We start from the raw sequence: 72,089 nt of genomic DNA, 5'->3' as shown, positions 1-72,089 counted from the left end.
CTTTTTCAAGGCGTTTGCCAACTATACCTTGTGGTTTCAGTCCCCCCATTACTCGTAAATTTTCATCTCATTTTATGCACTGAATTCAATATCCACTTATACTTCCTCTATCTCTTCATCTTCAGCTTGCGACGTCGGTATGTATACCTGAACTATCGTTGTCGGTGTTGGTATGCTGTCGATTCTGATAATAATCCTTCCTATTCATAACGAATTCTGCTCCCATTATATAATTTTCTGTTGCTTTTGATATTACCCTATACTAGCTTAATCAGAAATCCTTGTCTTCCTCCCTTTTCACTTCACTGACCCCTACTATATCTAGATTGAGCCTTTCAATATTTCCATTTGAGATATTCTAGTTTCCCTACCACATTCAAATTTCTGATATTCACGCCTAGACTCGTGGAACGTTATTCTTTCGTTGATTGTTTAATCTTTTCCTCATGGTCATCTCCCCTTGGCAGTCTCCTCCCGGAGATCCGAAAGAGGGTCTATTCTGGAATCTTTCGCCAATGGAGAGATCATCATAACACGTTGTCAGCTACAGGCCACACGTCCTGTGGATACACGTTACGTGTTTTTAATGCACTGGATTCCATTGTCTTCTATATCCTCATTCCATTGATCATTGCTGTTCTACCGCCTTTAGTGGCAGTTTCACACTTCTAGGACAAGAGGGAGCCCTGAACCTGTGTCCGCTCCTCCGTTTTTGACAAGACCATAGGCAGAATGTGGCTGACTTCTTATACCGGAATTCTTCGACCACCAATGCTGATTATTAGCCTAAATTTAAACAGTGACGGGTTTAGAACTCGACGCTAACCCTAGACTACAAGTGCACGTGGGGGATAGGTGACGCCAAATATACAGTAACATTTTTTGTCCGTTGCAGAAGAACTAGTACTTGTAAACGGTGACCTGAGATCTTAGCTCGTAGTTGGAATAGTAGGCACCGGCAGTTGAGGGCAATTGTCCGCCGCAGATCACTTGCGAAATCGAGTCAAAAGCATCGGATACTATTAACTACACGCAAAGGAGCAACGTTGTCCCGCAGGAAGATCCGCACCTATAGCCATTGCGCTCGATTTGCGGACGTTAATGCAGGAAGAATCAATACACAAAGAAGTGGGACACAGAAATACTAACGGATGACGAGACACGCTCTAAGTTCTCTAAGAGTATGGATACAACAACAAGGAATAGCTCAGTAGGCAGTACAGTTGAAGAGGAATGGACGTCTCTCAAAAGGGCAATGACAGAAGTTGGAAAGGAAAACACAAACACAAAGAAATTAACTAAAGAAAGTAACTGCGAACTTACGGTGGTTAACAGAAGAAATATTTCAATTGGTCGGTGAAAGATGGAAGTACACAAATGCTCAGGGAAATTTAGGAATACAGAAATACAAGTCACTGAGGAATGAAATAAACAGGAAGTGCGGGAAAGGTAAGACGAAATGACTTCATGGGAAATGAGATGAAATGTAAAAAATGAATGTTGGAAGGACTCAACATACAGGAAAGTCAAAACAACCTTTAGTGAGATTAAAACTAAGGGTGGTAACATTAAGTGTGCAACGGGAATTACAGTGCTGGATGCAAAAGAGATAGAGGGCAGGTGTAAAGAGTAAATTGAAGGCTTCTATGAGGGGGATGATTTGTCTGATATAATAGAAGGGGAAGCAGGAGTCGATTTAGAAGAGCTAGGGGAGCCAGTATTAGAATCAGAATTTAAGAGAGCTTCGGAGGACCTACGATCAAATAAGACAGAAGGGGGTAGATAACATTCCATCAGAATTTCTGAAGTCATTGGGGGAAAAGGCTACTAAACGACTATTCACGAGGGTGTGAGACTGACGACATGGTATCTGATTTTCGGAAAGATATCATCCACACAATTCCAAAGCCTACAGGATCTGACAAGTGCGAGAATTATTTCAAAATCAGCTTAACAGCATATGCATCAAAGTTGATGACAAGAATAATACACGGAAGAATGGAAAAGAAAATTGAGAATGTCTTGGATGACGATCAGTTTGGTTTCAGGAAAAGTAAAGGCACCAGAGAGGCAATTCTCACGTTGTGATTGATAATGAAAGCAAGACTAAAGAAGAATGAAGACTCATTCATAGGATCTGCCGATCTGGAAAAAAGCGTTCAACATTGTCAAACGGTGTAAGATGTTCGAAATTCTGAGAAAAAAATAGGGGTAAGCTATAGGGAGAGACGGGTAACGTACGATATGAACAAGATCCAATAGGTAATGATGAGAGTCGACTGCCAGAAGAGAAACGCTAGGCTTAAAAACGGGGTAAGGCAGGGATGTAGTCTTTCCTCCATACTGTTCAATCTGTAGATCGAAGAAGCAATTATGGAAACAAAAGAAAGGTTCAATAGTGGAATTAAAACTCAAGGTGAAAGGACATCAGTGATACAGTTCGCTGATGACATTGCTATCCTGGGTGAAAGTAAAGAAGAATCGCATGATATGTTGAATGAAATGATCAATCTAATGAGTACAAAATGTGGATTGAAAGTAAATCGAGAAAGACGAAAGTAAAAAGGACTGGCAGAAATGAGGACAGCGAGAAACTTAAGATCTGTATCAGGGGTCATGATGTAGACGAATTGTGCTACCTAGGCAGCAAAATAACCCACGATGGATGGGTCAGGTACACATAAAAAATAGTTTAGTACTGACAATAAGGGCATTCAAGGCCAAGAGAAGTTTACTAGTATCAAACATAGACCTTAATTTGAGGAAGAAATTTATGAGAATGTGCGTTTGGAGCACAGCATTGTAAGGTAATGAGACGTGGACTGTCGGAAAACCGGGACAGAATTGATTTACATGTGTTGCTACAGAGGTAAGTTGAAAATTAGACGTCCTAATTAAGATAAAGAATAAGGCGGTTCTCCAAAGAATCAGCGAGGAACTGAGCATATGGAAAACAGTACAAAAGAAATAGTGTCAGGACGATAGGACATCTGTTAAGACAAGAGAAAATAATTTCTTTAGTGCTAGAGGGTGCTGTTGACGGTGAAAACTGTAGCGGAACACAGAGATCGGAGTACGCCCAGGAAATCATTGAGGACGTAGTTTGCAATTGCTGCTCTAAGACGAAGAGGGTGGCCAGGAGAGGAATTCGTGGTGGGCCACATCAAACCAGTCAAAAGATTGATGTGTTAAACGTCATCCTATTAGTGGCATTGTTTTGATAGCATTTTAGGAATCTGAGCAGGCCTTAATCAGGTGAAACGCGTTATTCATAACAAAAATAACTTTGTAACCTTGACTCTCTCTTTACATCCACGTGTAATTACGAGAATCTGTTGTTGTACCAATCAGCCTACCATAGAATGGAATAAGCTTCGAAACCGAAAAGATCCAATGAAGACCACTGTGTTTCCATTCAGGGTCATTTAGCAAGCGTGACTGCGTATTGCGTGGTGCTCAGCCAACTATTGTGGCAGACGCTGCGAGAGAGAGTTTCTGCATGAAGGTGTGGTTAACTGTCGAAATTTAAAGAGCGAACGTTTCTAGAACAGTCAATCAATGTAATTCTTCCCGCAATGTGTATCTCGATAACAGAACATGAACTGTTGTCCTTCCTGCGTAGCATATGCGACTGGAACAAGAAAGGGGGAAAATGACTGTGACACACAAAGCACCCTCCCTCACATACCATGAGGTGGCTTACGCAATGCAGATTTATATGTACCGATTTTCACACGTACTCAAGCTAATTCACAGTTATATAGGTATGTGTATTTATAGTCACTAAACAGAAGATCCAGGGTTATCCAGGACAACAGACTTGATTACCTAAATACAGGCGGGAGGATGTAATTGTTTCGTACTTGACCCTAAATAGACGTTAAACGTAATACGTTAACCATAAATGTGTTAGTAAATTAATGACAGTCTTTGTTATTGCAGAACGAATAATTTTTGCACTACACACGTCGTTCTGCATTGTAAGACCTTTTTCCGACCGACCGTTTGGAAGAAATTTATGACATCATACGTTTGGTTAAGCGATAAAGGCTTTCCGCTCAATTTCCCTTACTGCGTGGATATCAGCAAAGTGGAAGTTCAAATAGTCGCCTGGAAGGCATTACGTAACTTTCGCCAGGCAGTTGTCGCCGTTGTTCGGCGAAAGAAGCTAGAAGTGCACCTGTCAGCGCTCTGGAGCAGAATTTGTTCGAGCGCGACATGAAAGACATACCGGAAATTTCTCTAGTCGTTATTCTCCGTGACTAACGTAAGAGACAGCTAGGGAAAAAGTCCCGTGATGTAACGTGCCCTATATCAGCGAGGAAGCGTGCAGAGAGACACTACGTGTGACACGTTAACTAACTGCATTAAAAGCGAAGGAAGTGCACTATCCTCATTTTTTCTAACCGCTGTATTTAAACTTCTGTTTCGGGAGATAGAGATGTGTGTCTGAAGGTTGTCACGCAATTGTCGTTTAAAGCGTAGTCCCATGAAAAGACAAATAGTACTTCACTTGGCCGAAAACTCATTCCTGGCAGCATTCGGTGCCTGATACCATTCACCCTCCGTCGCACATTGCTCGAACCCTTGCAGTATCCCTGAGAGACGACCTGAAACTTCACAGCCTACGTCTGCTCCTGAAATGACTCTCCACTCACGACAAGGCTTACGACAGCTGAAATCAGATACACCCTATGACCTAAAAGTGTCTCATCGACTGAATTACAGTCGATAGATTTTTAGTACGTAGAGAGATGACATCAACGACATGGCTGTGATTATAATTTCAGTGCCGACAGTAAAAAGGTTTTGTTGAAAAGTACAAGCTGTTAGCAAAACTTATTCTTGATCGTGTAGTGAACCATTAGAAGAATTTACATTTCGAAATACCTATGAAATTAGTAGTCTTCTCCACATGGTGTCGGAAAGCTAATTATGACCGTGTTCTGGTTCAATAAACGGTGTCATCGAAAAGCAAACACCAACCGAACAGGCATCGAAGGTCCAAAGGTACCTACCAGTCGCCTTGTCACCCTCATACCTTATGCGTCAACGGATGCGGAAGGGCAAGTGGTCAGCACACCGCTCCCGCCCCCCCCCCCCCCCGCCCCCCTGCTCAGCCAAGCAGCTCCTCAACTGGCCTCACAAGGGCTGGGTGCTCCGCGATAAACAGTCAGTAGTGCATCAATATTTCGCTTAACAAAACTATTGTGTTTCAAATTTACATTAGCTTTAATGTTACGTTCCCTTTTAGTGCACTTTTACTTCCAACCTGTAACGGTATGTGACATTTCGCTAACAGTTTCCGATGCTGCACACACTAGAAATGAGACTTGTGTAGTACAGACACGAAACCATCATCCTACTCTAGATATTGTGCCTACTTGCGCAAAATACCACTGAAATCATTTAGCGGTTTCTTGCTGCTCTGCAACGGTCAGACAAAAAAGTACGTTCTTGTCTTATTTTCTTATATCACGTTTTGTTATGAAATTGTAGCGTTGTTAAGTTAACGCCTCTTGCAGTACTGTAATAACGCATTTCAAGCCTCTAACCAGAACCTATGCTACTCGTGAGTCAACAAGCAATTTTATTCGTTGTAATTGCTCGGGTCTGTGTGTAAACGGTCACTTAATTTACGTTTAAGTGATGCTGCTTTGATGTATTATGGATTTGATTACGCTGCTCAACACACATAATGTTATCGGAACGAAATGTGATAAACATATTTAATACGGTACCAGTGAATTCGAAAGTGGCATTCGAATTCACGTACTGATTATAGTTTCCGAATTTCAGCCATTACCTACAATTGAACTTGGTTAAGTAACTATCGGTTTCTAAGCAGAAACAGTTGGCAGCAATGACTGACTGTGTTGATATTCTCACAGTGCAAATGGTTACGTGATTAACTACATGACATGTACGTGTAGAGATACTAACAGATGTTGGGCTCCAGTTCTGTAGAAAAATGAAATGATCGTATGGCACTTATTCGCCAGGATGTCCCCTTCGGGTTTCGGCCGCCGTATTGCAAGCCTTCTTAGTTGACACTACTTCAGCGACTTCCGTGTCAATGGTGATGGACACACAACACCCAGTCCCCTGCCGGGAATCGTACCCGGGCCCTCTTGCGTGGTAGGCGGTAACAGTACCTCTGCGCTACGGAGGTGTAACATTCTGTAGACAGTTTACAATTGGTTGGTTGTGTTGTGACGCTTTTCGAAATTCTTTAGGAGAGCTGTGATACATCTCCAACCGGTAACCTTCTATTAACACGAACATATAACGATGTCTCGTAAACTTTCTAACACTCCATGTAAATTTTACTTGATTTACAATTAAGTGGTACTTGGTTCATTGAAGAGTCACAGTTCTCGGTTTAGAATGTAATACGGGAGACAGGGCCGAAAACTGAACTGCACACGTACACTGAGTTTGTCCACTGTTACTGCCATTCGAACTTCCGGCTTTTGTAGGTAATCCACCGACGAAACTAATGAGCTACTTTTCTATGGAACTCTAACATGCTATTTGCAATGAGTCCTATTGGTACGCATGCGACAGCATGAGTAATTAATATGTTCCATAAAGCCGCGCATATAAACGAGATTTTCCGGTGTTCATATCTCGGGTTCTGTTGGTGATAAAATGCAGGGTAAAGTGTTTTGGATAGCCCTTGTGCAAGGGAAAATTTGCATAACCAACAGAAGTATCCTCTCAGAGTCACTATCTTTCAGTATAGGGCTAAAGTATGGGTATTACACACTTCCTCCTGCTCAGGCAAATGAAGCAAAGAGGTTGGTTCTTTTTGCATTTGACGTGGTCTACGAAGTACTTGATGGGACTTATGGAGGCACAATTAGTACATGGGTGATTTCTCGGAAAACATCACAAAAATGTTTTTTTTACTGTATTTTTGCCGTCGCCAACGGACCTACACCCAGCCGGGGATTTAAAGGCGGCTATACACAGAAAATGGCTGAAATTTTTACGGTATTTTCCTAAAATCCCGATTTCGAAGAGTCTTGAAATTTTTTTGATGTCTTTATGCGTTTCAAAGACACATGTGTTCAAAGTTTCCTACTCATACACGTAAAACTCGGACTGAGGCAAAATCTAAATAATAAATAACGGCAGAAAAATGCTCAATTTCTGAGGATATATTCTCTAGGCATTTATCTAGAAGATCGATACGATATCGCCGTTTTCAAAATTCTTTATCCGTTATCGAGAAACACCTGAAAAACTTTTATTTGCCTTACAAAAACGCAGCCGCGAATCACAAGACTACTTTGCACAGCAAATGGCTTTGATTTATAGAATGTATTCCGGACTTAGATTTCGAACAACCTACGATATTTTCCTCATTTCTTTACTCATTTCCGAGACACAGACGTTCAGAGCTACCCTATTTGCAAAGCAAGCACGAAAAATCCTCTGTGAGTCGAAAACGTAGTTTATAAAATGACGTAGCACGAAGAAATATGTTGTAAAATGTCTCCGTTGTCATCTAGGAACCCCATGTTGCACGTAAAAGCTCTCCTGACAAAAAAATTCTTTTTATACGCGTTACTTGCGCTGTTGCGGCAGGAAAAAGAAGGAAACCAGTGGAAAAATGCTCCTATCGGATCACAAAAGATGTGAATATGCTCTTGTTCGTTTAAAATATTCTGACTGAAAAGTGGGGAACCAGCTGTTTGGTTCTACCTAGTTGAGCAGCTTTAAAAACTTTTCCAAAAAATTTGGCATACGAACATATTCGCGTTTTCTATGCTGAAATAGGAAAAGACAGTGACAAAGAGACGGAAAGGTAATAAATACTTGAGGTAGTAGACAGTGGCTGTGATGTTTAAAGAGCGAAGGAGACAATGGCAGTATGAGAGGATGAGAGGGACACAGTGGCAGTGGAACGTATAGTTCACAGTGACAGAACAGTACTAGGGAAAAGATGAAGGAGACATGCCGCGAGGGGGGGGGGGGGGGGGGGAGAGGAGGACTAGGATGAAGAAAATGTAGAAGTCAGTGAGAGTGTCCCCACTCTCACTGACTTCTACTGAGAGAGACAGTGACAGCGAAAAGAGACAGCAGCTGTAGGAAGGAAGGAATGAGATATTAGCAGTAAGAGAGAGCAAGAAGGAGGCTATAGTAATGGGACAGAAGAAAGGGGACTGTGGCTGGGGCTCACGCGACAGTGTCAGAGAGGCGCAGATAATGATGTGTGGGGCTGAATGAATGAGTGAGAAAGAGCAGCTGGGAGTGGGTGGGTATGAGCAACTTACACTACGGACTAGTGGGTGATGGTGAGCTACAGTTAGGGGAAACTGTGGGGGTCTGAGATGAGATGCACGTTTAAAAATGTGCGAATATGTTAACATGCCAAAAAATTTGGGAAAATTTTTAATGTTGCTGAGGAAGCTAGAATGAGGCAGCTGGTACCTCACTTTTCAGTCAGAGGCTTTTAAATAAACGGAAACATATCCCCATTGTTTTCTGCCCCAATAGGAGCATTTCAGCTGGTAACTAATGACCAAAATTTCTTGTTCCTGAACCTCCAGAAAGGTTTTCTGTGATCCCTAATAAATTCTCAATTGAAGTTGAAAACAGCCCATTTTGAAAGATGCATGCTTTCCTCCTGGTACATCCTCATCGCTATAAAAAGCGATCTTGCAAGTACTTTATAAATAAAGAAAGGAATATACCCTGTCAGTAAAAAAAATTACAAACTGCGTGTTAAATCCGTGATATGTGGGCCTACCAGCACATATATACCCAGGCGGCCAACGCAAATCGTCCTCTGCAGTTTTGTGTTTCCCACATACCTTATGGCAAAAAGTGTTACCTCATCACTGCTGTCCAAAGGGGAAGTATACGTCCAAGCGAACCTCCACTGAGCTATGCGGCCATCTGCGTGCGTTTTCCTCCTGGCACCGCTCTGGTAAGGTCGTATGGCCTTCTCTTTGTAATTCGATTCACGGCTTGCAGTCGAACAGGTGACAACTGCAATGTACTCCAGCGAAAATTACACCGATATTTTACACTGATCTATGGGGAGACGGACCGCACAACCTTTTTAAGAACGACGTGTATCTTTTGCGCATGCTTTTAGACGCACAGAGATGTATTTAAGAACCGAGGGAGCTTTCCAGGTACAACGTGTCGTGGGAAGAACAATCCACGACACACCAGATATCGCCAGGAACCTTACCGAAAATTTTGGAGCACGGTAAGCAGAGCTTAAATGAAAATAAACCAAAGTGTTATCCTGCTGTTGCATTTACGTTGCAGTATTATTTCTACCTATAATAATAACAATGATAATACTATTATTAATATTATGAAAGTTACTAGATCTTGCCCAGTAATACCTATTTCCCATCGCAATTAGGACAAAGAAGAGCTTCAGCGGACCGGGGGATATCGAGAATTCCGATACAATCGATTCTGGAGGAGCGATAATGGCATGCCTTTAACTCGCACTTTCACCAACAGCTACATGGAAACGATTATCAAAATCGTTTATAGTTCTGCAGACGTCTGTAAATATCCGGATTTCATCAGGTAGATTTTATGGGGAGATAACTGCTATGCTGCCAATTACGCCTCTGTCAATAGATAACATCTATATTACTGGACGCCTGGAAATCCTTACTTCTTACGACCACCTCACATACGAGGGCACTGGGGTGTTTATGTATGGTGCGGCATTCTACCAGATTGCACCACTGAATCACTATATTTGGCTCCCAGACTAGCTGGTCGGGTGTATTTGCAATTCCTACACAATGACCTGAATCTTGGGCATCTCCTAGAAGACGTCCCAGTTCAGTTAGCTCTGTGAAGCACTGGTTTCAGCACATTGGTGCACCATCATATTATTGTAGACGGATTAGGAAATATCCCAACAATGTGTACTCCGAAAGGTCGATAGGTGATTGCATTCGATGGCCAGTGAGATCGCCTGATTTGACGCTCTTCGATTGTTTCTTATAGGGTTATATCAAAACAAGGGGGTTTCTGAAACGGAAAGAATACGTCATACTTGCGCTTTAGTATTTGCAGAAATGGTAAGAGGTGTCCATGTTAATAACGTGAGCCGCTTGCAACAATGCGTCCAACAAGGCGGACATGCATTTGAAAATTTGTATTATGAATAATGCAGCTATAAAGGTCTGTGAGTCTATACCACGGGGTTAGAGGAAATCATTTATGATATTCATTATATTTATTGTTCTTTGTTGCAGTCAAAGGTAAGATAACATTTATGTAATACTGCGAATTGTGAGTTATGTGTTGTTAATAAACGAGCTGTCATACATCGATATGTCTTGAAACGGATAATGAGTATGCTTTGACACTTGTGCATATTGTTTTGGACAGGAACAATCATTCTTCTACGCAGATACATATCTCGAGCCCAAGACTCGAACCTGGCACCCCTCCAACAGCAAAATTTGTCTAGCAACGAGCTATAGGACAAGTTACACGCGTAAAGTGTTTGTTTTCAAGAGGTGGTCTTAGTTTTAGCAGGGTATGCTCTCTGTTGGTTTGGAGACCACTTCACTGTTCTGCATATGCAAATCTTTCGGATATTCACTATTAAAAACAGTCTTGATCACGATTTGTTTATCAAGGTGACCGGTTTCGACCACTACTGTGGTCATCTTCACCTCTACTCAATGGTCTAAAGATGACCACAGCAGTGGTCGAAACCGGTCACCTGGATAAATAAATCGTGATCAAGACCGTTTTTAATAGTAAATATTAGTAAGACATTGATCACTGCCTCTCCCATAATGTATTCAAAAGTAATTAAACCTTTCGGAGCCTGTGGTATCCGGATTAACTGATGGCAACAGAGGACACGGTGAGTGGGCCACCTGGAACATTTAAGCACTATAACTCTACTTTATTTACAAGCAGAAAAAGTCAAATATCTTAATTAATTGCATAGGCCTCAGGCAAGTTATCACAGCCATCCGAGGGGAGTGCAGGCCGTCTACATATGAAATTCTGCAGCTGGATGCTAAAATAATGTTGGCGTAGCATTATGAAGTACAGTGCCTCTGGAATTCGCTCTTCCATTGGCGATAATCCTCGATAAAATGTTTCGCAAACAGCTACAGCTGCATCGGGTAGCATCGTCAAGTAGACGAAGCCGCTGGTTGTGAGCTGTCAGCCAGCCCGGATGATTCCAGACTTCTAGTTCGTAGCGATGAGCTGAGGTCAGACTCTTGGTGCCATCCCCTGAAACTTAAGTCAGTCTCCAATGGTCCCTTGTTCAATGGAGCGTGTCTGCACGCCACTGGCAGCCTCCAGGACTGTTTCCAGCACATATGAGAATAGCCGTAAGCTCGCTGGCTGACGAGGTGCATAAGGCCGCGCCCGCTGCCAGACACTGCTTTGTTGTCGCAGCAAGCTGCCGCCCCGGAGCACACATTCGTCACCTCCAGTTGCGGTGTCAGCATAAGGGTTTACATGCACGCGCCATACCTACCGGGGTGCGTCAAGTCTCGTGATGCCAACTGAGGTGCTACTTGGCTGTGCAGATCGCCCTAAGTCACGAAAACACAGTGGGCGTGGATTGCTGACCCACGGCCCTCTATACCTGTATCCGATAAAGTCAGTCAGCTTAGGATGACATGGCGGGCGGTAGGTTCCGTTGGGCCTTCCGAGTTCTATTCAAATGGTTCAAATGGCTCTGAGCACTATAGGACTCAACAAAGGAGGTCATCAGTTCCCTAGAACTTAGAACCACTTAAACCTAACTAACCTAAGGACATCACACACATCCATGCCCGAGTCAGGATTAGAACCTGCGACCGTAGCGGTCGCGCGGTTCCAGACTGTAGCGCCTAGAACCGCTCGGCTACCCTGGCCGGGTCCGAGTTCTGTGCTGACATCATTACGCGTGGCCATTTCGTAATCGAGCGTAACATACTGGTCAACATTTATCATCTGAACGGAGCGGTAGGAACTGGGTAAAACATAAACTGTAGAATGGAAGCTAATGCCATCTATTATGCGTGGGAATCTAACATCCCATAATGGCAGTACATATCACGACGAGAAATCACGACTGCGCCATTCAGGAAGAGTGCTGATAGACGCCCCGGTATAGCGCGAGATCCCAACTGCTCCTTTCTGTACATGCAAGAAGGCAGTTTCGTTGCTCATTTACCACTGGTTGATAATAAAATTCGTTAACAGCCCTGCTGCTTTTGATCATTTCCCGTCTAAATCACCGAAGCTGACCACCGTCACGCGTGTTTGGCACTTCGACAGGTGTACAAACGGACTACCATTCGCTGTTGACCTATTGAGGTGCACTCAGCCTCGTGATGCCAATGGAGGAGCTACTCGACTGAGTGGTCACGAAACACGGCCGGGACAGCGACGTGATGACCCCACGCCTCTCCATATCCGTATCTCCTGACGTGGCGGTTGGGCCTTCCGAGACTCAATAACACTGCTGGTACTTGTTGCCAGCGCTTTCCAAAAGTTTATTCTCCAGCAGATTTTAGGAAACACCTGCAATGCTGCGAAAATCACAGACCCTTCAGTCGGCTTCATAGGTCTCTTCCACAACCCTTTTAAAAGGATTACGTAGGGGCCACCTGTTCTGGAGGAAACCACCTTCCCTGCATACAAGAAACCTGAAGAGAAGCAGGGAAAACACATGGTGCAACCAGGAAATGATATACTGCAAAAGGTAAAATTTAATGGCAGAACAGTGGTATACGATGTTGTTTTAGTGTACGGAACAGGAAAGGGAAAAGATAAACTTGTGAGGGTCGCCAGAGCAGGTATATCTAAGCTGCTGCCCGTTCCGTGTTTATAAAGAAGGCAGGTACACACAGTGCTACTTTCAAACCCACGCTGAATGCAGCAGGGGCAGCGTAGTTTTATAGAAACTGCGACACCGGCTGGTGAAGTGCTCTGGCGCACACCCACACACGCACGAGCGCTGGCTTTCAGTGCAGCTCCTGATTAAAACGTCAGAGCGGGCCGCGACCTCATGCATATGTGAGTGCGTCACGGCGGAGTAATTATGACGCGCCGAGCCCGTCGGTTCGACAAACGCGGTCGCGTACCTCGCCGTGCCATACCGCGCTAGCTGGCTGTGCGAATGCCGACCTCCAGCCGGCCGTTTAGCACCGGATCCTGCTGGGGCCGGTCTTAGGCAGCCGGCCGCCTCACTCGCTAGATTTGCAAAGCTAAATCAGCTTCGCTTTGATTGCCTAGCTCGTGCATTTTACAATTGGTGATTGCAATTTCAGGATGATACAATGCAGTACATGTTCCAGAGTGCTGAATTTGATTTCTTTCTCCCTTAAACTCTCTCCCTCCCTCCCTCTCTTTCTCTCTCTCTCTCTCTCTCTCACACACACACACACACACACACACACACACACACACGGACACACATCCTTACGCCGAACGTCTGTACGAATGTACTGTACAGGTTAATTTGTGATGATATTAAAAGCTTTCGTGGATGGCGGACAAGGATCAATGTATCAGTAAATGATTTATATTGATGGGCAATGAAAATAATCTTCAGTGCGGATGCGCGTTTATGTTCGACTTCCGGTGGGAAGAAGCTAAGCGGAGATGGAGGACAGTGACGGGGATTGCGGATAGGTTGCGCTAGATGGGAGTGTGAGTCGGCCAGGGATCCTGTCGAAATAGTCCGCGCACTGGTGATAAACCCTGTGGTCAATTGGCGCAGTGTTTAATGCAACTGCCTAGTAAGCGGGAGATCCAGATTCGACTCTCGTTCCGACACATTAGATGTAAAGTCCCAATGCTGCTGATATCATTAGTACCTCCACTCAACCTCTGATTTACGTAATATATAGCACAGCTGCAGATTTTGCTTGATGTCTGTCTTTCTGACATGTTCGACAGAATAGACACCACGCATTCACGTAGACTGAAGAGCCAAGGGCGCTGATACACCTGCTAATGTCCGGTAGGGCCCCCGAGAGCACGCAGAACTGCCGCAACACGACGTGGCATGGGCTCGACTAATGTCTGAAGGGAAATAACGCCATGAATCCTGCAGGGCTCTCCGTATATCCGTAATAGTCCAGTGGAGTGGGGTGCGGTGGGGTGGGGGGTAGGGGATTGGAGATCTCTTCTGGACAGCACGTTGCAAGGCATCCGAGATATGCTCAATAATGTTCATGTCTGGGTAGTTTGATGGCCAGCAGAAGTAGCATTCCTGGATGTGTGGGGTGTCGCATTGTCCTGCTGGAATTGCCCAAGTCCGTCGGAACGCACGATGGACATGAGCACATGCAGGTGATCAGACAGGATGCTTACGTAGTGTCGCAAGTCAAAGTCGTATCTAGACGTATCAGGTAGGGGTCCCATATAGCTCCAACTGTACAGGCCTTAGACCATTACAGATCCTCCACCAACTTGAACAGTCCCCTGATGACAAGCAGTGTCCGTGGATACATGAGGTTGTCTCCATATTCGTACACGTCCATCCACTGAATACAATTTGAAACGAGACTCGTTCGACCAGGCAACATGTCTTCAGTCATCAACAGTCCAATGTCGGTCTTGATGGGCATAGGGAGAGGCGTAAAGCTTTGTATCGTGCAGTCAGGAAGGGTACACGAGTGGGCCTTCTGCTCCGAAAGCCCGTATCTATGATGTTCCATTGAATATTTCGCACGCTGCCAGTTGTTGATGGCCCAGCATCATCAAGAACAGAGTTACCGTATTTGTCGGCGTGTAAGAAGTATGTTTTTCTTTCGGAAACAGGCCCAAAAGCTGGGTGTGTATTATACGTCGGTATCAAGTAAAGAGAGGTACCTATAAGCTTCATTTTTCAATTTTTTTTTTAGTTTTGGCTTGAAGCAATTCACTGTTAGGTTGCTTGGGATCTCTGAGCACTACAGCTGAATAGAGTTCAGTAGATGCACATGCATCACGGCGAAGTTCGCAATTTTCTCCGCTGGTGGACTGGGTGTTGTGTTGTCCTCCTAACCATTTCATCCTCAGCACCGGCACGCAAGTCGCACAATGTGGAGTCGACTGAAATAAGACTTGAACTCGACGGCCTAACTTCCCTGGATGGGGAAGTTTTTGTATAGTTCGTTAAAGCTTCAGGTATCATCGCGTTTTGTGTGAAGATCCACTTGTGTCGTACCAACATTGTTTCATTTGCAAACTATGGCTGAGGAACGAAGTTGCTGTACTACTGTATTACATTTAAGCTGCAAGTGGTTCCATATGTTAAACAGCATGGAAATAGGACTGGGTAAAAGCATTTCTGGCTATTTCCAACTGAAAAAAAAATTCTAATAGTTTGACGAAACGAGGAACATGTTTCAAACGATACGCTTCGCTGTAAACAGAATCTGAGAAGTGGAACTGTTAAATGGACAAAACCTGAAACAGAATTCAATATTTGGATTTTAGAGCATTCATCATGCGAAAGCAATATCCACTATCAAAGGGATCGCTGATTTTACTGGATCAAAATCATGGTGTTCAAGATTTATGAAGCGATATCGATTCTGTATGTGGACCAAGACAAAAATATCACAGAGGAAGCCTGCCGAGTATGAAGAACAAATTGTTGAATTTAATAGATTTGTGGTTAACTCAAGGAAAAGAGAAAAGTTAGAACTTTCTCAAATTTGAAATGTGTACGAGACTCCGCTAATGTTTAATGTGCCTTCTAACTGAACTAAGGATACCAAGAGCACAAAATGCGCTATTTTTAAAATTTCGGGGCACGAAAAGACTCATTATACAGTCATTTTGTCCTACTGTGCTGATGGGACAAAATTGCCGCTCCTTTTGATTTTTAAAAGAAACAATTCCCAAAAGGCACATTTATGCATCTACACAATATAGACAGGGTGGATGGAGGATGAATGAGGTCGTGGGCATAAAATTTGGTCTAGGCGACCTGGAGGCTTACCGAAGAAGTCTTTCCTTTTAGTATTGGATCGGTTTCGTTCTCACAGAACAGGAGACGTTAAAAACAGTCTGAATGAATTGACGACTCAGCTGTACCTCCAGGAGGGCTACATAGTTTACTTCAACCGATAGATGTACGTATCAACAAATGATTTACGGGACACACAGAGAAAGAGTGAAACAGATGGTTACAGTCTCAAGATTTTGAAAATACATCATCAGGAAGGAGGAAGAGATCTAGCATTTCCGAAGTTTGTGAGTGGTCAAAGTTTCATGTGACTAATTAAAAGCTGAAACAGTGATTATATCGTTCAAGGCGATGGAAACAGCAATGTACTCGAACGGTGCAGAGGACAATTTATTGCATGAAGGTTCAGATACTGACATGGGGGCTTCAAGTATTTCTTCCTTCAGCGCTGAGGATTAACTCTGCGGATTTGAGGATGAAAATTAAAAGGTGAGCTCTCTTTCCTACTTATACTGCCAAAATATTTGACATGGCATGCACATATGTGTTATTACATTGCAGTGCGGTATAGGTATTGAAAAGCTTTTGCCTAAAAGAAAGTCTTAAGAAGTGAGGTGCTTCTTTTACGCCAGTACGTCTTGTACGCCAACAACTATGGTAAGTGCAGTGTGTCCCTCACTTTTCTTGGATGGAATTTGTAGTGTAGAACTCAATTCTGGCGTGATGGCACATACAAATTCCTCTGACATTTAGAGGGGAGGTCACATAGACGATCACATTCTCCTTCTTAACGGCACTTCATTCAAATGTGGAATACTTCGAATGAGCTTGCCATTGACAAACTAAGGGCCAAGAATTATAGAACCAAGCATCAGACACCACATATGAACTCTCCATTGACGAAGAAGTTCCACCTGTCTATGCCATCATGTTGTAGTAGATGGGTGCCAGGAGGTAGAATGTGCCATATTAAAACTCGGCGAGAACTTTCCAAATGATTTACTGTTTCCAACCAGAATGCCCTCGTACACTTCGGTCTGTGTCACAGAGCCCCGCAGTGCTGAGGAAGCACCAATGCAATGCAATGCTGTGTCGAGCCGGCCTTGTACGCCAGCGGAATTGCGTCGTCGTCAGGAAGCCCCAGCTGCCAACTCAGCTGTCCCCATCCTCAATGCATCCGCCCCGCTCCGAGGAGCCGCCGAGCGGCTCGCTGACAACTGCAAGATGGTCTGCGCCGTGTTCCCTCGCCGGCGTGGCCTAGACTGTGGCGATGACAAGCGCCCGTGATCCGGCGTCCGAATCAGCGGCCCTCACCCCGGATGTCACCAGTGCGTGTTGGAAGCCAGGACGACTGCCCGTGGTAGTGAGCCGAAGAGTGGCGCGCCGCTGCCTGGCTGCAGTCCCTGCGTTGACCTCAGAGGGTCGAACCTATGATCCGCTGTGGATTGGAATGTTGGCGCCCCATCTGCTGCTGCGTGTAACTGGTGGTGTGACACGCCCCGCCACACTTGAATGAATCTCGTTAGAAAACTGCACCTATTTATACTCGGACGTGCGCCTATGTTTTGCCAAGCCTGCCACTTCGCGTCATGTAGGTTGGCCAGTGGCCCCCTTCTGCCTGTGATTTGCGCCATACAAACTGCTGTGTGTGTCCTCTCCGGCAGTTTACGTCTCTGTGGCCTCTATTTGCCTTCGCAACTGCTGGTATGCGTAACTCACTGCAATCCAGCCCACACATGGCTGTAACTTGTGCTCAGAGTATCGCACTTCCCCTAACTTCCCCTACACTAGACGGTGGTGCCGCTACAGTGTGTTTTCGCTGAAACAGTAATGCATCGTCTCTGTATTTCTATGTCGTTTGTTTGAAAAGAAACATTCATGGGTAAAAAGAAGAGGGAGAAGCAGTTTTCTTTGGAGAAAATATACTGTTGTGCCAGTGACGCAAACGTACACAATTCTGGATATCACTCTCATGCAATTGTAGCGTAAATGTACGTAGAGATTGAACTGGTGACGTCTTAGAACGCTATGTTCACTGGTTTTAGGAATGCAAGTCTACTGTACAGGCTGCCATGTGGATTAATTGCAGGAGAAGCGAGAGAAATAACTTTGACAGCTTGAGCTTATCATATGAGATTTCTGCAACGATTGCGTTGCCTTCAGTCGATACTTGACGTTTCCTGAAATGTCATCATAAGACCAGAAAATATCTGTCTAGAAAGTGGGTCCTCGTCAGTATACGGCTCTCCGTAGGGGTCCTCTGCGTGAGTAGCATTACACCTGCCTTCAACCACAATAAAAGAAAGATAATGAAGCAACGTTTAGACAAGATCTGTTCTTACTAACGACAACATGTCACTTAACTGTACTACAGTATTGTAATAAACGTCCCAGTGATGTAAATAATAAAACACTGCTGCAGTTACCGTAATTCTAAGTTACTTCATCTGTAGGTGAGTAACAAATCTATCTTCTTTTCGTTGTACAGTGAACGCTGAACTTCAACTGAATGACCTGTGCGCATTTTTTGTGTTTTCAGAACTTTGAACTCTTAAATGGTAGTTTATATAGTACTAATTTATTTACATTGTTACAGTTTTCCAAATGTGTGAGTGAATTTAAGCCAACGAACTTACTCTCTAGTTATTAGAACTTGTAAGCCCACACTGCTATTCCTTACCATCGCAGATTTGGGAATTACTATATTCCATGTAGAAACAGATAGAGGGTCGGAATAAAGAATGGGCACGAGTCACAATCAGTTGTGACTACCACTGATAGCGACATGTTAACTAACAAATCTCTCTCGTCTCCCGTAGCACCATAGACTTTCCAGATTTTGAAAAGCACACAGACGCGCATGCGCCAAACGACAAGGAGGGGAGCTATAGTCTGCTCATCGCAGTCCAAACAATGCTTCAAGCATTACATGACAAGTCTGTCTTCCGATCCTAAGCCAAATTATAATTTTAATTCTTTGTGTACTATTTTCGCAAATTTCATCTACCATCTTCAAATATCCCTATCTTTTTGACAGACCACCCGTTGTCTAGGGGTCTAGCCGGCACGGTAGCTCACCGTGTACGGTCAGAGGGTTTAGTTACCCTCTGTAATAAAAAACTGAGATAATGGATCAACAACGAACTTAAACGGATGTTTTACGACGTCCGCCCCGAGCAGATGCAACGAACAAAAGTGAACAAAATGAGATTTAAAAAAAAAAAAAAAAGGCAGCGTCTTTGACTCATAATCAAAACGTCTTCGGTCCCGGGTTCGATCCCCGCCACTGCCTAAATTTTGATAAATAATCAGCATTGGCGGCCGAAGACTTCCGGCATAAGAAGTCAGTCTCATTCTGCCAACGGCCTTGTCCAAGAGGGCACTCTCTTGTCCTAGGGGTGGGGAATTGCCCCTAAAGGCGGAAGAATCAGCAATAATCAACGACATGATAATGCAGAAGGCAATGGAAACCACTGCATTAAAGACACGTAACGTGTGGCTTGTAATTGAAGAAGTCGGGGCGTGGAATGTCAGAAGCTTGAACGTGGTAGGGAAACTAGAAAATCTGAAAAGGGAAATTCAAAGGCTCAATCTAGATATAGTAGGGGTCAGTGAAGTGAAGTGGAAGGAAGACGAGGATTTCTGGTCAGATGAGTATCGGGTAATATCAACAGCAGCAGAAAATGGTATAACAGGTGTAGGATTCGTTATGAATAGGAAGGTAGGGCAGAGGGTGTGTTACTGTGAACAGTTCAGTGACCGGGTTGATCTAATCAGAATCGACAGCAGACCAACACCGACAACGATAGTTCAGGTATACATGCCGACGTTGCAAGCTGAAGATGAACAGATAGAGAAAGTGTATGAGGATATTGATAGGGTAATGCAGTATGTAAAGGGGGACGAAAATCTAATAGTCATGGGCGACTGGAATGCAGTTGTAGGGAAAGGAGTAGAAGAAAAGGTTACAGGAGAATATGGGCTTGGGACAAGGAATGAAAGAGGAGAAAGACTAATTGAGTTCTGTAACAAGTTTCAGCTAGTAATAGCGAATACCCTGTTCAAGAATCACAAGAGGAGGACATCTCTAAAAAGGGCCATCACAGAAGTTGAGAAGGAAAACAAAGATACAAAGAAGGTAGCTGCGAAGAAACCATGGGTAACAGAAGAAATACTTCAGTTGATTGATGAAAGGAGGAAGTACAAACATGTTCCGGGAAAATCAGGAATACAGAAATACAAGTCGCTGAGGAATGAAATAAATAGGAAGTGCAGGGAAGCTAAGACGAAATGGCTGCAGGAAAAATGTGAAGACATCGAAAAAGATATGACTGTCGGAAGGACAGACTCAGCATACAGGAAAGTCAAAACAACCTTTCGTGACATTAAAAGCGACGGTGGTAACATCAAGAGTGCAACGAGAATTCCACTGTTAAATGCAGAGGAGAGAGCAGATAGGTGGAAAGAATACATTGAAAGCCTCTATGAGGGTGAAGATCTGTCTGATGTGATAGAGGAAGAAACAGGAGTCGATTTAGAAGAAATAGGGGATCCAGTATTAGAATCGGAATTTAAAAGAGCTTTGGAGGACTTACGGTCAAATAAGGCACAAGGAATAGATAATATTCCATCAGAATTGCTAAAATCATTGGGGGAAGTGGCAACGAAACGACTATTCACGTTGGTGTGTAGAATATATGAGTCTGGCGATATACCATCTGACTTTCGGAAAAGCATCATCCACACAATTCCGAAGACGGCAAGAGCTGACAAGTGCGAGAATTATCGCACAATCAGCTTAACAGCTCATGCATCGAAGCTGCTTACAAGAATAATATACAGAAGAATGGAAAAGAAAATTGAGAATGCGCTAGGTAACCATCAGTTTGGCTTTAGGAAAAGTAAAGGGACGAGAGAGGCAATTCTGACGTTACAGCTAATAATGGAAGCAAGGCTAAAGAAAAATCAAGACACTTTCATAAGATTTGACGACCTGGAAAAAGCGTTCGACAATATAAAATGGTGCAAGCTGTTCGAGATTCTGAAAGAAAGTGGGGGTAAACTATAGGGAGAGACGGGTCATATACAATATGTACAACAACCAAGAGGGAATAATAAGAATGGACGATCAAGAACGAAGTGCTCGTATTAAGAAGGGTGTAAGACAAGGCTGTAGCCTTTCGCCCCTGCTCTTCAATCTGTGCATCGAGGAAGCAATGATGGAAATAAAAGAAAGGTTCAGGAGTGGAATTAAAATACAAGGAGAAAGGATATCAATGATACGATTCGCTGATGACATTGCTATCCTGAGTGAAAGTGAAGAAGAATTAAATGATCTGCTGAACGGAATGAACAGTCTAATGAGTACCAGTATGGTTTGAGAGTAAATCGGAGAAAGACGAAGGTAATGAGAAGTAGTACAAATGAGAACAGAGAGATGGCCACGAAGTCAATGAAGTTAAGGAATTCTGCTACCTAGGCAGTAAAATAACCAATGACGGACGGAGAAAGCAGGACGTCAAAAGCAGACTCGCTATGGCAAAAAAGGCATTTCTGGCCAAGAGAAGTCTACTAATATCAAATACCGGCCTTAATTTGAGGAAAAAATTTCTGAGGATGTACGTCTGGAGTACAGCATTGTATGGTAGTGGAACATGGACTGTGGGAAAACCGGAACAGAAGAGAATCGAAGCGTTTGAGATGTGGTGCTATAGACGAATGTTGAAAATTAGGTGGACTGATAAGGTAAGGAATGAGGAGGTTCTACGCAGAATCGGAGAGGAAAGGAATATGTGGAAAACACTGATAAGGAGAAGGGACAGGATGATAGGACATCTGCTAAGACATGAGGGAATGACTTCCATGGTACTAGAGGGAGCTGTAGAGGGCAAAAACTGTAGAGGAAGACAGAGATTGGAATACGTCAAGCAAATAATTGAGGACGTAGGTTGTTTTTGACTGCGAGTTCAGAGGCCGCATATCGAAGCCTAGTTTCTAAAATAAATTTGGAGAGATACGAGAGTTAGAGCGGTGTGTCCGTAAGAAGATGGAAGACTTTAGTGCTGTTGAAAGCGCCTTTCTACACAGTGTAGTTGCACCTAATGGCGACAGAATTATGATTGCTTAACGCAGGAATGTCTGACAACCTCTGCATTAAACATAGGAAAAATTTCTCTTCAGAAAGTGGCTCTTCATAAAACAATGTAATGATAGCCACTGTAATCGAGAAACATTTCGGAGGTGAATCGGCCGCTATTAGGACGATAATGAAGAGTTACTATGATAGGGCAGCTGGGAAGGAGTTACGTGCTCAGTGTTTGACACTGAGCACAAGCTAGACAGCAGAAGCCATTAATATACCTGGACCATACGAAGAGAGAGAGTCTTCGAAGAACTCTGAACCATCTGACGTCCCCTGTGAGACCACACAGGGTCACTGTAGTTTAATACTGTCTTAGCAGCTTGTATTGATTGTAGTTACAGGTTTGGCATATTCGACATAGATCCACCAATTTTGTCTCGGGCACTGAACCGCTATTTAAGTTGAATAGGCCAGGTAACCGAAAAATGTTATGTCCATAGTCGCTAACGCCCGATAACCTCCATCATACACAGGGTGGTCACAAACAGTCTGAAAAGCTTGTAAGGGGTTTGCAGGGTAGGTTGTGCTGAGAAATAACTATTAAGAAAAAAATTAGATGCCTTGCGCCGAGTTAATTAGCATTGAAATTAGCCAATTATTACGTTGCGCTCGCTAATTCAAGTGGCTCGCCACAGACGATGTCACCAAAATTGTCCTTCGTTTGGCCTCCTAAGGCCGAACAACAAAGCAGTACTCCTATCGGTCATGGGAAGATTGTAAGGATCGAACCCGAGTCAAAACTGAGCAGTCCTAGGCGTATTGATCTACTAACTACATCAGACGGGCCGCTTCAGTTTTCAAGCGCAATGGTGTGATTAACTTTAATTCCCATTTATTAGAAAACGACACAAGGTATCGAACTTTTTGCTATCAATTATTTCTGAGAACAATCTGCCTTTAGAAGCTTTTCAGACTGTTTCTAACCACCCTCTCAGATACAATAATGGTATAGAAAAAACGAGTGGTCCAGAAGCTACTTTCAGGTAGCACATAACAAAGATGGTGCGATGTTCGGTTAACATGCATTATAAAAATTTTGTTAAGACGCCAGAGTGCAGGTGTTAGGCTTCTTTGCCTAAAAGGCTCTATACTGTATTTATTGGTCGCGGGAAACACTGTATAAGCGTCGTTGCACACTACAATTAAAATGGTGCTGTGCCCAGTCATTTGTTATGTTAGGTCCAGGGAAAATTTTCCGTTGTAGTGCAGTGGAATGTCAAAGAGCAAATCTGCCTATTGTTGTGCTGCACTCAGTTCGACCATTGTTGTTGTGCCAACCACAGTCGCTATGAGCCAAATAATACAGTGCAAAAAATTCCAGGGTTATTCACTGACGTGCTTCTTAACATCTTTTCATAATATTCGCTGTTAACCCATTCGATCTTTTTTTCCCATTCGGCGAAATCTGTGTTTACTCGCACGTTTGACCGTATTCGTGGTACATCTGGCATGTCAGTGTAGTTATGTGTTCCAAGCAGCCGTATTGCGATGTTTGTGTTCAACTGGGTGAATTATATTTCAAGTAGATAACTTGACGTGAAGAACGTGAAACATACATTAAACACACGAAAAGTGTATCCGAAAACTATTGTAATGTCAGCCAATTCAATGGCCATACATTTCGGAGATGAATTAGCCATCTGTTAGGACGATAAAGAAGAGCTATATGAGGACGGTGAAGACGTCGGGTGCCCAGTGATTTAAGAGCAAGCAAGTCAACAGGATTCGAAAATATGCCTAATACCATGGAGTTGGAGTCTATGCAGCGAGCTCAGATAACAGCACAACAAGAAGACGGCTGAATCGATCGTCGAAACATTGTGCATGAAATTGAAGCAATTCGGCAGAACAACCAGCCGCACCGTGTAACCTGAGAGATCGTGCTGATACGCTTCGTTTCATGCAGACGTAATACTTTAGGCAGTGTAACGTTCGTACACAAATGAAACATCGTAAACAATCACAGTTGGTCATGTTTTTAATTTTCGCTGTTTGTTTGGGAGCAAATTCTCAATCTTTTAGATTGGTGTATAAACCGATAAAAAGCTAATGTGACGGACTAGATGTTAAAGGTTTAGGTCACATATCTGCATTGATTTTCAGTCTCCTCACCAAACATGTACTGCTACCAATCTAACCCTTACTACCGCGCGATATTATTGTTCCAAAGAGTGCATTCCGTCACACACCTTAAAACGTGACAAGTTTGTTTCCATGACCATCCTCCGCAGCAAGCACAGAAGTACCTTTTTTGTAAATAAAACCGCCTTCTCTTGCTGCTACTTTTCCCAGACGCGTTTCGTTTTCTTCTTGCTCTAAGGCATCATCAGTTGGATCTACATCAATACAGTTTTGTTATTTTTGGATCCTCAAACGCTTCATGTCGCGATTTCTTATGTAAAAAAGTAATCACTTACGGTTTGCTGTGATCTGCATTCCGTCTCATCTGGCCTGGAGGTAGCACCACCACTTTATTACCGACACATAAGCACAATCTTGTATTCCGAGCTTTTCCACGCTGTTTACCATGTTTCTCCTTCTTTTTTTGTGTTGTATGAAATGTGTCTAAGGATGTTCCCATTAGTTGCAAAACAATAATTGGAATCACTGACTTAGGCTACGAAATGGTTCAGGAATTTACTCTTGGTTTTACTACCATCTGTCACTTGTGTTGTTCGCTGATGTTGTGGTCTGTTTCTTTCGGCAAAATGCTGTACGCTAACAACTTGTAATACTGTGATTTGATGTTGTTCACAATACAACTATTGGATAGAAATCAACAAAACTTTGCTACTTAACTGCTATAATGGTAAATCGCTTAACGCGATAGTGTTAGAAACGCCACAAGCTTTCTTGATACCACATAAAAAGCTTATTTTCCCCAGCATTTCTCGTATGCGGCACGCAGCTTGATAAAGTTGTGATACAGCGAGCGAAAAAAGGAACGAATAATAGGGGCGGTTGAATTAGTTTGTTAAATAATGGCAGATCGTATCGCACGTATTTATTTGAACGTCACGAGCTAGCCGTAAGGTTTCTGATAAGTGATAAGCATGCGAGCAGAACGTTTAATGCTGCAAGGGGACCCGCCAAGATCCCGAGGTGTAGTTCAACAGCCGCTACACAGTCATAAGTCGACCTTCTAATACTGAGACGTGGCCTCGACATTACTGCAGTCTCCTCAGCCGTAAGGAAACGGAAGCTGTTTCACCGTAAAGATCGCGTTATGAAGTTTCTTTTTTCTGAGTATGTAATGATGAAACAGTAAAACTCAAGCGAAGTTCTTCGGTAAAAAATAATGCACAATCTTGTTCAAAAGTAGCATTCAGAAAAAAATGTTAAGTAAATGTTTCTAGTGAATGACGTGGAAATTAACAAAATGGAAACTAAAATTTCGGAGTTATACAGCATTTTTATTCACTTAATAATGATTGAACATAAGAATAGTGTGTAACTACAAACTATAGGTTTTTAGTAACTGACGATAGATCTCTAACGTATAACATACTTCATACAAACAGCCAATTGTCATCCATAAATATTTGTTAAATAATTTAGAGCTGTTGCCCTCATTAAATGTTATATAACGATCTGCTTTCAGAGGCCAAGCTTCATAACGACAAACACTCTTTCTCATCCTGTTCTATCCAGCTCTTGGCAATTTTGGCATGTTCTTGCCTGCATTACTTCATTTACTGATTATTTATTGCCTCGTAGATATTTTTATTGTCAAAATATTTCATACTTCGAAATATTTTCATTGCGTTATTGTGCCTAGCCTTCTACCAAGCCACATCTCTATGGATTTTAAAAGATGTCTTCTTTCGTCACCAGTTTGCATCTTCTACAGATACATAGTATCACATACAGGATTAATGTCTTCGTAATTTGTTGCTTTTCTTTCCTATACTAACTGATTCTTTCATTAATAGTATTCTTCTTTCATTGAAGTCATGTTTTGCTGTTGCAGGTCTTTTTTCTAGTTTCCTTGCAGAAGCTATAGTCTGTTGTAAAAAGGTTATTAATCACAGCCATAGAGCGGTGAACCCCTTCAATAATTATCAAAGCAGCGCCCTCCCACGCACTAACTTTCTGCAATTTTTTCTACAAATCCGTGTACACCCACATACAAACTGAAGAAACAATCAAATTAATTAAAAGACAACTAAGATAGATAAACGTTATTGCACAAAGATAGACGCAAGATGTGTCAGCTCATTTTAGGGTATTCACAGGGAAAAATTATTTCAGACTCACAGATGAATTCTACATCCAACATGAAGAAGGGCTCTTCGTAATTTGGTTGGTAGATGAAACATATGACCGGAACCTACATTTACACACAGACATCGCCGCCCGGTGTGGCCGTGCGGTTCTTGGCGCTTCAGTCTGGAATCGCGTGACCGCTACGGTCGCAGGTTCGAATCCTGCCTCGGGCACGGATGTGTGTGATGTCCTTAGGTTAGTTAGGTTTAAGTAGTTCTAAGTTCTAGGGGACTGATGACCACAAATGTTAAGTCCCATAGTGCTCAGAGCCATTTTGAACACACAGACATCGATAATGCTCATCCAAAAATACACTTCACCCTTGAAAGCGAAAGAGAAAAAAAAGTAGGTTTTCTAGGCATCACAAAAGAAAACAGAAAGCACAAACACTTGGTCTCAATGTACAGAAAACGTACATCAACTAGTACAGATAGTCACAACAGAGCAAACCAACCGACAGCCTATAAGCAGGCCGGCTTCAGATATATCCTACACAGACTTAACAGAGTTCTAGTGGGCAAAGACAGCTACACACAAGAACTAAACACAATCGAACAGATTGCCACAGAAAATGGTTGCAAAATAAACTTTGTTGACAAACTAAACCAATAAAATTATCCACAACACAACACCAGCAACAATCACGCACCAGAGAACGCACAAGCACAAATGGTGAAGAAACCACAAACGATAATAAAACATGACACACCTTGACATTTGACAACGAAATAACGCACAAAATAAGAAAAACATCATGACGAAACAAGATGTAAATGTGGCGTATAAAGCAAACAATACTCTGCAGGAGAGGTTGAAACTACGTAACATCATTATAGATAAATTCGACAAAGAGGGGTATATACTAGCTAACCTTCAAAACTTGTGATTCAGTATACATTGGGCAGACATGTACAAATTTCAGGATAAGACACTCAGAACATTTAACACCGCTGAAAAGTGACAGCACGCAATCCACATTCACAGACCACAGATCTCCATATCCTAAAACACAGTATACGTCTGTACCAATTTTGAAAACTAGAAGAAAATTAGCACATCTAGAAAACTATCACACGGCGGGGGGGAGTCGTCAATGACGAAACTCGGAAAACATAACACACACATACACACACACACACACACACACACACACACACACACACAGTAGGAACGAGCGGAACAGATTCAAAATTCGCGGACGTCAAAACAAAACGAAACAGTAAGCAAATAATAGTTGAAAGTGCATCAGGGACGTAAATTTGTGCAGTGAAACGTGTGTCCAAGCCACAACGACATAATAGGACGCAGTATTTACGAACGAGTAGGAGAAAACGTGACTAAACACTGTCAAAATACGAAAGATAACCCATGAGTAACGAACTACATGAAATAGATTACCATACCTAAGCTTTACAAAACTTTTATCGATGTCCACAGGTTCAGTTGAACTTCACAGAACACATCTGGTATATAAAAACAAAATTGTAACAGTTAAGTACTAGCAAGATACTACAATGGTAAGGCCAAAAACGGACATATGTCACGATTTTTTTGAGAACATACTTTTTAGAAATCGGATAATGAACAAAAAATTTCAACGCACGGTTTTTTGACATCCCTGGCTTGCAGTTGACATGGTATAACAATTTATTCTTGTGGCCGGGTTTTGTTGACAGCCACAGCATATATACAAAGGAAAATAAAAGGTAAAGTGCACATACAATTTAGACGACAATAAATCTGATGCTCCATGTTCCTTAAACTAAAAATAACCTATACTTAAGTGCTTCAGGAAAGCAATAAGAAATCCACTGAGAATGTCGCAACTGTGGTAAAACATGTTTGGGTGATTAAAATAATAATAATAATAATAATAATTTTTATACTTGCCAAAAGTCGAACCCATCCATAATCAAATATTATTTTTCTTAAAAGATTTAGGTACTTTTATAATTTAGTAAGCATTGTTGAAAATTTTAACTTATACGTACTACACAGTTAAAAAATAAAGCACACAATAAATTAAATGTCTCATTGTAATAAATAAATTATCTAAAAATTGAAAGTAAAACAAAGATCTGAATCTTGTATATCGCAGCTACTGCACATTTATTTTACGTAGTATGGTGCATAGTAAAAAATAGATGAAACAAAACCACCAATTACTGGCGCATTTAATCTGCTAAAGCTGCCCGCCTTGCTCGCCTCGAATCGTGCACATAATCGTATATGGACGACACGTCCATGTGAACACGAAAGGAAAGGGAAAGGGGCTGAAGATGTTTGGTTTGTGGGGCCCTCAACTGCGCGGTCATCAGCGCCCGTACAACGTCTCAATTGTTACACAGTCCAATTTTTCCATTTTTTCCATAAAATAATGTCCCAGTTTGAATGGTATATCACAGCAGTTTAATTTCGACCCTCTACATATATGAGAATGGAGGTAAAATTAACCATTTTTCTCACAAATTTTCAGCATGTGCACCTTTATCTGTATGGCATAAAATTAACATATAATCCAATTCTTCTCACATTTTAGTTAAGAATTCCGGAGCAATGGAAGCAATAGGATCTTGAAATCTGTGTCACAGCTCTGGGAAATCATTAGTTAGTCGCGGAACGATCTTTTATAGAGTGTTGAAGGAAAAAATCGCATTGTGTGAGGTCATGTGAATGTTGAGTGCAGCGGAAAAGAGCTCTGTGCCATTGACCATTACGACCAATGCAACGGTCAGGGTCTTCGGCGTTTATCCACTCTTGTACAATGAGATGCCAATGTGAAGGGGCTCCTCCTTGTTGCCAAATAAGGTTTTACAGATTTATCTTCTGATAATTGTGAAAAGAGGCATTCTTGAACCGTATCCACATAAGCAACCCCTGTTGCTGTAGTTTCAGCGAAGCAAAATGATCCACACATTTGACGTTGGTACTCAGAACAGAAAAGTTTAATTTTAGGGAATCATTTTGATATCGTACAAGTTCCTGAGGATGTTCTGACTCCCAGATACTAACATTATGAGTATTTTTTCTTCTTAGTTAGTTGAAAACTTCTCAATTAGATGAAAAGGTGACTCACTTCTGAATACCACACGGCAAAGGAAGTCGTCCTCCCGCTGCAACTCTTCACTTGGGAAGTTATAACGTAGACCATAGACATCTCGCTCTGAGGCATGTTTCAGCTACAACCGTTATGGACGCAAGTGTAAACGTTTTCTTGAAATCTTCCACACTATCGTCTTTGCAGCCGAAGTTCAAGACTTGATTTCCTGAAAGACTTCTCAGCACTACGAAGGTAAGATGCTCCGATACAGTCAACATCCTCTTCCTACGCTTTCGGTCAGTTTGTTCTTCTGCTGTACACAAATGTCCAGTTGTTTCAAATAGACTGTCCCACCGGCGGAAGGTTTTAGATACAGGGGATCACAATTAAACTTTAAATGAAACACACATTAAGCCCAATTTACAGATTCACTCTTAGGAAACAGCAGAACACAAAACGCTTTACGCTTGTGACTCACTATTTTGCGTTTTGGCTTACGTGGTGTTGCAAGCGAGAAAACAACAAACGAGTACTCCTCCTTGTGGTTATCTAAAACTATAATTATACAAACAGAGTGTCTCGGTTGCCAAGTTAATTTTATCAGAAATAACGCATTCCGCCTAGTTAAGGCTTCATCAGATTTTCTAAAAGAAAAGGAAAACTACATGATATCGATTAGGACAAAAATTCAAAATGCTGTAAAATGAAAAGACACTAAGCCTATTACTTCAGGTATTATCTAATCACTTTCACTAAATGCCTGTAGCCGCTTCTTCTCTTAATTTCGCGCCTAGATTAGTTTAAGCGCCTTCTGTTGGCCTACCGCCCCACAAGCGGGGACAACATGGTATCATCCTGCACTCTGGTTTCAACGTGACTGTATATTAGACTGTTTTGTTAGTGGCGATCCAGATCACTCGATGTGCAGGGTTATTACAAATGATTGAAGCGATTTCACAGCTCTACAATAACTTTATTATTTGAGATATTTTCACAATGCTTTGCACACATACAATAACTCAAAAAGTTTTTTTAGGCATTCACAAATGTTCGATATGTGCCCCTTTAGTGATTCGGCAGACATCAAGCCGATAATCAAGTTCCTTCCACACTCGGCGCAGCATGTCCCCATCAATGAGTTCGAAAGCATTGTTGATGTGAGCTCGCAGTTCTGGCACGTTTCTTGGTAGAGGAGGTTTAAACACTGAATCTTTCACATCACTATGCGTGAAACTTGCCCGCACGCGTTCAACCGTTTCTTCGCTCACTGCAGGCCGACCCGTTGATTTCCCCTTACAGAGGCATCCAGAAGCTTTAAACTGCGCATACCATCGCCGAATGGAGTTAGCAGTTGGTGGATCTTTGTTGAACTTCGTCCTGAAGTGTCGTTGCACTGTTAAGACTGACTGATGTGAGTGCATTTCAAGCACGACATACGCTTTCTCGGCTCCTGTCGCCATTTTGTCTCACTGCACTCTCGAGCGCTATGGCGGCAGAAACCTGAAGTGCGGCTTCAGCCGAACAAAACTTTATGAGTTTTTCTAGGTATCTGTAGTGTGTCGTGACCATATGTCAATGAATGGAGCTACAGTGAATTTATGAAATCGCTTCAATCATTTGTAATAGCCCTGTACATGTGGCTCTACACTGCGCATCACCTGGCGATTCCGACTGTTGTAAGGTATTTTCCGTCACTTGTCTGTGGCCCATCCTCCCCTTTATTACGTCTGCCTTCATACGTTATTTTCGGTTTTATTTCCTTTTAAGTTTACACGCTTGCTCTTTTTCCACTGAAATTTGTTCCACCGTTCTTCCGTTAGATAATTTTTTACCAGCGTTATGACAAACGATCCTAGCAGCTGGTTATGTAGAATGCTTTGATAGCCTTTCATGAGTGTTAATCAGCTTTTTAAAATTTTTGATAGATAATTTTTAATAGCTGAGCGTAGCTTAGCACCATGCCCCTTAACTTGTAATTTTGTGTAATTAGACTACAGAACACCCTGAACGACTATAGATAGGACGTTCATATTCATAAGACATGTACATTAGTATGTTCTGCATAAATGATTGGCATTTCAGTCATCTTGTTTCAGCATGTGTCCTGTCGCCTGGAAGAGACAGGATCCTCCATGGGCCCTGATAACTTGTTCCACGCGTGATGGCCTTTTGTATAGCCATCCACGCTGCATTCACCTGGTTCCAAAGTTCGTCTGATGTGGTTGGCATTGGGTCACAGCGCTGCACCCGCCGTTTTACCATATCAGACACATTTTCGATTGGAGACAAGTCTGGTGATCAGGCTGGCCAGGGCAAAAGGCTGACATCTTGTTATACCAAGAAGGCATGTGTTCGTACAGCAACAAAATTGTCTTCATGAAAAATGGCGTCTGGGCTGTTGTGCAGAAAGGGTATGGCTACAGGTCGCAGGATGACATATGTCACACTGGCCACAGTCCCCTGGACGCACACCAACTACGATTTGTGGTTGTACTCAATAGCACCCCACACCATAAGGCCTTGAGCTGGCGCATTATGACTTGTGCGAATGCACTCACTTTGACGCCACTCCCCAGTCTGCGGCGAACCAAAACGCGGCCGTCATTTTCAAACAAACTGAACCTGGGATAGATCGAAAACACTGTCTGAAGCGATTTCTACATCTACATCTACGTGATTACTCTGCTATCCACAATAAAGTGCCTGGCAGAGGGTTCAATGAACCACCTTCAAGATGTCTTTCAACCGTTCCACTCTCGAACGGCGCGCGGGAAAACGAGCACTTAAATTTTTCTGTGCGGGCCCTGATTTCTCTTATTTTATCGTGTTGATAATTTCTCCCTATGTAGGTGGGTGCCAACAGAATGTTTTCGCAATCGGAGGAGAAAACTGGTGATTGAAATTTCATGAGAAGATTCCGTCGCCACTCCCTAGTAACAATGCCTTTCTTACACCATTGCCGTCTAGCATGTTTCTGAACTTTCGTCACGGTAGGTGGAGATGTGAACGATGTGGACGATGCGCAGGTAACCCACGCCGTAATAAACATCGGTGGACTGTCATCCTTGATAGTGTACACTGTGTTACACTGTTCCACTGTTGCACCAGAGTCTAGGAGGACGCAGATCTGTCTTGCAACACCATTCGGCGGTTGGTCTGGGTGGTGCGACCCGACCCATCTCGTGTTCTACAGCCTTCCGTGAAACATTCTGCATTGCTGAAACACCTCGTCTCGCACGAGCAGCAAATTCCCGGATGGATGCATCACATTCTCTCACGCCAATAATGCGCCCTCTATCAAACTCACTGATTTGACGGTACGGTCCGGTCATATGTCTGTGAGGCATCCTTCAAGTCTACTCAAGTCACACTGATCCATTACCTTCGGTTTATAGCGGCAACGAGAACCGCAGGCACTTTTTAACGGTAGGTGGTGTTGCGCCACGATATCTATTTTGACCTTGAACCCGCGGGCTGACGTGATTCAAATGTGTATCATATACATATTAATGTATATACTTTGTGAAAATGAACATCCTACCTCTAGTCGTTCAGGGTGTTCTGTTTTTTTTTTTTTTCCTGAATATCAATGTAAATCCTTCCCTTTCGTTTTAGAGAATACGAGAAAGCCATGTTCAGAAGGAACGCGTTATTTGTAACAAAAATGACATTGCAACTGAAACTGTCTCTGTATATAATCATGGTAACCTATTGCTGAACCAATCAGCCAATATCGAAGGGAATAAGCCTTGCCTGAAACTGTATGACACTCTTTAATTGTTACCCTGAATCAACTCATTACAAAATTTACAGTTTATGTTATTAAAATTTATATCGGGTGCATTCTTTTATGGATACTCCGTATACGGAAGCGAAATAACAGAAATAAATCCACTGCTGAACTTGAGCGAGGCTGTGTAGACGGCTGCTTGTGAATCAAGCTACTATTGACAATTAAACCTCGTTAGCGGTAGTCGTCTGTTCCGTAGAAGTTGTTTATTGATGACGCTAACTGGCCGAAATGACGCTGCAGAAATGACACTGCGACAGCAGCGTTTGGCTATAGTTGCGGACCGAAGAAAGGCTTCTTCTCGTAGGCAGCAGGAACACGAGAGGTAAGAGAACCCACGTGCCTCCTCTGGTTGTTAAACGATCTTTCTTTCTTAGTTTTTCCGGTCAGTTTTCGTACCTCCTCTGTGCCTGCGTGCGTGGCGGGAGTCTATCTGAACATCCCCTCGGTATGGTTCGGTTCTAAATAACAAAACGTCACAACTTTTGCCATTCAGTTTCTTCCATTTTTTGGTACAAATGTTTTTCATTGCTGACTATAAGGACAATATAAGCCTCAAATATTATGCAGTGAATATGAATGTTATTCACCTTCACTCAAGATGTCTTCGCAACTTTCTCCGTGAGAAAGCTTATTTCTTTTCTGATTTCATCTTTACCTTACTCTCCATTAATACCTATCCTATCATATCGATTTTTATATATGTGTCAAACAAATGCACCAAATTAATTTTGTGTTGGAATTTTGTACATATAAACGATTTCTTTTTGTTCCTGTATCAGAAATAATGTTTCGTTAGTGACAGCAATATTGTTAACAAGAGCAAAAAGGTTCTTGATGCGGGAAATTCACGCCCAAAAGAATGCCGGTAAATATAAGGACTGGCCCCGTGGTGTTTTCTATTCAACACCTTTCACCGTTATACCAAAAAATCAGATTTATTATCTTACCAAACAAATTCCAGAAACAATTACGACGGATGACATAATTGAAGTAATGTAAAAGGGCCCTAATAGCAATTAAATGGGCAAAACTTGGTAATAAAGAAAGTTTTAAATGCATCTAAACATTATAAGCAAATACACGCTCTCCTTTAAGATAAAGGCAGAAGCAAGAATTCGTTACACAGTTTGGAATCAGGTTAAACATTTGAAAAAACAAAAAAACAAAAAAATTCCGTCCTTAGCAATAGAAAATCACAACTCTGAAATCGTGAGTGAGCCCCGTCTCCACTTTCTTCCTCTGCAAGATACAATGGGATGCTACATTTCAAACAAAGGATTACGAGACATGCAGAGTAAGCGATCACAACAATAATTCTAGATGCCATCGCTAACCTCCAAGGTTTTCAAAGGCCAGGACTCATTTGAAGAGAAAAAGAAATAAAATTAACATGGATACACAGAACGGCCAGTCAATGAAACTTAACTTATCCGTAGAGGCTGCATATTAGAAGCATTAGGCCACCGTTACACACACCAACTGGCACTTGCGATGTGTTGCTTGTCTGTCTGGATATAAGGCGCCGACATTACTGACCGATCTCTCTGGGCCCGCATCTCGTGATCGTGCGGTAGCGTTCTCGCTTCCCACGCCCGGGTTCCCGGGTTCGATTCCCGGCGGGGTCTGGGATTTTCTCTGCCTCGTGATGGCTGGGTGTTGTGTGCTGCCCTTAGGTGAGTTAGGTTTAAGTAGTTCTAAGTTCTAGGGGACTGATGACCATAGATGTTGAGTCCCATAGTGCTCAGAGCCATTTGAACCATTTTTGTCGATCTCTCTGGGAGAGAACCATGCCTGCTCAATGAGCTACAAGTCCCTGCCAGGCCGTACACACAGCAGACCAAACTTCACCAGGTCCTTTGAATAAGAAACTCCTGAAGTACATGCAGGCTTACTGGTTGAAGTACAAATATCGCATACCGACATTTGTTACTCAATAGCCAATGTACAATATTGGTTGTCAACAACTGCCCAAATGAGGCGCAAAGAGTGGAAAAACAGATTTAAGAGCTACTATCTATCAACAGTGACGCTGAAACAACATTTTGTGCGTAATGCTTACAGCCGAGCTAGCAAGAATGTCTATCAAATCGGCCAAAGTACAAGTGCATCTCCGATTAATGGACTTTAGATGCATGTATGAGCTAATTACTACTAAACAAAAACATCTCTCAAACATTTTTTTGCATGAATGGAAATTCCAAGTAGGTATCTTTCTTAAAATTATAAACAGAAACTAACTTCATAGAATATTAAAGCTACCAACAGCTCAGAGTCCTGGGAGGTTGCATATCGCAGACTGATATTCAGTTAACTTTGAGAGAGAACGAGTCACTCCCTATTCTACTCTTTAATGTTAATTTTACACCCAAGGCATCAGTTTTGTGAGACGCCAGGAAGTTATCAACATGACCAGGCACTCATGGGAGCATGTACATTGTTCATGCATATGGCTTCGTTAAAGTGGCTCTCCTTCAAATAGTAATTTCTGGAGTTGAGAACAAGCAGACAGTTTGTTCATCTAACTAAATCTTACAGTGATCACTTGGGGCTTGGAAAGGAACACTTACCATTGACCGAATACTGGTCCCAAGAATTTCTCGCACTGGTGTGCAGACACTGCTTTTGGCTAAAGATAAGAAAGAACTGCCTACCTGGATCTACCTGTTAGGTGTCTCTAGCCACGGCAGGGGACACAAGAGAAATGTAGATCACCGTGGACCGAACACTATCGAGGGAGCTGTCAGGTGGTCTCGTCTCTCTGCCAGCCAAGTTTATTTTGGAAGCCTCGAGCCTTCAAAAGAATTTTGGAATGGAATGCAACACTTACGGCCGATTTCAAATGGTCCGTGTTGGGACACAAAAACCCTTCCCCTAGTTTAGCTGAGGCCCCTGGTCTGACATGCTGTAACGATCAGCCTGTCCAGATAATGCTGTCTGTCATAAATGTGTTGGTCACTTTAGGTCTAAGCACACTCAAAACACAGTGCCTAAAGTAGCCGTGGGAAAAAAAAAGCCAGGAAGGCAACATCATGTCCTCTCTGCATGGAAATTTGTGAGTCAGGGATTGCCTGCTTCTCCAGAAAAGGGAAGAATATTATTTAATTACGAATGGCTGATGGGCAGAGCAGATGAGTTAGAGTGGAGATATGGAGCTCGTGGAATCTAGTGATTGGCACAAAACCCTTGTGCAGTCGGTTGCATGAGTACTTTTGAGGAGTTTGTGGAACTCTGATGGAAAGGGAGTCTGATTCAGACTCGGGTCTGGAGAGGATTCTGATCTTTTGTTATGAATGGGTTGCACTTGGGACACTCAACCTGAATGTGACTTCACACAGGTATTGGTCTCGAATGAGGAGCCTGTTGTGAGGGTTTAGTTGTACTGACAGCTTAGACATCAGTCATCTCGCACAACTCGCTGTGCCTAGGGTTATCTTATTCGTGTCAGGCTTTCCGCTTTGACATTAGTGCACTGCTGCATAAGTGAGTCAAACTGGTCCATTATATGACCTCCATGGTGTTACCGGTGGACAGGAGTGTCAGACAATGGCATCTCCATGATTTCAGAGAGTAATTGCGATCTGTGTAACAGATCGCGAGCGACGAATTTGTATATTTTATGCCCACTATAGCGAATTACACATCAGTATTCTGCAGACGCTTGCACCACGACCGTCTGCTGAGGCGGCACCACGCATCGAGAAAGGGATACAGTGTTGCTGTTCGGGCTTGTTAGGGCAAACGGAATCACAGTCTCGCTACTCGTTCTCACCTGCACCAGAGTAGTATAACTTCTGTGTAGAAGAAATCCATGAGCGTCTGTTCAGCGTTAGATAATTTCAGATTGCATATTCCATCTTTTCAGCCAGAGTAAACAGGTTAGTCAGACAAGGCTTAGTCTTTGCCAACCACTCCCCATCCAGTAGAGTGTTAGCTATTCGTTGCGTCTATTTTTGTTGCCGAGAGTTCATGATTTATTTGTCATCACGCATAACTTGTATCGTTTGTCCTATTTTATGACGAATAAGTTTATGCCACTTTTTTTTATAAAAGATCAGTCATATGTTGATATACTAATTACCCATCAACAACTGCCAACCATAATGACAGAGCCAGCATTTCATTGAAATGTTTCAGTATTCAAATTTATTTGGATTCTGATGAAAGTGATAACCTCTAATGCAGGCTACAGAGCCAACATTTCATTAAATTATTTCAGCATTCTCGTTTATTTAGATTGTGATGAAAGTGATAACCTCTAATGCAGGCTAACAACAATAACCACTGCGAAAGGGCAGAAATCAAGCTAGCAGATGCATGCGCCATCTAGACAAAAGGATGTCCTGATCGTTGTCAGGGCATAAACTCATAGTTGCCTGTAGCCTTTAAATCATACCTCAAGATCAGTGTAGTCTTGCAAGTTCAAATACTCGGATAAGTGGCCAAACTATGTCTAGCTTGTAGTTTGCCCACTTCAGCCAGACATATAGGCAATATAACACATCCGGAACATCAATCGGCTCAACCTCACCGGTGACGCAGCACACACTTAGTCTTACCAGAGCATCTTAGACAACACTAAAACACACTAAAATGCAACATTAGGCGAGCCAGAGCATAGAATTTACATTCAATAAGACAGGCAGCTGTTCCTTATGTAAGGCAAAAGTCCTTTCAGAAGTCAAGAGCCTAAATGGGCAATGACACACAAAACATATGTATAGATTTATCAGGGTGCAGATCCTTCACAGCAATTCCGAGGCCACTTTCCTTCTCACACAACCAGCAAGTAACAATTCAGGCACAAAAATCTACAAAGCATAGAGTAAGAGTAAAGCAACGTACAATAACCCGGTTTCCAAATGGTAGAAATCTTCACCTCCAAGTCAGCCCAGAAAAGCCATCGGGAAACAAAGAAAACAGCTAAGACCCTTCCGGGTAAGGCAACATGCGACAAATCCTAGCAGTAAGATACAGACAGTGACCATTCCAACACCCTCCAGTGGCTCTGAGCACTATGGGACTGAACATCTATGGTCATCAGTCCCCTAGAACTTAGAACTACTTAAACCTAACTAACCTAAGGACATCACACAACACCCAGCCATCACGAGGCAGAGAAAATCCCTGACCCCGCCGGGAATCGAACCCGGGAACCCGGGCGTGGGAAGCGAGAACGCTACCGCACGACCACGAGCTGCGGGCCACACTCCAGTCCTACTGCAAAACACAACTGCAATCGCCGCACTGCAAGGCCAGTCACACGCCTTCCGGGTCTGCCTTGTCGGGAGTTGACTCCATTCCACCGACTGCCATCCATTGCGCGGCCCCTCCCGCTGGAGGTTCGAGTCCTTACTCGGGCGTGGGTGTGTCTGTTATTTTTAGCATAAGTTAGCTTAAGTAGTGTGTAAGTCTAGGGACCGATCACTCAGCAGTTTGGTTCCATAGGTATTCACACACACACACACACACAATGCCGCCCACTTTCCTCTCTGCGATCCAGCTAACCTCGCTTCGACTGAGACCTACCTAGCTTTCTCTTTTGCAGCTGACCAAAGATTATCCTCTGCGAGGAAATCGACTATGAGCGAGCCGTTACAGGTAAGTCCCAATCTGTTATTCAAAGATAATAATACCATTCGATAAATGATTTGCAAAATAAATTTGAGTTCCAAGATGCAAGTTAGGCCAAGGCATCAAATCAGTAAGGTACACATATTTTCTCAGTCATAATAGAACATTGCTATCTGCCCATTATTCGGCAGACATGTTCAAAATATTGCCAGCAAATGACCACCAGACATAAATATAAAAATTTAATGAAATTACTGAAGATAATCTCGTTGTCAGCATTTGGCGTGTATTAGAAGCTGATTGGGTGAGAGGGATTTGTTTCGTTGGAACTGGTATCCGTAGAATGTCACACAAAGTGATACTTGTCCTGTCCTGTAAACCGGGAATACATTTGAAGGGCTGTTTGAGGAGGATGATTTGTCTGATGTGATAGAAGAAGAAACAGGAGTCTATTTAGAAGAGATAGGGATCGAGTATTAGAAACTGAATGTAAAGAAGCTTTGGAACACTTAGAATCAAATAACGCAGAAGTTGGTGTGTAAAATATACGAGTCTGGTGATACTCCGTCTGACTTTCGGAAAAATATCATCCACAAAACACCAAAGACTGGAAGGACTGACAAGTGCGAGAATTATCGCCCGATATACCTGTAACCAGTGCCAACCTCTTCATCCCAGGCCGGCCAGTGTGGCCGAGCGGTACTAGGCGCTACAGTCTGGAACCGCGCGATCGCTACGGTCGCAGGTTCGAATCCTGCTTCGGGCATGGATGTGTGTGATGTTCTTAGGTTAGTTAGGTTTAAGTAGTTCTAAGATCTAGGGGACTGATGACCTGAGAAGTTAAGTCCCATAGTGCTCAGAGCCATTTTCTTCATTCCAGCTTTTCCCTTGCATCCTACGTCCTCAGTTATTTGTAGGACGTATTACAATCTCTGCCCCATTTAAAGGCAACTAAATTAAAATGTGTGCACTATACTTAGGCCTACTGTTTCTAAATCACTCGTATGTTGCTCTCCCCGCTATGAACTGGGAGTAATTGGAAGACTTCATGTAGCCATTGCTTAGAGTCTGACCATTGCCATTAATAATAAGAAGAATAATAATCGGCAGTGGCAGAACATTCCATTTCCATGGGACATTCAATGGAATACAACAACACCAAAATTTAAGCACCGGTTTCTAGCTTCTGGGACTCTGTAATTAAGGAATCCGTGGATATGCGTCTTGCTGATAATTTAATGAATCGTGATAACGGCTTTTAACTTGATAAAAATTGGAATCTTATTATTAAAATGATGCGATCACAACGTAATCGACATGCTCAGTCGATACTCAGCGACTAGTTTGTTCTTACTTCACCACCGAGGGCAGCACACACAACTAGGCTGCCTCGAGGACGCCACCTCCTAACGCTTGCGCCGTAAACCGCCAGTACGATTCGCATGCGCGGAATTCGCTAAAGTACCATGACTGCATCGGGTCTCTTCAGTACTTCGTCTACTCACCTGAGGATGGCCGGATGTTTCTGGGCCGAAATATCGTGGCAGAATGCTAATGGAATCCGGCTGCAGACCCGAAAATTACTGGAAGAAGAAACACGCCAGGAAAATTTCAGAAGTCACAATAATAAAAACATAGTGTAAGGCTCCAGCGGTGTTGTAGCTGTTACGTGCTTTCGGTTAGGTCGCTTATTGTTGCTAAGTGAATAGTGAAGCAATTATGTGGTCAATTGCGGAAACTACCTACAATTCGGAGAAGGCATTTTCGTGAAATATTGAAGCCTTTGTGATGCATGCGTTTCGACGTTACTGTCCACCACAATGTCTCAGACAGTAATGCCACTGTTTGAGAAAAGTATACTTACTGGTTACTTACGTAATCTGTATTACGCCTTACGAAATAGTGATAACAGTAATGATCTTATAAACGTAATATCCTTTTGTGACCGAAATGCAATTGAAACGTTTTGTTTTGACCCTTCAGAAGATAAAATTACCGGCAGATTGAGAACCACTGCTCTAGTACCACGGCCGTTATTCCATAATGTTTTAAGGTGTGACCTATTTTCCGTTTCTTCTTCTTGTCACTGTTTTTCATATATTCTCTTCTTCGCGGATTCTGCGAAGAGCATCCTCATTATTTATCTTACCATTTCACCTAATTTACAATATCGTTCTGTAGTACAATGACTCAAACCCTTAGATTTATTTCTTTTCCGATTTTCCACGTCATGGTTGACTACCATACAATTCTGTGCTACAATTGTAGATTCTGAGAAATTTCTTCCTCATATTATGGCCTATGGCTGATACTAATAGATCACTTTTGGCCAGGAATGCACTCTTTCCTCTACTAATTTGTTGTTTTGTTTCGATGTGAACAGAATTAATTAATTTCGTGTACTTTGTAGTCATAAGTTTTCATGCTAATCTCACACACTCTGATGTTTACTAGTTTCATGTTTCTTGAGTTTACTCTCAGTCCATATTCTGTACTCAGTAGACTGATCATTCCATTCAACAGGCCTTATAATTCTTGTTCACTTTCATTGAGCTTAGTAATGTTATCAGTGAATATTACCGTTGAAACCTTTTCATTTTGAATTTTAATACCATTCTTGAACTTTTCTCTTACGACGGTCATTGCTTCTGTGCTGCACACTTTGAATGACCGTCTTACACCCTTTTTAATCCAAGAATTTCGTTCTTGGGTTTCCATTCTCATTCTCCTCTCTTGGTTCTCATATATATGGTATATTAGCATTCTTTATCTGCAGCTTACCCCTACTTTTCTCAGAATATTGGACACCTTGCACAATTTTACACTCCTAAACTCGTTTTCGAGGTTCAAAAATCGTATATAGGTATCTTGATTCTTCGTAAGTCTTGGTTCCATTTAAATCGTCAGAACAGCCTCTCTGGCGTCCTTTATCTACGGGAAGCCAAACCGATCATATAACAGATGCCAGTTTTTCTTTTCCACTCTTCTCTACATTGTTCTCGTCAGCTGCTTGGATGCACGAGGCATTAAGCTGATTGTACGGTGGTTTCCTCTCATATCTGTCCTTGGTGTCTTCTGGATAGTGTGGATAAAGTTTCTGGTAGTCTGATCTGCAGCCTCGTAAATTCTAAAGATCAACTTGAAGAGTCGCTTGGCTATAACTTCCCCCAATAATTTCTGCATTCTTTGGTCGCATGTCATTAAAAACTGGTTAATACTAACTCGCCATTGTCTCTCATTTCGACTGTAATCTCTAACCCATAGTTCTCGATTATGCTAGTCTTCAATGCACTCATCGACTTATCCACTCTCTCCTCTGTATTTAATAGTGCAATTCCTATTGCACACTTATTATTGACACCCTTGCTTTTGATTTCAGAAAAGGTTGTATTGTTTCTTCTATATACACTGACAGAGAATAAATTGCAAAACAGAAAATAATTACTGAAAAGGAGACGTTTAGGAAATACATTTGTCTAGGTAACATATTTAAGCGATTAATATTGGAAGATCACCGGTAAATGTAAGTGCGAGATAAACCATTGAAAGTGTGAAATGCTGGTACATTAATAATCGGTGTAACTGCCAAAACACTGCATCCATGCATGCATGCATGCAAACGTGAATGCATTGTGTTGCACAGGTGCCGGATGTCAGTTGATGTGATGGTGTTCCATGTCTGTTGCACTTGGTCGATCAATGCTGTTTGTGAATGCCGCTGGAGTTGTCGTGTGACGTGCTTGAATGGAGACAGATCTGGTGATGGGGCAGGCCAAGACAACATGACGACACTCTGCAGAGCATGCTGGGTTACAACAGCGGTACGTGGGCGAGCGTTATCCTGTTGTGAAACACTGCCCGGAACAATGTTCGCGAATCGCAGAACGACCGATCTGATCACCAAACTGACGTAGGAATTTGCAGTCAGGGTTCATGGGAAAACCAGGAGATGCTCCTAGTGTCATACGAAATTACAATCCGGGCCGTAACTCCAGGTACAGGTCCAGTGTGTCTAAAGCAGACAGGTTGGTTGCAGGCCCCGAAATTGCCTCCATCACACGGTCATCATTGGCACCGAGACTGAACCAGCTTTCATCAGAAATCGCAACAGACATCTACCCTGACCTCCAGTGAGCTCTATTTTGACATCACTGGTCGTAAATGGCCGTGGTTTGGGGTCAGAGGAATGCACGCTACGAGGTACCTCGCTTGGAGCTGTCCTTGAAGTAACAGATTTGGAACAACTCGTTGCGTCTCTGTGGTGCCAAATGCAGTTCAAATTGCTGCTGCAGGCGCAGCACGACGCACCAGAGCCACACGCCGAACGCGATGGGCCTCCCCCGCCGCAGTGCCAGGTAGGCGTCCGGGGCCCACTCTTCTTCCGACAGTACACATTTCTTGATCAGCGTTGTCCGCAATCATGTGCTGTTGCTACATTCCTGCCGAATCTTTCTGCACTGACGCCGAAGGAACATCCAGCTTCTCATAGCCCTTTTTTGCACGACCTAGTTAAAACTCAGTGAGGCACTGATATTGGCATCTTTGTCGCCCTAAAGGCATTCATGGCTAACTTCAATCCGCCACGTTCAATCTCAAAGGTAGCCAACGGTATTTGAAACAAACTTGATTTGTATCTTCATAGTGGCGCTAATAAGGGAAGCAAGGCTAAAAAAAAATCAAGACACTTTCATAGGATTTGTCGACCTGGAAAAAGCGTTCGACAATATAAAATAGTGCAAGCTGTTCGAGATTCTGAAAAAAGTAGGGGTAAGCTATAGGGAGAGACGGGTCATATACAATATGTACAACAACCAAGAGGGAATAATAAGAGTGGACGATCAAGAACGAAGTGCTCGTGTTAAGAAGGGTGTAAGACAACGCTGTAGCCTTTCGCCCCTACTCTTCAATCTGTACATCGAGGAAGCAATGATGGAAATAAAAGAAAGGTTCAGGAGTGGAATTAAAATACAAGGTGAAAGGATATCAATGATACGATTCGCTGATGACATTGCTATCCTGAGTGAAAGTGAAGAAGAATTAAATGATCTGCTGACCGGAATGAACAGTCTAATGAGTACACAGTATGGTTTGAGAGTAAATCGGAGAAAGACGAAGGTAATGAGAAGTAGTAGCAATGAGAACAGCAAGAAACTTAACATCAGGATTGATGGTCAGGAAGTCAATGAAGTTAAGGAATTCTGCTACCTAGGCAGTAAAATAACCAATGACGGACGGAGCAAGGAGGACGTCAGAAGCAGACTCGCTATGGCAAAAAAGGCATTTCTGGCCAAGAGAAGTCTACTAATATCAAATACCGTCCTTAATTTGAGGAATAAATATCTGAGGATGTACGTCTGGAGTATAGTATTGTGTGGTAGTGAAACATGGACTGTGGGAAAATCGAAACAGAAGAGAATCGAAGCATTTGGGATGTGGTGCTATAGACGAATGATGAAAATTAGGTGGGCTGATAAGGTAAGGAATGAGTAGGTTCTACGCAGAATCAGAGAGGAAAGGAATATGTGGAAAACATAAGGAGAAGGGACAGGATGATATGAAATCTGCTAAGACATGAGGGAATGACATCCGTGGTACTAGAGGGAGCTGTAGAGGGCAAAAACTGTAGAGGAAGACAGAGATTGGAATATGTCAAGCAAATAATTGAAGACGTAGGTTGCAAGAGCTACTCTGAGATGAAGAGGTTAGCACAGGAAAGGAATTCGTGACGGGCCGCATCAAACCAGTCAGTAGACTGATGAAAGAAAAAAAAAAAAAAAAGAAAAGAAAGGAGTGGCGCTACTGCCACTACTCTTATGCTACTGGCGCGAAATTTGACTAGACGTTATCTTTCAGATGTAGAAACACGCCTACCTACTTTCGTTTATGTCGCACAACTCCTTCTTGATTTTTTCATTTTGTTGTTGTTGTCATTGTTCTTCCGAGTATCATTTCTTTCTGGATATCTTAAAATTTTTCTCACAACCATTCCGGTTTCGCTTCTCTGAAATTCCTACTTATTTCATTCCTAAGTGACCTATATTTCTGTATTACTGAATTTTCGTGAACATTGTTGAACTCCCTCCTTTCGTCGCGTCGATCAATTGATTACTTCTGCTATGCGGTCTGCTCTCAGCTGGGTGGGCAGTGCATCTGACTGCCGCGCAGAGGGGCCGGGTTCGACTGACGGAAGGGTGGGAAACTTTTTCTGCGCGATGACTCGCTGTTGTGTTGTCTTCATCATAATTTCATGGACATCTACACGGAAGTCAGTCGCCCATTGTGGGGTCAACGGAAAAGACTTGCAACTCGGCGACCGAATTTCCCAGGTGGGGACTACTGGCCATCAATGCCATACGATCATCTAGTTTCATTTCTGCTGCGCAGTTTTTACCTGTCTTATGCTTCACTGAACCCCTGAAGATTTTGTTTCAACAGAAGCGTTGTGTTCCGGAATGAGTCAGAGCTGCAGCCATTTTGGTTGTCTTGTCGTCGGCTGCCCCATCCGTCTTGTGTGCTAAGGAATCCTGATTCCGCCGAGTGCCTCCGTCGCGTGCTCCCGCCCCTGGGGAGCGGCAGGTCCTTGTGCCAGGAGGGGCGGCATCCCCTCAGCGGATCGTGGCAGAAGAAGTTATTATATAACTGAAAACAGATTGCCACGGGCTCTAATAACCATGCGTCGCCGCCCACTAAATGGATGAAGGGCGTGGTGAGTGGGTCGCTCCCCCATCCCTTGGGGCTAATCAGGGCCTGCGTGCCGCTGTAGCCAGCGAGGCACAGGTGGGGCGCTCTGAGGGCGCGGTTCAGCACCCTGCGAAACTCTCACTTAGTTTGCGACGCAATTTTCTCATCCACTATGGAACAACACGTATTCATTAAGGGTGCTGTGATTTCATGTTATTTTAACCAGATATAATGACTGTGGAAAGATATGTTAAATACGTTGTGATCAAGAATAGTTTCTCTTGTCTATATCAATAAAAACGCGAGTGGCATCCCAAATGAGTTATAGTTTATTCATAGCAGCAGTTCCGTGCGAAGTTAATTTCTGCCTCAAGAAAAAGAATCCACTACCTGCGGGCTGTTTTTTTGCGCTGACATCATCAGCATGAAGACAGCAGGTTAGTGAAGTGTGCTAGAACTTATGTATTCCACACAGGGCAGTGGAAACAACTAAGCACTTCACGTGTAGTGCATGCACAGTACAAATGTGCTAAGTGACACGTCATCTGCAGTAATGCAGAGGAGGTAAAGAAGGATGAAAGTATTAACACTATCTCACTTTTATTCCTTTTTCTTGCCGTAACTGATGCTGCCTACTGAGAATTTCTCTCCCGCGCTATCCTCTTCATCTCAGGGTGACACTTGCACCCTACGTCCCCAATAATTTTTGGTTGTATTCCAGTCTCTGTCTACAGTTTTTACCCTCTGAAGCTCCCTCTAGTACCACGGTTATTGCCTAATGTCTGAACACCTTGTCGCTTTTTCTTGTCAGAGTTTTCCACGTGCCCCTTTCTTTACCAATTCTTGGGAAAACCTCCTCACTTCTTGTCAGTCCAACTAATTTTTAACATTTTTCTGCAGCACCACATCTCAACTGCTTCTATTTCTTTAAGTTATAGTTTTCCCACTGTCTATGATTCACAATCATACAATGCTGTGCCCTCTTTGCCTGTGTTGCCCTCCTATCCGTGTCTTCCTTGTTTAGTCGCTTATTCGTTATTTTGCTTCCGACACAGCAGCATTTCTTAACTTCGTGTACTTCGCGATCACCAATTTTCATAGAAAGTTTGTCGCTAGTCTCGTTTCTCCAATTTCTATTTCCTTTTTTTCCCGGTTTACCATCAATCCATATTCTGTTCGTTACATTCAAGAGATTCTGTAATTCTCTTTTATATTTACGAAGGATAGCACTGTCATCAGCGAATCTTATCTCCGGTACCACTGCATCCTGAATTTTAATCCCACTGTTGAACCTTTCTTTTATTACCGTCATTGCTTCTTCTGTGTATAAATTGGGCAGTAGGGGCGAGACGCTTGATTTCCGTACTACACCCTTTCTAATACGAGCACAACGTTCTTGGTCTCTTAGTCTTGATGCCATCTCATTGTTTTTGTACGTATCATAAATTACCCATCGTAATTGCTCCCACTATCAAGCGCAACGTCAGAACTGCCTCTCTGGCGGCTTTTCCTTTCAAAAATCCGCACTAGTTGTCATCTAACAGATTCTCAGTTTCATTTTCCATCCTTATGCATATTACTGTTCTCTTCAGTTTGGATGCAGGAAGTGTTAAGCTGACTGTTCGGTTGTTTTCACATCTCGTTATCTTCTAAAATGTATGAATGACGTTTTTCCGCCTCATCGTTCCGATAGTGAAACAGTACATCGCCAGTCTCATAGTTTCCACCACACTAACCTAGGTAGTCATGGTTGTCACATCTCCCAATGATTTCAGATATTCAGTTGCAAAGTTATCTATCCTTTTTGTTTTATTTGATCACAAGACTTGCATAACACTGTTAGATTCTGACTGTCATACTAGATCCCCTACGACTATCATATTGACTCCAATATCTTCTTCTATCACGTAATCAGACCATAACAGAAGTCTTCTATCTGCCCTTTCCACATATTCGTTCTCTCCTCTGTGCTTAAAAACAGAATTCCTATTTCATCCTTACCCCCGTTTATTTTCAACATTTTCAGTAAAGTGAAAAGCCATTCATACAGAGGAAGACGGTGTGAATAAATGATGGTTGTTGGAATTTTTCGGGTGCAGATCACAGCACCGCTTCGCCACAGAACGTGAGGATGCAATATATCGTTATCCTTCGGTCTGTGAGAACGATCGAAACGCTACCATGAGGGCTGTTGCGGTATCGTACCGACAGATGGCAACAATAGTTGCCTGTAGTGCTGTGACTGATGACCGAATGCTAAGAACTCTAGAAGATTATAGGATCGTCAGAATGACTCCGAGGAACAAGTATTTGACAACAGCTGAAATGCGAGAAGAGGGATACAAGTAGTGTGTCGCCACGAACTGTCTGAAACAGATCACTGGAACCTATGTTGAGGTCTAGAGTTACCTTGCGTCGTCCACTGCTGACAAAATACCACACACTACAGTGACGGTTACGGCGTAGCGCTGGAGTCAGTTCGGACATTCAGTTGCTTTCTGTAGTGTTCAGCGATGAGTGTTGCCTCCGTCTGTGGCGATCACTTAGACATCAACTTCTTTTTTGATGACATGGCGAAAGGTAAGAAGGAACAGCGATTCTGGAAACCAGTATATTTCTTCAAATCATGGTGGACTGCAATCGGACATGACAACGGAACTGACTTGTTACGCTCAGAATAGTTCAAATTGCTCTGAGCACTATGGGATAACTTACGAGGTCATCAGTCCCCTAGAACTCAGAACTACTTAAACCTAACTAACATAATGACATCACACACATCCATGTCCGAGGCAGCATGCGAACCTGCGACCGTACCGGTGACACGGTGACACGTTTTAGTGGGATAATACAAGACCCCTCACTGAAGTGCCCAATACATACGCCTCGAGGAATATTCGGATCACTGACTGGTGTCGCCAGTCCTCTGATTTGTCATCCAAGGAGGAAGTACAAGAATGTCTTCGTATACATCTGATGATAATAGACATCAATCGGGAATACAATAAAAGCTTAATCATTTGACACATCTCATAGTTTGAAGGATCTAATAGATGCTTCATGGTGCAACAGTTGTCATTTCCGTCAGTGTACAAGATAATGAGCTTGTCACTGCAGAAAAATGGGGAATGCAATGTACAGTTGTCGTGAAAGTCTTCACACACGTATTCTTATTGCAATTACTTTTTTATCTATTTCAAAACTTCCCAATCAAAATTCGAAAAAAAAAACTTTGGTTGTTTCCTACATAGTATTAGAAAACGAGATACAGTGGAAAAAATATTTAAACTGCGTACAGTGTTCGTTCCTTCACTACTACGTAGAAATTTGTACACAACATTTGACATAAAACCGGTCCTTGTACGTGGATGTATTAAACGCTGTGAAATTTTGTCGCAGCTTGGCTGTACAACAGAATGAGACGCAAGAAGAGTAATTACGTACCACATCCAAGTTTGAAATATTTAAAGCAGTCCTGATGTTGCTCTAGAGGCACTGAAGGTCAGCTGAAGTTGCGGCACACTACAATATACAAATTTATAAGGAACTCTCGATCCTCAAGACGTATCTCATTCGTGTTACTTACTGAAATTAAGGAAAACTTGGAAGGGAGGACCCACCAATATAACTTTCTTTTTACACTATCTGTTTATTTAACAATATACGAGTAAATAACCTGTCTTTTACAGGTAATCGAAGCATTTAAGCATAAAATGTTCTTCAACAAAATGAACAAATCTGCATAATTCTTTTGACCGTAAACCTTAAGTTGAATAAGCTTTTTATCTTTGTAAAACAAATCTGAAGTACTAGATTGCAAAACAGCAAACAGTATGACAATTATTACATGACGGCCGGACCTGCAGTCCGCCCGTTATCGGGTGAAACAGCGGTGTTTACAACCGCGCTGGGCACAATCTGTGTTATTAAACGCCCTTCTGCAACACATGAGAACCATATAAGCACCACCAATGACAAGAGTGATTCTGTTACTCAAAACAGATGGCTTAACTATTAATCTGAAAGCTGTATGTCGAAAGGTTCGGGGTTAAGATGCGCACCTTCGCTTAAAGGTTAAACATATTAGCAAAAACAATATAACAATGATAAGGCTTGCTTAAAAGCAACGAACCTCTTAATTTAAATCGGCGCTGCATTCATGGACAGTGCGGCTGGTCGCGGCGCGGGTCCGAGTCCTCCCTCGGGCATGGGTGTGTGTGTTTGTCCTTAGGATAGTTTAGGTTAAGTAGTGTGTAAGCTTAGGGACTGATGACCTTAGCAGTTAAGTCCCATAAGATTTCACACACATTTGAACAATTTTTTTTTCAATCGGCAACCAAGGTGTGACTGGGTCCTAACGCGTCCCTTCTGACAATTATATTTTGACTAAAGCCCTGTTGACAGTTGGCTGTTAATATTTACGAAGTTAAACTGATTGTCAGTTATTAAGAGCGCTCTGAAGGAACGTCTTAAAATATTACTTGTGAACACTTCTTACAAGAGGACTCACTCGGCGGAACCACAAGATCCAGCGAAAATACACCAGTAATCACTCGGCCTTTCAAACACAGAAACGAACAGCTTAGTGCAACAGGTTGTTCAGTTTATAACAAACGACTGAGAAATTCAATTACAATCAAAGAATTGAACCGGTTAAGAGCTAAATCTAACCACATGGTCCCTCTTTTGTTTAACAACAACCTGTTCCTTAGTACAATTGTTCCAGCTGTATTTACGACCAAGAGCTGATTAATTAGAACATGAATGATCGGGTACAAACCAGAAATAATAAGGAGGGCAGGTAGATAATGAAACGTATCACCACGAGGAGTACAGAATGTTACTCCCCTTTATCAGCAAGCAGTTGCGTGGATCCACGGTGCGTTGCAGCGGTTGCTCAGTGGTGCCGATGAAGGCCAGGCAGAAGAGGACAGACAACCCACGAGCGGTCGTCCGACGCTAATGTTGCCAACCAACTGACGGGATGTCGGCCTACTGCTTGTAGTCGACGCAGACCCCGGTGAAGTACTCCGGTATCTTTACTCTGCGCAGGCCCTCCTTGCGCAGCTCGTGGCTCCGGCCGCTCGGACCTCGTGACCACCTCTTGTCGCGACGCTGCCGCCAATCCCAAAACTTCGTGTCTCACTCTCGGGCCAGTGAACCACGTATACATATCGCAAGTAATGACCTTCTAAGGACACAACCCACAGATACCAGTTCTTCCTCATATATATTGGCAATTGGGCCGCAAGAGGGACAGTCGATAATACACTTGAGCCCGTGGCGCCAGACGGAACAGTCTACTAACTCAATGGCGCCACGGCTTAGTATCCTGTTGGGCGACTGGGTATTCTCACACGAAAGAGTGTCGCCTACAGCACGAAGAAAATGGCACCAGACTAGTGCTTGTTTGATATACCAAGGACGTTAAGCAATAGTCCATAAGGAATAGACGACACTCGAATGGATATAAGCCTGGACAACCGAGAAAAAAGATAAACATTAGAAAAAAAGACAAGAAAGCACGAATGGATTTTGCCCAACGTGCGAAAATAATTCGAAAGATTTTTGGAATAATTTGTTCTACATGGATGAAATTAAATGACGTATATCTGGTTCTGACGCGCATGATCTGCTGTGACGAGAGCCGAATAACATACTGAACACGAGAAACACTTAGCGCAAGCTGAATTACGGAAACGTGAGCGTTATTGTTTGGCCTTTGTGGGACCTACCGGTCTTGATGAACTTGCTGTTATTTCATGGACTGCAAATTCAGAATGTTACATAAACATTTGACGAATAATTAATGTACAGAAGTTGCTAGTGGGTATTATTCTTGTGACAAATGACCGTAATCAAAACACAAAGCACGTAGAGCCCGGACTTGGTTGCTTTTCAGTGCCCCTAGTCAGCACTGAAAGAGTTACTAGCTATCAGTGCAGTACATTTGTGGCCTGTATTGTAGATTAGACAATGAAGAAGAGTAAGCACTAATCGAGAAATGAATTAATCAGTACCTTGTAAACACCGTGGGAAGAAATAGAAACCATGGGTTATTTTGTCAACTGGTTTTGTGGAAGGCTGCAAGTCATAGCAGAAGCAAAGTGTTTCCCTGTGTAGTAAGGACGTGAGTGAAAGGTTTCGTGCAGACTGTCTGAATCATTCTTCACCCATAATTCTTTTTCTCTTTCATTACTTTCTACATACAAAACACTTATTTTATGCTACTTCAATCTTACATCCTTGTGGTTGTTTGTAGAAGCAATAACACTTTTACGTGAATTTAACATAAATGAAAATAAATAGAAAATCGTAAGGATATGAATACTCTTGGCAACTGCTCATTGTTTGTGGTTCTCACTTGTCTCAACCCACAATAATACATCATTGTTCTTTCACGCAATAGGAACTGTATACGTGCATTATCAACCTGACTAATGACGTAACACTTTCCGCGGTTGATCGCAGCAATATGTTGAATGTTTGGTATCAGGAAGAAATGGACTCCGAAGTGTCGTTACAGAGTAATTCGTTTGTTCCGTCAGTTGCCTTTGTGACTCTTCTGCAAGTGCAGTTGCGTGCAGTAGCACAAGCATGCCTTGTTTTTGAGGGAAACGTTGTGGTATCCTCGTAAAGGTAAAATCAGTGGTAAGGATTTACGTTCTACGAAAAAGAATTGCTCTGGAATCCTCAGACTCAGACATTAAGAACTGTCGAAAGCTTTGATCGGTCTTGTCTTAGAGCTAAATTTAATAACTCTTATCAGGGGCTTTACTTTTGGAGGTGAGTATCGATAAGGCTTTCGGTAGCGGGAACATTTTATTCGCAATGCCGTGACCTGAATATTGAGGATATTTAATTCAACAAATGAACTTGTGTCTGACTTAACTGTACTGTGCCTCGCACACTAGGGTCGCCGCTCTTTTTATTGGAACTAACTATTTGTCTACGGAATGTAGCACATAGCTGTGGAGCTGTTATGTTTGTGAGCGATGATAATAACTGGCACAGATTCAGGACAGGAACTGACTAGTGTAGCAGATCATGCTCTGGAAGATGCACTTTTCGTTTAATAGGTAACAAACTGTCGTTTAATTGCAATGAAACAAGTTACATCGGATTTCTTACAAATTTCGTTTCGCACATACAGCCTCTGGTGTGAGGTACGAAGCAAATTTATAGGACTGGGAACAGGTAACAGGTCTCTCCCAGGTGAGACACATCACGACATTTTGCAGAAGCTGAGTACTTCTATACTTACAGTTACAATGTTTTCCACAGTCAGCACTAGAACAAGAAAAAACCTTTTTCACTTCACAAATTTTCATTCTTTGATGTTGTACAGGAAAATATTTTGATGCACCTAAAGTAGTACTCTGTTTTAATTTTTTTGGCTTTGTTTATAAGTGGTTCATCCGGTGTTAATTTACGAACGTCACATTGGTTGTACTTACCGAACTGGAAATTCTCACATTGATATTGCAATACAAATTATTTGATTACGAGATTTATGATTGCCAGCATTAACTGGTGTAAACATACTGATGGTCAACAATGGGCAAAACACCAATCTTTTATGTTACGAGCGCAACCGTAAATACTGATCGAAAACGTTTGCAGCGTCCTAGAACAGACATTTTCAGTAGACTTCTGCAACTGTAGAAAGCAGCAAGATTCGTTTCCCGGCAAACGTCTGTTTTCACCGTGAACACTTAGGATCGACTGAATTATGTTCGCGGAAGCAATTACCTGTATTGTACAGAACACTTGACGATACTGTTCATGTATTAAAAGATATACGGGGAAATATACGAGCACTATCCATACAAACATACACGTTTGTCTACGTGGTAGGGAAATCTTGATGATTTTGCGACTTTATGTCTAAAGCCTGGTTGGTCCTGCTAATACACCAACATCGGTACTTACACCTTTCCTTTATCAACAACTTTAACTTACAGAGATGAGCAAATAATTGTGCTTTATGCTCATTAGTTCTATTTCTATTATTGTTATTATTATTATTATTATTATTATTATTATTATTCAACATCTGTCAGCTCCAGAATGGCATCTTACATTTATGTAAATAGTAACTTTCTTGCAGGCACATGTTGACGATAAATCTAATAGCCACTCTCAGTAATTAATATTTTAACGCAGTATAACAACATACAGAAGAGACTGTATATCCTGATGTCCCAAGGATATGACAGCAAGAATTATTCAGAGAAGATTTCAGTATATTGGTAATGGTAAATAGCTGCACCTGATGTTTAGTATACCTCAAGATTATCGGTCCAGTGCAGCGTCCAGGTCTAACAACGAACGTCTCATGCCGATGTCCCATTGAAGAGTTATCGTTAACTCGGCCACGGTGTTTGACTTGGTCCTTCGTCAGGATTTAGAAAGCGGCACACCAAGACTGGAGAAAAATACTTTATGGTCTCCATTTAACAGATTATGTTTAATTTTCCACATACGGCCAAGGGCTATTACACCATGGTTTATCTTTGCCGTTAAAGACATTGTTGTCTCTACTGGTACAAACGGAAAACAGCCAATAATGGACAATCGAAGAAAGTAACTGCTAATATGAGTCTAAAATTATACTTTTTCTTCTACAATGTATTAACAAAAAATGATGGATCGTCATGTAGATACTCTACTTTTCAATGTATTCTCCTCGAAAATGCGGAAACCGTGCTTAATAGAATTTTTCGCGGACAATCTGAGACCTTTCCGACTCCTCATTAGAGATTATGGTTTACATTTTAATTAATCTAGAATGTTTCTGTAAACAAGACTGAATAAAAGAACGATTCAACCGAATGCTCATAATGAGTAACTATTACGTAATTTGTTGTTGTTGTTGTGGTCTTCTGTCCTGAGACTGGTTTGATGCAGCTCTCCATGCTACTCTATCCAGTGCAAACTTCTTCATCTCCCAGTACCTACTGAAACCTACATCCTTCTGAATCTGCTTGGTGTATTCATCTCTTGGTCTCCCTCTACGATTTTTACACTCCATGCTGCCCTCCAATGCTAAATTGGTGATCCCTTGATGCCTCAGAACATGTCCTACCAATCGATCCCTTCTTCTAGTCAATTTGTGCCACAAATTTCTCTTCTCCCCAATCCTATTCAATACCTCCTCATTAGTTATGTGATCTACCCATCTAATCTTCAGCGTTCTTCTGCAGCACCACATTTCGAAAGCTTGTGTTATCTTCTTGTCCAAACTATTTATCGTAATTTAAATGGGCCCTATTACAAAATTGCATCTGTTAAACTAACATGAAATTTCACTAACAGGAAACCGTACTAATATTCATTCAAAAATGTTCATTTAAGCCCTATAACAAATTCTTACCTTACAATGGATAACTTAACTCTGTTCTGATTACGCTGAAAATGATGATCTGAAATAAGTAATTGCGCGGCTGTTGGCCTACTCATTCCTCTTACTTTTCAGTTGATGTTTAGCAGATTACTTTCGATTCTGTTTTCAAAATTATTAATTGCTGTTCAAGCGAAAGTGCAAGGTGTGACAAAACAAATTTTACGTTATATGTTTCTCTGAACACCGGGGATAAACGGTGTGAAATATCTATAAATTACAAAAGGAAGAACTCTGCAATTCAATCCTTTTAATAACACTAAAGTGTAATTCAACTATTACGAACGATAAGGCTTCCCTCTCTTCGCGTTGTAATACCCAATAGTGCCTGTTTCTACAAAATATTTCTATTAAAATCTGTTTTTTTTTTTAGTTTGAGTTTCTAATACAACATTATTTAAATAATCTAAATGTGAAAGGATTAATTAGAACACTGAACACATGATTGATAGCTCTCCATGACTGACATCATGTAGATATTATTGGACACAATGAACTCTTAGCACACCAATAATTACTGAATTCTCGCTTGCAGCTAAGAAACGAAAAAATGGTTACCTTTTCCTGTACTGCTGTCTCTTAATCCACTCATCTTAAACATCATCCTTCACTCTCATGTTACACAGCGCGGATCATCTCAAATAGAAATCTCTGTCCGACATCTCCGCTGCCCTAGTTGCTCATTCCGCCATGATCCAACACCCTCTATCCACAACTGTACATCTACTATTGTGCAAGGCTACGACTCGGCTCTACTGTTACCTATTAGGTTGCCCGCGATTTTCTCGGTAACGAACTTCTGGAAATTAGAGACAGCGTATCGCTCATGTGTTCAGCACGCAAAGATATTTGAAGTATCTAAACTTCTAATGCACAGATAATTTTAGTTATATTTGCATTCAAAGGTGAACCAAGTTGTAATACATCAAACCGTATGTGATTTTTAGCATTCGTTTAGTGTAGAAACCTTTTGTCCAACAAGTTTCGGTATTCGTGCCAAGAAGGTTTTCAGTTGGTCATGGAGCCACTTTCACCGATTTTTACACGTCCACCTTAGGGATATCGACGACCTCGTAAAACGTTCGTGAGCGGCACAAACAGTAGTTTTGACCCTCACTCAGTACATGGTCAGCAAATGCTCTCTCAAACGCTTCCATTTTCCTGCATTTATTTATTTCTGTTCATCTTACTGATATTGCTTAAGTTCGTTATGTGTACTGTAGTTACACTGATAATTGTCTTTCTTTTAAGTGGTTTGTGTATCACTCTCCACGTTTTATACTTCCTGATGTAGCATTGTCCAGTACTATTTTTTTATCTTGTTTGTTTATTAATAGAAACTGTTATGTAAGCATGCGGTTCCTATTTTGTGTTAAAATTTTCCTGTCTACTCCAATTTTATTTATTTACTGTTCAATTTTTACTTCTTCATTGCATATCACCACACTATCAAAATTGTTACTTACTGTATGTTTCTGCTTCAATCTCTTCCAATGTTGTTTGCAAACATTATAACTTCTTTGGTGACAATCCTCAAAGGTCTGAAGACGGCCTTAACACTATAAAAATAATATTGTAGAACAAAACCAAACTGGAGCATTTCATTTATTTCCATATGTAACTGATTAGGAACAGGACGTGGGCAGAAACGGTAAAACAAGTGAGAAAGGTAGAATGTTGATTTTATTGTTAACCGTCGTGTATATAATTCGTTCAATATTAGCATCGGAGACGTCGACGAGATGCTGCATCTGTAAAGCGACGTGATCGACGGTTGCTCGCAGCATATCCGGTGAAACCTGAACAATCTTTTCCTATATACTGGCCTTCAGGTCAGGAAGACAGTGTCCTTAGTAAACGTGTTCCTTTAGATATCGTCAGAGCCAAAAGTCACGTGAATTTAACTCAGATCATCTTGCAGGCCATGCATCTGGAAAATCTCTGGACATCCACGTTCGTGGAAGGCTTCATTAAGCAGAACTTTCACTGGACAGGGGATTTGGTGTTGCCAAGTTTTTCGTGAAAGTAGTGCTCTTCCAAAGCAGGAATCACATGCTGTATAAGGAGGGTTCGATAACGTGCAAGCGTCATTGTACACCTGACAGACCCTGTCGCTGTATTCTTCTTAAAGAAGAACGGACCGAGAACAAAGGCGCTTGTGAATGCAGTCACATACAATGAGTGAAGGGGCTGTTCATGAGCAACATGCAGTGTAACAGTACCCAAAATTCGGCAGTTTTGTGTATTCACTGCTCTCTGCAACGTAAAATGTGGCTCGTCACTACATAGAAAACTGCCCGGTCACATGTCAGCAACTTAGATTCTAGCCAGAAACCGAAGAGCAAATTCATAACGGTGCTGTGGTTCATGAGATTTCAGGTGCTGCATCATCTGGATCTTGTACGAGTACAAGTGTAAAGTAGAGCAAAACATTCCGTACTGTTGACCATGGGATGGAAAATTCTTGTGACACTGCACGAGCGTTAAAAGTATTCGGGGCATGTGTTTCATCGTCAGTTACAGCAACAGAAACTTCACAAAAACCTTCCGTCGGGGTAGGAGCCTTCATCTTCCAGATACAACACCAAGCCCACCCTTCTTTTTGAATTTCATTATCATCTTGCTTAAATCATTTTATGACTTCGCGCCTCTTCTCGGTGCTTTCAGTCAGCGATACTGTGTCAACGAAGCATTACAATTGCTGTCGTTTTGTAAAACAGTTTCACAAACAGTGCACGGCCTGTCTTCTCGATAGCCATACCTTCACTCAAGTCATGGATTGTCAAATAACAGTGTTGATGTCATACCATCATACAAACTGTGTGCAGTTACAGATTTGCATCTCGTGGCCAAAACTGGAACTAATTTTTTCAGGCGTAAATCGGTTTCCGATTAACGCATTAGCATATCTACCAAGTTTTGCTGCCGTATTATACGAGGGTTGCCCTGAAGTAGTGCATTGCATTTTTCTCTTCAACAACTTTTTATTGAATATCTAACATTCTGCGTGGTGTCTGTTTGCTCTTAGTCGTGTCTCCCTACCACTTTTGCGCAACGACGCTCTGAGCGTGTTTTTTAAAGGAATTGATTAGTTTGAACCTGGGATCTGTTGCTGGTACGGCGACGCCAGACGACACATGACATGTAGAGTTCAGAAGAGTTCAGTGAGACTAGCGATGATATAACCAAATACTCAATTATTTCAGCGTCAGCTCCACTGCACTCCCTGTGAAAGAATCTTAATACTAACTAAATTTAGTGTAAGGGGTTAAAGGCTTTCGTATTTTTAGTTAGCTGGTAAAATAACGTCGAAATAGCAGTTAAGTTTACCATTGGAAATTTTATTCTTCTCACAAAACATTGTTTATAAATTGCACTATTGATAAAAGGAAATGTTTTAATACAGGATGATAAAAACCAATTGCGTTCAACAAAAATGTGAACGAATAATCCCTGAATGGGTTTCCAAGTTCTACAATGTATAGGAGGATGACCTATGCCATATCACATCTATAATCTAGGTTCAAATTAACTTTCACAAAAGAGAGAACTATCAAAATGGTCTACAGTGACCCTCAATTATCTTTAATTACTTATCTAACTTACCGAAAATTACAGTGGCTGATGTGGCTTCTCAATAATTATATAACAGAAAAATCATCGCGTTTCAGATTTTAACGTACGTAGCAAATGTGAATACCATGAGCTTTAATTGCCGATCGACACCAGTATTACGCAAAACGGGGGTGTAACGGATGAGACTTCTGCAGTTCTGAGTGAAGCCTTATGTGCGCAAAAATGTGGCATCGCGTGCGTTCATTACAATTATCTTTAATTACTTATCTAACTTGTCATAAATTACAGTAGCTGATGTGGCTTCTCAATAATTATATAACAGAAAAATCATCACGTTTCAGATTTTAACTTACATAGCAAATGTGAATACCATGAACTTTAATTGCCGATCGACAGTAGTATTACGCAAAACGGGGGTGTAACAGATGAGACTTCTGCAGTTCTGAGTGAAGCCTTATGCGCTCAAAAATGCGGCATCACGTGTGTTCATTGCCTTGTCGGTGTTCGCCAGGGGGCGGCGGCCGGCGCAGCTCCATCCAGCTCGCTGTCTAGGAAGCAACTCCCTCCTAACTTCTCCTTACTACAATTTACAGAACTTGGTTTTAAAAAAAAGAACTATCTCGCTGTGTTTTCATCTGACCAATCAGGGTCTCAATGTTAACCTTAAGTTCCGCCTACAAAAATTCTGTCCATCCAATGAGAAACGTTATATTTTTCGTGGTGGGGCAATGTTTTTAAAGTTTGCAACGTAACAGAGACACGAAAAAGTCTCACACTAAAACTTGTGGCTGGTGTGGCCCTTTTAGTGTTATCGTAAGATCTATACAGGGCTATTACAAATGATTGAAGTGATTTCATAAATTCACTGTAGCTCCATTCATTGACATATGGTTACGACACACTACAGATACGTAGAAAAACTCATAAAGTTTTGTTCGGCTGAAGCCGCACTTCAGGTTTCTGCCGTCAGAGCGCTCGAGAGTGCAGTGAGACAAAATGGCGACAAGAGCCGAGAGAGCGTATGTCGTGCTTGAAATGCACTCACATCAGTCAGTCATAACAGTGCAACGACACTTCAGGACGAAGTTCAACAAAGATCCACCAACTGCTAACTCCATTCGGCGATGGTATGCGCAGTTTAAAGCTTCTGGATGCCTCTGTAAGGGGAAATCAACAGGTTGGCCTGCAGTGAGCGAAGTAACGGTTGAACGCATGCGGGCAAGTTTCACGGGTAGCCCGCGGAAAATTGGCTCATGCCACAACTGGAGACCGACAGCGCCGACTTCAACAGGATGGTGCTCCTTCGCACTTCCATCATGATGTTCGGCATTTCTTAAACAGGAGATTGGAAAACCGATGGATCGGTCATGGTGGAGATCATGATCAGCAATTCATGTCATGGCCTCCACGCTCTCCCAACTTAACCCCATGCGATTTCTTCCTGTGGGGTTATGTGAAAGATTCAGTGTTTAAACCTCCTCTACCAAGAAAAGTGCCAGAACTGCGAGCTCGCATCAACGATGCTTTCGAACTCATTGATGGGGACATGCTGCGCCGAGTGTGGGAGGAACTTGATTATCAGCTTGATGTCTGCCGAATCACTAAAGGGGCACATATCGAACATTTGTGAATACCTAAAAAAACTTTTTGAGTTTTTGTATGTGTGTGCAAAGCATTTTGAAAATATCTCAGATAATAGAAGTTACTGTAGAGCTGTGAAATCGCTTCAATCATTTGTAATAGCCCTGTACTGTTCTTCTGGATGGCTCTAGCTTTTAACATGGGCTGGGGGGTGGTCCTGGTGGTTGGCTGGCAACGTGGATGTCCGTCCCTTATCGTAGGGCCTTCTAGCTTAATACTGTTCTGCTCTCGGTTTCTGTCCTCGATTCTCCCATCGGAACTGCGTCTGTCTCACGGTGGGAAGGTATGACATGCATTTAGGCATTCTTGTGTTAGTCTGTGGTATTCCATTTGCTCACTTTTACTCGTATTACTTTGGTTAATTTAATGTCAGAATTTATTCGGAGCTATGTGACATACTGCTGGATTTGCTTATTATGTCAGGGTTTTCATGGAAGGTGTTGGATTTGCCTGACACCTTACATATCACCACCCTTCGAACTTAATTTTTGTACTGTATTTTGGCAATAACTGAATCGTTGTCTAAGTCAGTCATAAATTATTCCTTTATCTAAATTTTGTTGCCTAATGTTCAGCCACATTATTCTGGTTCTATGTTAGTTTGTATTACTAATTTATATTTTTATACTCTTCCACATTATTCTCAAAAAATATGTTTATATTGACAATAGAAGAATATTTTTATTCTATTATAATTATTATTTTTTAAATTATTTTCTTTCTTTATTTAAGTGTGAGTTTGTTTTTTAAGAAGTTTGTTATCGAAAGTGAGGAGTCTTTCACATCGATTTTCTTAGAAATATTTTTTTTATAAGTGTAGTAATTAAGTAAAATCTATTCCTATCACATTTTCTAAGTATCATGTACAAGTAAAATGTTTTCGTTTCTAGACACTCATTTCAACATTGTTACACTAACAAATAAGAATTATTTCCAAGAATTGCTTTGAGAAAGAAATATACATGCACAAGTATTGAGATATTATCCTAAAAAATGGTACAAATGTAAAAATGGAAAACATCCAAAAAGATAATTTTTTATTTTTTGTTTTTATAAGGAAAAAATAAGTAAAATATAGTTATTCTTTTATATTTTTATGAGGAGAAAATAAGTGGCATATAGTTTTAGTGTTTTTTATGCATTACTTTTTTTCTCTATATAATGGCCATTTCAGAACTAATGACTTATTTTTATCGATAGTCTATTTTTTACTTAAGTCCATAGTCAATGACTGTTATTTTGTAGTTTATTAGCCGTCTGGTGTACTTAACTTATTTAGATTTTCACATATTTCTTTTGCACAATTCCAACATCACATAATTTGATTTTACACATTCACACAATCCTATGAATGTTTAAGCATGAGTTTGGCGAATGTTTTTGCACGAAGGTGGTGGACTTGAGCGAGATGGATGTGGACAAGTATTTGATGTACAGCTTCATTCGTCTTTCCTTGTTGGCTTTGCAAGTGTGTGTTGCTGTTGTGGAGGTCCCATAATGGAATGGAGCTGTGAGTGCAGAATCTCGTGGTTTACTGGCTTTGTATGCGTGAAAGTCATCGTTATGTGTCGCTGTAAGCGGTCGTTTTTCGTTGTAATACTTCGCAGACGACTAGATTACAATAGGATAGGGATTTGGGAAGGTATGTCGTCTATTCTTCACCCATATTCTTTCTTGGTCTCAATCTTACTAATCTTCAACTTCTGTTCTTCCTGCTTTTTCTCTGCTTCTTACTTGCTTCTTGGTTCTTCTCTGGGCAGGATATGGGAATATTTATTGATAACAAGTCGCTTTTAAGTTCTCCTCTTAGTAACAGATTGATAAATTGTTTGGACATGTTATTTTTACTTTGTGCAAGTTTTCTTCAATTTCGTGCATCAGCGTGCTATTTAATAGCAGTAGTGTGACTTTTACACATATTTTTTTGCCAGTGGTGGCTTGCCCAAGCGGTCTTCTCATCGGGCCGTTTTTTGCTCGCTCTGCTGAGTCAGGGCATCCCAAGACCCTCTTGACCTTCTGTGTTCTGTCACAGCAGGGTTCCGCTTAGCGGGAAGATTTACTGCCCACATCAGATACAAGGGCCCTCAGTTGGTCTCTCTGTCCTTTCCCTTCTCTTGACATTTCTGCCTTGTAGGAATCATGTCTTGCTAATTATGTCCTTGTCTTTCTTGATACTTCTCACGTTGCAACTTATGAGTCGTTGCATCTGGTCTTTGCTGGAGTTTTTACAATGGGTCTTACAAAAAGTTTTACTTATTATCATCTATGTATAGCACCTACATTGTTTTACCCCTTCTTAAAAAGCTTTACAAATTTCGGCGCCCTTTCCATGTTACAATTCTAATATATTTTGAGACTTAACTTCTACAAGAATCCTCAAATTCGTTTTTTGTTTTTGTGTAGTGTCGTGGTGTATAGCATTTTAGTATTTCATGCTGTTAGACTATCTACATTTTCTCCCTTCAACTTAATCTATGGTACTACTGGTGTCATTTTTATTTTTGTTTTTATTGAAATTACTTTCTTTTTCCCACCTTCCCGTCTTGATTCTTCTTTCTCCTGACGTACTTATCTGCAACATAATCTTGAAATATTGTGCTGATTATTTACCAGTAATAAAATTAATCTTCAAAATTTTTCACATGGCTCACATGGTGAAGTCCTAAGGTTTTGCCTGTCTTACTTCAAACTTGTACTGAAAGTGTTTCATACTGCCAGTCTTAGGTAAAAATACCTCTGCTTTATCTCGTAAAATACCCTCTAATTCTCTTTTACTGTGTTCCGAAATACCTTGAACTTCTTGCAATTTTTCGTCGATTTCTTTATGGACTTCTAACATGAGTTGAGGCGATTCCCCCTTTTGTGCATACCGTTCTAATTCTTCATCCTCTTTATCTCACGTCATTCTTAATCGTTTGTTTATAAGTGGTATTTCTTCTAATTTTACCTTTTGCTCAAAGAGAAGTGTGACATTCCCAAATGTTACGCTACCTTTCCCCATATCTATTATCACTCGTCTCTCATTTAAAAAATCTGCACCTATACTCAAATCTACAGTTAGTTTAGGTATAATCACAAAGTCCACTTCGATCTTTTGACCATGACACGAAAGAGTTAGCCTTGTTTGTCTCGTAAATTCCACAGCATTGTTTCTAATAGGACCTCTTACTTTAATCTTACGTGTTTTCAGAGCTGGCAATTCCTCATTGGCACTACACTGCATGAATAAATTTTCTGAGATCGCAGTCAGTTCACTTCCGCTATCAATTACAATATTGACTGGGATATGCTTTACCATGGCTTTCACAATTGGTTGAATTTGAAAGGGTTGGTTCTGTTCTTCTTCTTCTTGCATCAACGAATCCTCCACTGAATCATACATGAGTCTTTTCAGAAATTTCTCTTCTGAATTCGAAATTTCTGTAGGATAAGCTTTGGCTGCTACTTCTCTCTCTTTTATTTAATCTTGTCTATTTCTTCCCTCACTTACGCTTTCTTCAACATCCTCTACTTTTTGCTCATCCTCGTTTATCTTCTCCTTCTTCGTCGCTACTTCCACATAATCGCATCTAAATGCTCTAATTATCGCTTCATAACTTCCTTCATTATATACATTGGGTTGTGTGCCCACTAGTAACTTATTTTAAACTTCTGTCAACTGCGCTTTATCCTCATTGAATTCACTTTCCCTGGTTCCCATCTCAAATAGCTCTGCAATACTCATTACTTCGTCCTTCCCTCCTACATTCGTTGTGCATGCCTCTGGTAATTCATCTTCCTCGTCAGTATTCTCCCAATTAATTTCGTCCCAACACGATATTGTTATTTTCCTGTCTTCGTTTTCATCTGGTCCCTGCGGTTTTGTTTTTTCCTTCTTCTCTTCTCGTGATAGGGTATTGACTTCTCTGTTCAAGGTGCTGCAATTGTCCTGGGTCGGTGCGTCATTCTCTTTGGCATGGGTGCTCAGCTGTCAATTCGAACGTTTTTCGGGGTTTGGTGGTCTTACCTCCACCTCTTCTATCTGTATTCTGTTTTCTTGCTCCGCTTGTTGATATTGGTTTCTTTGTTGATAATTTGTCGGTCTATTGGCGCTCCAATACCCGTTCCGGTTGTCGTTATTCCCTCTGTAACAGTTGTTGCTGTTCTTGGGTGAATTATATAGTTGTTGCCATATTCTCTTCTAAATCCGTAACCGGTTCTTTGTTGAAATCTATTGTCGTTTCTTGGTGCGAAGTTATGGCGTAGTTCGTAATTATTGTTTCTTCGTACTGTGTCTTGTGGATTCCACTGCTTTTTGCTTTCGTCTTCACGTGCGCTTCGTCTTTTTCTAGCGTCATCTTCCGAAAATATGAACTCTAGTTCCCTTAGAATACCTTTAAATGCTTCGACGTCATTGCCTCCGCGACCTACTAATGATTGCTGGTATTGCAATGGTAACTTCATCGCGCATAATTTTTGGCCGCATAATCACTGTATGGTACATCTAAGCATTGATTATTCTTTGCCATTAATTCGAAAAATTTCACGGGACTCTTCTCTCCTGAATTTTCAAAATATGGGTTCTGTAATAATTTGTACTTCACTCTGTTCTGTGCTTCGCTGGACCAATATCGTAAGAGAAACTTGTCTCTGAAATCTTCGTACGCTCGGCATGTCGCTGCAACATTCTGCATGGTTTCTGCGACTGTTCCTGATATGTGTGCACATATAAAATCTAATTTGTGTGCTAGCGTCCAGTGTTCTGGTAATCCTACTCGGAATTGATCAATAAAAGTTCGTGGATGTAATGAGTTTCCTTCTAGAATGTGCTGAAATTTTCTGAATGTGAGGAAATGATCGTTGTCGTACTTCGTCATAGTTCCATATAAAATTCGCGATTCTTCGCCACTTTTGTTTCTGATCATTTCTCCCGTCGTTCTTTCCGGTTGTGGTAGATCCATTGCATATTGTCCACTGTAACTTTCGAGTACCCGCGGTGCAGGCTGTCTGATTTCACGTTTGTTATTTCCCCCCTGTGATTGGAATCGAAAATACATGACATCTTCAGTAATTGCTTGTTTTCCGGTGCTGTTACGGATACGGATGTGGTTGGAGACTCAGTTCTTGTTCGATCCTGTTCACTACGCTCTTCAATGGTTTGCAACAACTCTGTTCGCAATTCCTGAAATTGTCGCTTCCTTTGCGCTTCTATTTTGACTATGCGGTTATCATATCTTTTCAGCGCTGCTTTTGTGATGCGTTTGTGTAGCACACTGTTTTCAACAATTTGACGCGCTGTACCTGCTGCGTGTCTAGTAATTACGTTTATCTGTTTCTCTAGTTTCTTGACTTCTCCCTGGGTGTTCTTAAGTAATGTTTTGATCTCGTCCTGAGTGTCATTACGCAATGTTTGTACGTCCGCTTGTACCTTGTCAATGTCTGTTCTCAATTGAGTGTGACCTGTTATTAAGTTTCCTATCACTTCTCGAGATTCTTTTGCCTCGTCTTAGGTGCAACTGAATTTTTTTGTTTTGTTCTTTAATCTCACGCATTTGTCTCGTGGTTTCTGCAATTTGTTTCGTCGTTTCTGCATTCTGAATTTTAATTTAGTTCGCAATTTCTTCATAATGTCTTGTCATGGTTTCCGTCATTAATTGTAATAATTCTGCCAGATTGGTGGGTCCTATTGCGTTTTCTTCCGACGTCCTACGCTCTGTGTTTTCGCCCAAGAGTTGGTTCGCAACCGATTGCATTGAACTGTTGGGTGACACGTTTCTGCTCGAATTTCTTGTACTTTGTGGTGAGGGAGTTCTCATTATTTGTACTATGGGTTCTACGTATTCAAGACGCAAGTTAGAATCCTCATTGGCTGTCTCTCTACTTTCCTGCTCCTCTGTCTTATGCTGACCTAGGCTTTCTGTGCCTTGACGTACATTATTCTCGTTATGGTGCGTTATCTGTCCTATTTTTCGCGATACTGCATCGTCTGTTGTACTGTCCTCTATTCTCTGTCCATCTTCATGTTGGGTCTCTACCTCAGTTCGGTCAAGTGAGAGGCACCCCCATGCCTTGCTCATACCGTGGCATCAAGCAGTGAGGCCTGCAAGATGAGTGGCCTGCCAAGCGAGTGGATTCATTTCTTTGTTATCAAGTAACATGAACTCTAGTACTCACAATTAAGTTAAAAGTTATTCTCGTGCTTGGATATTGCGCAACGGAAACACACTTCTGACTATTAGTAATTTACACAACTCTGACTGTTCATCACGCACTGACAATACCACATTTTCGTTCTTATTCAACGGCTTTGATCAACACGTGGCCATCGCACTGCATATGAATGGCGCACACATTATAAATTCTGGGTATCGTGGCAACACACTATTCGAAGGAAAAGGCCACCAATCTTTTTCTTTTCACTATCTTATTTATTCCGATAAATTCTATAACCTAAACACACAAATTCTATAACCTACAACAATAACACATGAGAAATTCCGCCCAGTGGGTATGGCTTTACATTGGTGATTCTCTATCTTATGGCCTCGTAATTATTTAACGCTACAGTGCACTTTCTGGATAGGATGGTGGATCTTTTGCTATATCTCACACTTCGACTCTCACAACCATCATCACGAAACTTTCCTCCAGACCGAGCGGTACAAAAGGAACATGCATAACCCACTACCGCTGAAACTATTTTGCTACTCTCCCATGCAAACCACACATACTTAAATCACATGACATATACCACACTGCAACATGGAATACAACACAAAGAATAGTCACAACATTATCACTTTCAGCTTTCCCACTTCAATTAGTATTTATCCCAGTTTCACACGACACTGCCCCACTTCGTAATTTTTCTTTCCTACTATGAACTCTGGAGGATATATGCACGTCTTCCTGTGCAATGCAAGCCAAGTGGCGTTGCTGGATAGACAGCTGACTCACCTTGCTTCTCTCTCAGAGTATTATAGTTTCAACTAATCGTCACACGGAAACATAACACGCAAAGTAATATTAAGAACATATTCATCACACACGCGAGTCCTCAACTGATACCATGGACGAGTACTTCTCTTTATCCTTTGTCTCATACACAGATTGAGACTCACACAGTACTCACCAGGTGGAAGTACTCGTCTCTAAATTCAAGTCCTGCACACGCCATTTCTTAAATATTTCCGACTTATAGTACACACGCTAGTAATTCAGCTAAACTTAAGCACTCGGAAGTATTTCAACTTATTGCTACACATGGTTTCACAGTGACCGTTGGTCACTTCCGAAGACTACTACGATCCCCTTAATATTACCTGCCTGACATTTAATTCTCCCCACAAAAGTTCCTGAAATAGAGAAATTATTATTCTAAACTACGCTTAAGTATTTCACATGCATACCATGTCTCCACTCTTTGTCATTACGGAGCTCCCCTAAGACAGGTCTTACCAACACTAGATCCAGCGGCAGAGTGCTGAAAACATGGCCGTTCTTCAGGTCCTCTCGCACCTCTGCCGAAGTGGGGGAGCACCTTGCTACCGTATTGGTCAGCCACATTTCAGGCACTCAAAGCTCAGGTAAATTTCATGTCTTTGGTCCCACCAAAGGTGACCCAAGTACCGTCTCAAAGATGATCATATATTTACATTCACTATCTGCGGTTAGCAGACGACCATACATTCATTCATTTCACAGATCTCACCAAACTGGATGTAGGGATTTATTTTGTGGGAGTGCACATGTGATCAATTAAATAAATAAATTGTCATTCTTTCCCACACTGGTATCCAGCTCCACTGTATTAAATGATATTGAGTTATTATTAAATAAATATGTTGTTCTGACAAGAATAACGTAGAATGCTGTACCTATTTTCAATGTCGGGTGTTACTGTACCCTTTCACCACCGGCTACCCATGCAGAACAAAAATGGCACGGTACTGGCCTTGTAATGCGAGGGTAGTTCCGAACATTTTTTTAAGAAAACTGTATTAGAACAAACGTAGCAAGTCATCAAAATAACCAGGAGGAGACCTTAATCCCTGGTGACCTCAAATAGGCGAATTATTGACACAGTTGTGGAATTTTCGTACTCTCCACAATCAGGAGTAACATAATCATACAGGTTTACAATAATCCAAGTGACAAATATAACATTACATCATACAAATGAAAAATAATGGTGAGATAAAAATTTGCGTAGTTACCGGGATCGCCGTTATTTTTAGGAGTAATCCAAACTTCAATAATTCTAAAACAAATAAAAAATACTAATTGTACTCGTAAAATTTTAAATAGCTCACCGTCCAAACACAGAACAAGTAATCTGACATTCATAAATTGCGTTGTAATAATCTTTACACGGCAATGTCTAAATACCAAACAAAATCGACAAAAGAAAAAAATTGCGTATACTAGTTACATGTAGAATATCAGGCTCCATACCATTACTCTAAAATGTACATCAAACCTACAGAGAAATTAAACTGAGGAAAAAAACAATGAAATATACCACAAGTTACATACTAGTTACGTAATATAGTCAATCTAAGACCTCATGTCATACCTCATTAACTATCATCACTTAAGCAATTACCACCACTACTCGACTGTGAATTTAACCTTATCCTTGTCCACAGTCAGTCCATCAACTTTGATCAATACACGCAGTAAATTGTTAGCAATAAGTGCTTGAATCCACCAGTAGCTCTCGTATTTTACTCTACTGCTCATTTCTCTGTTGTTACACATTTAGACGATAAGAACTTGCATTTCGACTAGCCTTCATTACAGTTTAATGTGAAATATCACCGCTGTGATAATGCAAATAAGTGGCTTCAGTCAACACACCAACAAGATCATTACTGTCCACGACATCAAAATGGATCAGTTAATTCCGATATTTATTGTGCAATGTAAACTTTTGTCCCCTGTGACAACCTTACTGACCAATGCAACAAGAGCCGCTACGTTAGTATTACGCCACTGGCTAATAATTAAAGCATCATTGTACCAAATATTCTAATAAACATGCTATGTGAACTTGATAGCCCAGAACAAACAAAAAAAAAAACACTTACTATTCTAAACACAAATGTTAATGAAATACAATTAAACTTGCTGTCCCTTCAGGAATGAAACATAAAAAAATTTACACAATTACAAGTACAAATACATTATTCCCTATCTTGCGAGTCACACGGAATCATTTCATTCTGTGTTTTCTTGGGGTCAAAAAAGTTGCTGACAGGTTCCCTAGAAACACTGTCTCAGAGTCAAAGCTCTCCCATGGTTACCTAGACGAAAGTCTTTAAGTCACTCAAATCAGCATTTTGAACACATTAAACACAAATGTCATAGTCACTCTCAGAGTAGCATCCACATGAATCTGGTCATCCAGAAATGGCCCTACAACTACTATTACCCACGGTTCTGTCCTTTCAGTTCATGGTGTATATTTAAAAGTCGTAAGTTCCAACCACCAGCACTTATTCCCGCAGCACTTAAAGAAATGTCTCCTACTACAATTGCAAATGTCAATGTCCCACTTTAGTTTCTTGCATTCATACAATAATTAGTCACCAAACGACAACTGTCCTCTTTAAGTATACCAAGCGTCCCACATGCAATTCACAAAGCACACTTAACAAGTCACTGCCAAACGTTTATGGATCCCACCGTTCAGTGGTCAAGACAAAACAAAACAATCGTCCTGTCTGCTAAAGACAAAATCTTTTCCACCACTCACAACGTGGAAACACCAGTCGTTCACTTTCCACCTTATGGAGACATACGAGCAGTCATCTTGTTTCACGGCTCCACAGTCCAGTACTAGTTAATAGATGCTGGTGAAAAATGCCCACCGGACTGTGCCGCACATCATTCATTCTGCCGTGGCGCCGCCACAGCGCGAGCCATTCAGCAGAAATAAACCACCCGCTCTGCGGGATACTGTCTCCAGTCGTAAGGGTGGTGCAACTTATGAATGGCGCACCAGGCCGTTGACCTGCTGTAGCGGGTGCATGGAGTGTACTCCAACCGACAGTGGAGTGGGGAGCGCCGCGGCTCTGTCGCCTCTCCCATGGCGACGTCAGCTTGGCCTCCCACTTTGTTTTTGTGTAGGTACGGGCGCGTTCTGCGTGGGCACCTCAGCGCTATGACACCCAATCAGTCAGACCCTTCCATGCATCTCGCAACATTACAGACAAAAGGATATTCTTACAGTATTTAAATACTCATTGATTACATGTGTGATCTATTAGGTACATTGGTAATAAAAGAATCTCACTTCTAAAAAACATAAAATCATACACCCTAGTTTTCTACACATACAACATCAACATTTACCTTTTTTCTATATACAGCCCATACTTGTGCTATTGATTGTACCTGTTGTCCCTCATACAAAACATGAACGTGTCAAAAAAAAAAAAAAAAGGAATAAGAAACAATCTATACAGCTCATAATTACAATATCAAATAGTAGACTACTCTAACATCCTATCACATTGAAAATATTAGAAACTGTTGATTCTAAAACTACAATATACAATGAACCTTTGTGCTTGTGACAGACTGAAATTAATACCCCTTGAAAGTGTTCTAACAAGAAAATAAGAAATAATCTACACAGCTCACAATTACCTACCACATGTTGTTAAATAGTAAACTACTTTAACATCCTAAAACAATAAACATTTTAGAAACTGATGACTCTAAATCTACAACATACAATGCACCTTTGTGCTTGTGACAGACTGAAATTAGTATCTCTTTATATAATTTACCTTTTTATTATATATAACAACATTTCTAGGACATGTATGTACCATCCACATGATGTCAGATCCTGACCTGCCATCGAGGTTCATCCAAATCAAACAAAAAAGCACAATAATGTTTTAGTTATGGGTCGGTAGCATCTCATTTACAGGAGTGTGTGCATTGATCACACTACTCTACGACTCTCACTCACCAGACATCACATTTTCCTTCTCATTCAATCCATTAATATGCTAACAGAATAGGTCTAGAAGTCAGCTAACCTTAACACCACCACACTCACCAAAATATACCATACCTTTGCTCCCTTATACTCAACCACATAACACATGAAGCTGTTTCGTCCTTCCACTCTGGCTCCTCTCTCCATCGGCTTACCTCCGCATTCACTTTACCGATTATTCATCCTGCTAAATATCACTTTAGAATTACGACATTTCATCTAAGAACAAAACATACACAGATTATTCATCCTGAAAAATAACTGTACACATTCTTGGTACCGTTTTGATTACTTATACTGGTACCAGGCTTCAACAACAACAACAAAAATTATTTTTCTTCATATTGCAAATGTTATGGTAAGAATTAGATTAACACTTATATTACATCTTACGTCAGTATTCCACAACGTTCACCATCAGGATCACATACTCCCTTTATGTCCTTTCACGTTGTGCAGTCGTCCTCATCTCTTCATTCGTATTTCGGCTCTCCGTCCGTCCATTACTCCATCATTTCCTAGTCTTCCTTCGCCATTCGCATCAATCTCTATTGCAGCATACACAGGCCTCTCTGTAACATACATCTAAGACATCTCCACATTATTAATTCCACTCACCTTCATTTACCACTGTTTCATCACGTCGAATCTCTCTTTATTAATCACACTGCTTTACGTCGCTTCTCTCCTTAAATATCACCTTTATCCACTACTATTTATCACGTCGCTTCTCTCTCTATCTACCATCTTTATCCACTCATTAATCATCACGTCGTTTCTACTTGATCCTTATTCATATGACAAAAAATACGTACATACACCACTCTGTCGACTCCTGTTCATGAGTCATTCGACCAGTCTATTCCGTCATACTTCCTGACATCCCGCCTGAAAATTCTTATGTTCGATTTGACCCTGCACAACGTTACAAACCAAAGATAAATACACTGACTATCTAACATAAATTACCTACTTTCGATCTATCCTTAACTTTTCCATAATTTGATGTTAGAAATGTGATGAAGCCCACGAGATTGTTTTCCTTTGATCGTCTCAATAAGTACAGCATT

This window comes from Schistocerca americana, chromosome 1, assembly GCF_021461395.2.
Source record: "Schistocerca americana isolate TAMUIC-IGC-003095 chromosome 1, iqSchAmer2.1, whole genome shotgun sequence".
Classification (NCBI taxonomy): Eukaryota; Metazoa; Arthropoda; class Insecta; order Orthoptera; family Acrididae; genus Schistocerca; species Schistocerca americana.
Note: the sequence above shows the minus strand (reverse complement) of the source record.